The sequence below is a fragment of the Cheilinus undulatus genome, linkage group 8 (genome assembly GCF_018320785.1).
Source record: "Cheilinus undulatus linkage group 8, ASM1832078v1, whole genome shotgun sequence".
NCBI classification, from domain to species: Eukaryota; Metazoa; Chordata; class Actinopteri; order Labriformes; family Labridae; genus Cheilinus; species Cheilinus undulatus.
The window spans coordinates 40627469-40680015 of NC_054872.1; the positions used below are offsets into that span (position 1 = coordinate 40627469).

Genomic DNA, 52547 nt, shown 5'->3' on the forward strand with positions numbered 1-52547 from the left:
CAGGCTCTGGGACCTTCATTTACAAATGAACATCAAAACTGAATTAATCTGATAACAGGACTTTAGACCATTGAGCAACGGTCCAGATCTCTTTCTCCTTAGCCCGGGTGAGACACTGAAGATATTGTCTGTGGTTCAGGATTGGCTCAACACTTGGAACACAAAATTTGCAGCCAATTTCCTGGACCCATCTGTGTGTGGTGGCTCTTGGCACACTGACTCCAGCCTCAGTCCACTCCTTGTGAAGCTCCCCTAAGTTCTTGGATCTGCTTTGTTTGACAATCCTCTGGCTAAGCTCATCCCTGTTGCTTGTGCGCCTTTTCTTACCACACTTTTCCCTCCAGTCAACTTTCCATAAATCTGCTTTGATACAACCTCTGAGAACAGACTGCCCTTCCAACAGTGACCTTCTGTGGATTACCCTCCTTGTGGAGGATAACAGTGATTGTCTTCTGGATATCTGTCTAGTCAGTAATCATCAAAATCAAAACAAGTCATTTTATATGAGACGAATCTAGAATGTGTGGAAATTTGACTTTCTGAAATAAATTCCTCAAAAAATGAACATTTACATTATACTATCATTTTACGTGCACCTGTATATTTTCTAACCTTTTCCTGTCTGCTGATCCAGTCTTCTGTCTCCTCAGTTGCAGTTCCCCAAGTGTCCAGCAGAGGTCAGACATGCCACGCATCAACCCCAGCGAGTTGCACTCAGTCCTGCTCTCTCTCCTTCAGCACTGCCTCAACAGCACAGGTGTAGTGTCTCCACAGACAACTCAGAACTACACTACCCAGGGAACCAGGGTCCAAAATCAGTCTCAGGGCATGGTGTACATCTTCCTGGTGGTCGGCATGTTCAGCTTCTTCACCTGTGGCATCATGCTCAGCTACATTCGCTCTAAGAAGCTGGAGAACTCTCAGGATCCGTACCACCAGTACATTGCTCACGACTGGACCAAGGTGGTGACTCCGTCCAGGGCTGTGGCCGAGGCTCTGCAGAGGGAGGTAGAGAGTCCCAGAGCCGGCAGCAAGGAGCCTGTCATCATCTGTAACCCTTCAACAGTGGAGCCGCTGCAGGACAGGGATACAACAAGACTCTAAAGCATAAAACTCTAACACAAGACTTTATATTACCTTTACTTTATTGTCACATAGCAACTGAAGGTTACAGTGTTTGGTTTGAATTTCACAGAAACAACTCAACCATAAAAAACTGCATGGTGTTGTTACATTTCCTCTTAGCACATTAATTTCCTTACACTTAACTGTTAAGCAAGCATGATTGTCCCAATACAGGTCTCAGTTACAGCTATGACATTCTGAAACTATTTCAGGGTTACTTTGACGACGTTTTAAAAATGACTGAAATTTAAAACATCTGTATGGAAATGTTGAACAATTGCTGACATTACAGTAAAAGCATCTAATGCAAGTCAAATTGATGTGATTAATTTGGAACTTCATTGAAATCCAATAGTTTTGGGTGCAAATTCAAGTCATTTTTTATTCAAAAACTTATGATTTTCCTTATATTATATTAAGCCTTTTTGCCTTTATCTGCTCCACTGAGCAGTCTGGTTCAGTTTGAACCTCTCCTCCATAAGGGTAAGGCGAATCACTTTAAGAACCTCAATCAAGTCTAATTATCCTCTTGATGAAACCATGGATAACCATGAACTAGATGAATAAGAATCTGCACATTGTATTTTTTAAAATTAAACCCTCCAACATTTAACTTTTTAATTCATATTTATAAATATATTTCAAACTGCCAATATGATCTGACAGCCCTTTGTCATGCTGTATTTAACATAAAACTGAATCATAAAACTGACTGTATTTCATATCAAGGTGATAAATGATTAATTTTAGCCTGCTGGCTAGTTAGCAGCCTGTTTGCTTAGCTAGCCCACTCCAAACTCATCTGCTAAAGCTCACATTTTTAACATACTAGCCTCACATTATGGGCAAAAATATTACAGAGGGGAGGACTTTTGCAGGCATGTTAGATATGATGGAGATTCCAGCTGAAATGAAAGGACAGGTGACTCTTCTCTATAACCAAATATATGTGCAATGGTACTCAAACTTGCCACATTCATTGAAAAAATTGATTTTTTGACAATGTGGAGTACAGAATTGGGTTGGCTAAGTCTGAACAGAAGAACTTGCACTTGGTAAGAAAAAAAAGTGGGATCAGAGCATACCTAGACTTTCAACCTGAGCATATTCTTCATCCATGACATCAGGCCCTGATTGGTGTTTTTAGGCCTTGTCACAGTGTTCGCTCTTCTTTTCTCCTCCTTCCTCCTCTCTCTCTCCTTCTCTCTCTCTCTCTGCTGCTCCAGTCTGTGTTGCTCGGCTCCTTTTACAGCACGTTCGATCTCTCGTGACAAACTGAAGTGAACCATTTGCATTTTAAGCATAGGTACAACGAGATTATAATTGTCCACCAACTTGTTCAGCTTCACCAGCTCATCCTCTACAGATTCACACAGCTGCTCCCATTGGCTGTGCTCTTTTGGTGTCACAGGGTCACCGAGCCTGGCTCTCCCCTCCAATAATCTCTTTCGGATATGAGCAGTCTTCTCTCTGATGTCACGCTGTGTGACGACCCATGGAGGCTGATAACCGTTGTCTATGAGGATGCGGTTGAGGTTGTGGGTCATTGGATCAGCGTAAGGATTGTGTTCAAACTTGTTAAGAGGTTTCCCAGCTCCACTCAGGTTCCTGAAGTCTCCTCGGGCCATGGATTCCTGGATCAGATCTTCTACCAGTCGCTCCACAGCCTGGGTGATTTTGATCTTCCGGCTACGCTGACGCATGTCACGCTCCACCAGCGCCCCCTCTGCCGCAGCTGCCCTCTCATGCTCCCTCTGACGGTAGTTCAAAACCTGCTCAGACGCCCTGTCGACACGAATCTGCCGGAACTGGCGCTCACGTTGGCTGGGCGTTCCTGTGCCGACACCGTCGTAGCTGAGGTAGTGTCTGTGCTGAAGTGCAGTTCCTCTGGACTTATCTTCATCTTCCACTTCTTCCTTCCCGTCAGGTTTCTTAACCTTACTCTGATGAGCTAGCACAGCTCGGTAGGCCTCCTCTACTTGAGCAAACAGGCCTGCATCTGCAGTCGGGGCCCCAGAGTCTGGGTGGTAGAGCTTGGCTAGTCGGAGGTAGGCTTCTTTCACCTGTACAGGACTGCTGCTTCCCTCATCGGGCAGTTGCAGAAGCCTGTAGCTCTCTTGTAGGCTGCGGCTGATCTGGGGACCAGAACTGAGTGCTCTGAGCAATGGAGACTGTCGAGACAAGATGTGCAGAAAACAGCCATGGTGGAAGTTACCGCGGGCACAGAGAAGGTGGGAGGTGCAACTCATTGCTGGCTGATTCCTGTAGATTTAAAAAGAAAAAGAGACAGGCCATTATTCAGGGAGGTCAGTGGTGCTTGCAGAAGTGAGTACACTCTGTATTTATGCCCTTCCTTAAGGTTAAACATTTTATTTACAAAACTGGAGTCTGCAAGATGTGAAAAGGGTGCAAGAAAACTGAATAGACATGATCTGAAGTATAAAATGAGCAAGGATGTGGGCAGATTTACATGAATTAGATAGCATTATTAAGATAGTTTGCATGAACTGGTGCACATGTGCACATGAGGTAAGACATTACCACAGTGAGCTTATAACAGTATTTAAGTTTAAAATATTAAAGAGACAGTGCAGTGAATTTTACATAAAGCAGGGATATGGTGCTTGTGAGCTGAAAGTTATTTACATGAATTTTTTAAAATCTGTTTTTGTCTTAGTTTTACTGAAACAGTTGTGAAACAGGTGTTAAGGTTTAACTAGTGACCGTGTTAACTGACGTCTGGAAATGTTCTAGTTTCAACAGCTAAAAACACAGAATCTAAAAACCAACCTATGATATAGTTCATTACTGACATAACTACTGCGTATTTTGTCATTTAAAAAAATGTTTTACAGGTTTAAAGTGCGACAAGCTCGACTGAAAGTAGCCAGTTAACACGGTCACTTATTCAACCATAACACCAGTCCATGAAAAGCTGGAGACGAGTTAACTACGCAGTGTTTCACTCTGTCAAATTACAATACTTACCTGTTTTAGGTGTGTTTTTTCCCAACGGATCATGCGAATTCACATTAAAACTAACCATTACATGACACAAAATAAGGTTAAATTTCAGGGCTGGTTCTCTGCTAGCTAAAATATGCTACAACGTACGACGTTAGTAGATATCTTTGAATAATTTACCGCTTTATAACAGTAAAGGCTAAATGACAATAGCGTCACAAGTTCAGTGTTGTGCACATTAAATAATGCCCCTCTACTTTACACGACCTCCATGTAAATAACAGCCATACCTCCAACTTCTTCTTCGTCGTCTTTTCCTTATTCATTTCACAGCAGCTGTTTGGTGGTGCTGCCCTCTGTCGGCCAACCTGTAGCCCTACATCCACAACGTCAAGGAAGATGAGGGCGCCAATGCTGTTTTAAGGTATTTGAATTTGATTGACTTACATTTTGAACATTTAACTTCATTTTCAGAAAAAAAGTTATGGAGGCAGAAAAGGGCCAAGTAAGAAAAGTATGGGAGTATGCAGTATGAGGAAAATATTTAAAATAGGTTGGGTTTTTAACATCCTTAGATCAAACCCCTATATCAAAGCTACAGGTCTGCATCAACAGCTGTAGCAGTGGCAGATCATCATTCGCCATGAAACAGAAACTAGTGTTTTCAGGGGCATTGAAAACCTGCTGCCATGAATTTTATTAGACACAAGGACAGTGGATGAATAAGAAGTTTTATTTGGGCATGGCTAGATGGCTCTGTGGTGCCCCCTACAAAAATGTCAAAAGTCAGCCTGCGAGCATGTAAATAAAAAAAAACTTTCCTAAAACTTGCCTGAGTTTTTCTCTGACAATAATCAGATAATTAACGTAAACAATGAGGAGAAAGGCCATCAACATCTGATTCCCAAAGAAGAAATTGGCAGGAACCAGCATGCATGGAGGTGCACGGGCCTGTTGAGTACAGACCTTGACTTTCTCTGTTTCCCTGTGGTGATAACAATTTCCCAAAATCTTATTAATCTCTTTATCTTGGAATAACAGTGCTGACTCTCCAATAGTAACAAGTTCATTTTTCAAGATCTTCAGAAAAGACAGAAATTAACTTCTTCTGAAAAAGGGAAACAAAAAGTAGGGCTGCATGTCCTCCAAGGGCATCTGTAGAACTCTTCTACAAATAATATGGCAAAAAGATACAGTAAATATTACTGACATACAGTAAAGCTAAGTGTTGTAAAAAAAAAAAAATCTGATGGTTTTAAATAAAAACATCTAACCAAGTGCATGCATGTTTACCCACAATCTAAAGTCAGGTTTTTATATGGTATGTTAAATTCAGCATAGTATCTATCATTATGTATTCTGCTGTTAAATGAACATCTTAGTATTTAAAAGATGCTTTTCAGTATGTCTTATCATCATAATTATTTTATTGTTTTTGCACATTTTATCAAAACTATTGAAAGTATATTTTTAGAATAATTTCTCTGTTTTATGAGCATTTAATCTTATGTCTGTGCATTAAATTATAACCGTATTACAATGTATTTAATATCTTTTCTCTTATCAATTTTATCCTCCATTTTATAATAACTTTATCAAATTCATATTGGACTACATCAGTCTCCAAAACATTTTTTTAGAATTCTACCCTCTGACTGTGACTTTTCTCCTCACTTGTACAGGACATTTAGTACAGCTGAATATGTCTGAAAGGTGTAAACCAAAGTTTAACTGACTGATATAGGTGACTTTTTTCTGGAAAGCAGAGTCACAATTAATGAGAAATACAAACAGAGATTTAAAGGAAAATATCAATTACTGTTGTAATGAACCGTTTACAGACATCCAGATAAAACACGGGATATTCAGATTAACACTAAACATAATTGTGAAGCACCTTTTATAAAAAATAAGAAAATAAGATGTTATATCTGCAAAACAACTAACAAGTAAACAAAAGACATCAAGAGTTTTTAAAATATATAGTGCTTAACAAATTTATTAGTATAGCATATTAGTATACTTATATATATGGCAATATAAAAAAATTAAAGTGTAAATTGAACAAACTGGCTAAAATGGAAGGCTTTAACTTTTCCTGGCCTCAAAGAAAACAACACAGAAAGAATAAAAACAGAATAATAATCCCTGTATTAGTGGTCAAAACACTTCTCAATCCATTTCAAATGGACACCAAAATAAATCACCTTTTCATTTTTACATTGTGGCAGAAAAATCTACAACATGAAATATAAAAAATCAGTTTCACACATGAACATAAAACGTAAACATATTAAGTGCAGTATATTATGGAGATATATTTAAAATACTGGAAATGCACATATGTAAGAAAAATAATGCCTCTGTTCTTATTTAGTTTTCTTTTCTTTTTCTATGATTCAAAATAAAAATAACACATCTGCCCTAAAATTTACTCGTCAACATTTCATATTTAAAGCTTCTCAAGCATCTTCAAGTCTTTTTTAGCATGAATCCGGCAGTGGCACACCATAAAACTTCTCTCTATACCATTTTTGCTGTCAAAAGTTTGACTAGTCTAACGTGAATTCTTGATTTCTGAAATGTCAGCTTTGAATGGTTTTTAGCTGCTTGTTTCCTAAGGATGGGCACACACGGCAAGATTTTAAGCCCTATTCGAGGCCAGATTTGTCTCCCCCCCCCCCGATTTGTCGTTGCAAACAATTATTTGTCTGAATAATCCTTGTGTGTGTGGTGTCAATACAATTATTTTACTGCTCCAAATCGTTGCATAGCCTCCCAGACTGTGAATCAAAAATATCAAACACGTTTGTTATTCATGATTCTAGGTTTAAGTGCCTCCAACGGAGTACCAATGACCAGTGACCAATGAGAGTGAGTGAGTAGCGTTAGCAGTCGGATCAAACCATAAAAACAACTGTACCTTCATTCCAGCCAGGATTCCATCCTGATTCTTTTCATTGTTTTATGATTTCTGCTGCACCTGTAACGCATGCCAGCATAGCCTGTTGTAGAGGGACAGCAAGAAGGAATCAACAGAAATCCATGTTTGTTTGATTTTTTTTATGAAGTCATGAGATCACACCAGGTTCCTTAAAAGGTCGGCTAGCAGGTGTGCGTTCTGAGGATTAAAGATGAAAAATCGCTTGAAATTGTCATCATGTCTTTGGTCTTTCACGTTTTCAAAATTGGTTAAGATTTTAAAATCGCCCAGTGTGTGGCCGGCCCAACTTCCCTTTGGATTCAGATTTCTCACAACATCTGCACCAGGTCATTCCTGTTTATTCTTCTGAGAACTTCTTTGGTCAAGTCTGTACATTGTTGGCTGTAGATGCGCAACATCAGATCCACCAGTTCCAACCTGTTTTTGTTCTCAAGTTCACCCGTCGAGATGCATGGGAGGCCAGCGAGGACGCCTTTATCCTGAAGGAACCACTTGAACTTCTCGAAGTCTTCCTGGTTCAACTCCTCCAGAGTTTTTAAAAGTATCTCTCTGTCTGTGGTGATGGTTGCTGCCTGATACATTCAAAATGAAGAGAAAGAGGGATCTGATTGTTTGTAATTATCAATAATATTACAACTGAAGAACACTTCAGGGTATCTTGAGTAGTGTCAAACCATTATATCATGAGTTTTAAATACTGGAAAGTCGTTCTGATGTGATTAAACTTACCTTCTGCAACAGTGAAGAGAGCTGAAGATCCACGAGGTGTTTGTCTAAAGAGAAAGAAAATAAAATATCTAGTAAATCTGCTGCACATCACCCCATATGGACAAAAAACATTTATGATGATGCATATTGAACACAATAAAAGCAGCTAAAAAATATCAATCCATGGTAGCAAGAAAGTGAATTAGGGTACAAAAAGATTTAAGCTATAAAGGAGGACGCTGGGGTGGAGGATGTGTAGCAGCAGCAGCATGGTACATCAGCATTAATGCAAGCAGGGATTGGGGGGAGGAGTATGTGTCGAGAGAAAGAGCTATGATTGGCAGTGGGGGGTTGGGAGGCGATCACTGGGATCAGCTGTCTGTCTGCTAATCACAGCTGGGCGTATAACTACCGTGTCCTGCATTAACGGCTAATCTTCATTTTATAAAAGAGTGTTTTGGTTGCTACAGGAGGCACTACGCTCTTGCTCACTGCTCGCTGCACGGTTTGGATCCTTCTTTCTCCCATAAACAAAACAGTGTGGATAAACCGCGTACACAGTCATTTAAAAATCTTTACAGGAAACAGAATTTCCCAAAGTTAAAGGCTTCAGTAATTGTTTTTCAAATCAACATCCAAAAAAGAAGGTTTTTGCCCAGCTCTGCAAACAACACGGTACTGAAATATTTCTGAAAGAAAATGTTTGCTCGGTCCAGCTGTCTCTTTTCAAAATTTTTTAACAAGTCTCGAACAATCAATCAAGGCTGGCATGTCCTCTGCCTGTCTTTTGTTAGCAGCGCTGTTCCTCTCTCTTCACACTTGTGGAACCGGGGCTGTGCTGCACAGAGCAGTTCCTACTTTTTAAGTTTTTGGAATATTTATCAAATTACTGTAGGAGTTATTGTCCTCTGAGATCAGTGTTCTTGACCCTTTAATGTCCAGCAGTTGCCATTCTGTAATAAATAAGCTTGGTGGTATTTTTGATAGCTCCTATAAATTTAATCAACAGATATGATCAGTGGTAAAGACAAGCTTCTTTCAACTGCTTATAGTGCAGACTGCACTCTATTGTGAAGCAGTAACCATGTTAATGCAAGAATAAGGGACCTACTCTATAATGTAAAAATATTTTTTACATTTTTATGAGAAAAATATTTTGCTTGCCTCGTAATGTAATAGCAGATGCAAAATGTGATAAGTTATCACAATGGGCACAAACAGATGTTATGTCATACACTTAGCCTTTGTAACAATATCAACCAGTTATTAGATTATATTTAACATGCCCATTTAGTAAAAGAGCCTAAAAAACATTTTGTGATAGTAAATTAACTACAGGTTTTATTTGTTTGAAAATTAAAACTGTGAGAAAGTTTCAGTAATTTTCTAACTGATTCTACTATACTTGAAAGAACTGGACAGATGCATGATCACATGATCTACCATGAATTCAAAAAGGTAACTCGTAAATCTTTATAAAGAAGGATCTTACCTTCTGAGGTAGGGTTCTGATAGTCATCTGAAATAAAACACATAAATTGGGGTTTTATGTATTGTGTTTCTAACAAAATATTTCAGCAGCACAATTAGAGGTCAAGGGGCATTGCCCAACACTATGAATTAATTTATTCATAAAGTTGATCAGCACTTACCATTTCGAATTTCACAGGTCCAGACTGGCTTGCACTGTGTCTCCACCTTAGTTGTCTGGGAGAGAGTGAGGTGGAAGCTTCTGTCTGGATTCTCTATGAACACTTCGTAGAAGTTCGGGTCTTGGCTGTCATATCTGAGGGTAACTTTCTATTAAATCATGAAAAAGAAAGGAGTTGATTTTGTCTTCTAAAGTAAAAAAAAAATAAAACAAAATAAACTGAATACAACGGGAACCAAGGAGGATGGGGCACATACAATCTCTATAAAAGGTATTCACCTCCTTGGATGTTTTACCCTTTTATTGATTTTATAAATCAAACATGGTGATATAAATTGGCTTTTATTGACAAAAATGAAAAAAAAAAACACAAAAATACCTCTTTAATGTCAAAGTGAAACAGATTTCTACAAAGTAATGTCAGTTAAATCAAAATATGTAATGAAAAATAAGTGACTGCATTCACTCCACTTAAAGTGACTGACCTGAATGTGTCTCAAGTAGTTGTGGTAAAAGGACACCTGTGTCTGGAAGTTACAGTCACTGGTTAATCAATATTCCTGGGTGCCATTACATCATGAAGACAAAAGAACAATCAAGTAACTCAGAGCAAAGGCTTTTAAAAAAGTACAAGTCAGGAAATGGATACAAGAAATTTCTAAGGGACTGAACATTCCCCAGAGTTTAATTATTTGATCCACAAATGGAAGGAATATTGCACATGTAAATCTGTCTAGATCAGGCCATCCTCACAAACTGAGTGACCATGAAAGAATTTGACTTGTGAGAGAGGCCACCAAGACACCTATGACTACCCTGATGGAGCTTCAGCAGCTGAGATGGGAGAGGCTATGCATACAACAACTGTTGCATAGGTTCTTCACTAGTCAAAGCTTTTATGGAAGAGTGACAAAGAGAAAGCCACTGTTTAAGAAAACTCATTCAATCTCAATTAGAGCTCCCCAAAAGGCATGTGGGAGACTCCATGTTTGAGCGGACAAAAGTTCTTTGCTCTGATGAGACCAAAATGGTGCCTTTTGGCCATCAGACAAGATGCTATGTTTGGTTGACACCAAACACTGCACATCACCGCAAAAGCATTATCCCCACTGTGAAGCATGGTGGTGGCAGCATCATGGTGTGGGGATGCTTCTCAGCAGCTGGCCCTGGAAGACTTGTAAATGTCAAGGGTAAAACAACCCAGTTAAATAAAGGAAAATCCTAAAGGGCAGTCTTATTCAGTCTTCAAGAGAACTATGGAGAAAATTTATTTTCCAGCAAGACAATGACCTAAAGCATACAGAGAAAGCTACACAGAAATGGTTAAAAAACAACAAGGTGAATGCTTATGAATGGCTAAGTCAAAGCCAAGATCTCAATCCAAAAGAGAATTTGTGTCTGGACTTGAAAAGGGCCATTCATACCTGATCCCTGTTCAACCCGACAGAGCTTGAGCAGTTTTGCAAAGAATGGAGTGAAATCTCAGTGTCCAGATGTGCAAGCCTGATTGAGACCTATCTACATCAGACTCAGTGCTGTGCACTCTACCTGCAGCCAAATGTGCATCTACTAAATGCTGACTTGAAGGGGGGTAAATATTTATGCACTTATTTTACTTTACAGTTTTAAAAAAAATGACATTTAATAGAAAGCTGTTTTTATTTGATACCAAAGAGGGTTTTACAAGAAAAAAAGGTCAAATAAGCTAAATTAGATTGACAAACCACATAAGTATTTTTATAAAAAATTTAAAAAGCTGCAAAATGTGGGTAGTTTTGACTCAATTTCATCAGATGATTTAGCTGTTCTATGTTTACAAAAAATCTGATTGTTTATTGAAGAACTGTTTGTCCAAAATGTAAAATAATACTGTAAATTTAAAACAAAGTTCTTTGCAGTGTACAGTTATTTCATGACTAACAGACAAAGTTTACCTCTGGGAAAATCCTTGCTGAGTCTATATCTGCTGTGAGGCTAAAACCTTGCAGCATTTTCAGGTGATTGTCTGGGCGTGGTTTTTGGATTATTTCATATCCATTCGAGAGTTCTTTTGTGTCCACAGTCTGCATTGAGTGAAAAATATATGGTGCTCAGTATTGTCATCTGTGTTTTAAAGAACAATATGAAGAATCAGTTCAACAATGGAGTATTGGGTCAATAGTGAGGAAAAGTTTACATATATTGCTTAACAAATTTATTAGACCACCACCCAAAGTAAGGTTTATGCCACAACTGCCCTAAATTAACAGTGTTAGTAATTACCAAAATCATTTTTTATGTTTCTGCAATGGTTAATACACCAAAATTTAGAAGCTCTTTACCTAAATGATATTTTTAATGCCAAAATATAATTATTATTGTTATCCATGAATTTTCAAATTTACTGATTTACAAAAAAACTGAAAAAACGTAAAGCAAATTATTATTTCTTGATTAATATGTCAAATTATAATTATTTATTTGCATTCCTGAACAGAAAAATGAGTTTTAGTGGTTGAATGTTTTGCTTGATTAGTTTCTGACTTCTCAGAGAAGCCCAGTGAGCCGGCTCAAACTTGGGTATAAAAAGGTGAATTCAGTTTGAAATTCCTCATTCCTGTTCAAAATGGTAAAATGTGGAGAGCTCACTGAAAATGAAAGAGTCTGCATTAAAAGCACTTCATGATGCTGGATGGTCTCTGAGACAAATATAACAGGTGGTCTAATAAATTTGCTAAGCACCATATATTAAAGCTGGCCACACACTAGATGATTTTCATATTTCAAATGGCATTAAAACCATGGGAGATCACAGACCTAAGTACAGTTTTAATGATCCTCAGACCACTTGGCAGGACTGTGAGACCACTGAGACCACACACCTGCACAGTATCAAACATGTTTGTGATTCAAGGTCTGGGTGGCTACTACGTAATTGGAGTAGGCAATTCATTGCGTTGACAACACACACTTGAAGATTATACAGAAAAATAATTTTTTATGATGAATCTGTGCTCAGGATACACCAGCATGATCGTCGGAGGAAGGCAAATCCGGTCTCAAATCGGGCTAAAAATCGTCTAGTCTGTGGCCAGCCTTAGATGATAGAACAAAGCTGTAATAAGTCATTTTATTAGATAAAAAGTTATGCAAGGGAGTTTTACAGCTAAAACGAGAGACAGTATTTTACTCCCCTTCATCTCTTTGAGGAACATTTTATTCACCTTTTTTAGAGCAGGATCACAGGGGATAAGGTACACATGCAGTTTGAGGAATGGTGTGTTGGGTTTATAGTATATCAACACATTGCAGCTTATTTTCACAGGAAAGCCAACTTTCATCAGTACCCCTCTTGTTGTGAAAACTGGTTCGGATAACTTGACATGGGATGGTGTAACTGCTGACACTTTTTCCACGAAATCTCCACAGTCATCTATGTGAAGGACTGCAAATTCTTTTGTTATGTTAGAATCTCCATCTGCACAAAACATAAATGCACTCACATGTGAATACAAGTATTGCATCAGTTTTCAAATTGTTGTTGGTAAATTTTATGCAGTTTTCTAAATTTCCACTTACCAGTGCAGATCCAGTGTGGCAGGTACACTTCATCAAATTTTCCAGCAGCAACTCTGATGTCCATTAGAGGACCTGCTGGGAGGTATTCCATACTTTCCATCCTTTCCATGTGTCCTCCCCAGGAGCAAAACTGGTACTGAAAGCTAACCTTGTCCTTACAAACCCAGCGTAGGCCAGAGACACTGCATTCAAAGCAGTTCACTGCTTTAGACTGTAGGCTACAGAGTTGGAAACAAAGTCAATGAGTTCTTGTGAGCATCTGGCATCAGTTTTGAGGATTTGAGTCATAATTTAGAACCAATTGATTTGTTTGAATTCTATGAAAAACAACAATGAAGTTACTTTTACCTGTATGTTGGAGTTTCCTCAGTATCTGTAATTTGTACTTGGGGTTCAAGTTTATTCCAGACACTAGAGTCATGCTGCAGAGGAAAAACAAATGAAAATTTATCTTTTTGCAACATTGGAAATAAATAAAAAAGAGAAAATTAATTGGACGAATGAATGCGATTACCATGATGCTTCCTTGACCCCAAAACTCCAAACTTCTCATAAGATCTTTAGAAGACACAAAAAAATATTCTTTTTAATTTTACATTTCCATTCACATATTAATCCTTTATGGGGCAAGGAACCATATATGGTCACTTCAGTCGACTTCCATCATGGCTCTAGTTCTGTGGTAGAACTAGAATGATTTTTCTCAGCCAATCAGCAGAGTCAGTCAACTTCACAAAAAAATGACATCACCAATCTGACCAATCAGCAGTGGGCCAGTCTCCAAAAACTTGGAAAATGTAGTTTTAGTCTCTTTTGTCCCAAACAAATGGCCCTGAAATCCGAACTAACCTTGATAAGCTGATGAACATAAAGGGTTGTAAAACAGTATGTTTGTGTTGGTTTTATGTTTTCTGGTAGAATTATAAAGTAAAAAATAAGTTGTATAAACGGTGAAATGTATGTGACTTTAGCCAGTTTTATAATAGCATAGCAGTTTGATTAAACTTAAATGACATAAATCAGTTTTTATTTTCATTTAAAGTCTCATCACAGCTAAAATTCACTTAGTAATTGAATACCTGTGATTTATTATAGATGAAAACCAGTGGTACCACCATTACATATACAGTAGTGTCAAGCCAAGGCAGAGAAAGAATGGACATTGTACTGTTTAGTTGTTTATTTATTCGTTTATTCTGTTTGGATATGGTGGGTGGGTCTCCTAGTTGTTTGTGCTGTTTAACTATATTACTAGGTAGGAGCTGCTGAGCAGACGCAGCAGAAGCAGGAGCAGGAGCAGATCAGGAGATCAGAGGAGACATTTGAGACGCCCCCAGTCAGTTTATTGTTTATTTAAACGAAGTAAATCTAAACTGATATGATGGAACTGCCTAGATGTAGATAAGTTTGTAGTAGGTTAAACGCTATTTGGTTGGGCAGAGTAAAGCAGTTTTGGTTCAACAGATAATTATGATTTGGTCAGGAAATAGACATTAAAAAAATCTGTTTTTTTAAATAGGTTGAGTGTTTCATTATGTTTGGTTTCTTTCATGGATTATGATGATTTGTCTATTGTTATTTGTTCAGGTTTTCAACCTATTCATTTGAAGAAAATAAATCAAAAGAAAACTTCAAGAATTGAGCTGTCCTGCGTCCTCTGGTGTTACCTCAGCCCTTTCAAGTTCAGGCAACACTTCCTGATCAACTAGAGAACTTGACAAGTAGTCTGAAGCCAGTCAGGTCTGTCTTCTGAAAGAGGTCAAAATGTAAAGGCAACCTCAACATGTCTAATGAAATGAATATTTTGTATTCAAATAACTTTTAAATGTGCAAGTAAATACTCATTAGACTCTATTTGTGTTCCAATATTAACTATTCATACACATACACTTTGTGGATTTTTTAAAAATAATATACGGACAAGGAACCATATATGGTCACTTCGCTGACCTTGATTTTCATGACAATGCATAAGTGACAAAAAAAAGGTCTTGGGATGTCTACCAATAATATTTAGGGCCTGAGCACTGACCAGTGTGAGAGCCCTATTGAAATGCAAGGAATTATTTGTTATTTTTCTCTCACAACTTTTGCATTCTTGGTGGCCTTAACATGCTGCAAAACTCACCAAATTTGGTGGCTTGTTAGATCCTGGTGAAAAATTTCATATTCTGGTGGTTGCATTCATCTCACTCAAAAAATGGCCCTTCAGGGGCCCCAAAACCTGGTATTCAGGAGCCCCGCCCACAAGTTTGGGTGACATGCATGAAAATCGGTACAATTGTGTATCATGACCAGATGGACAAAAAATCCTCATGGGACCATCCTCTAAAATGCACAGGAAGTGACATCATCAAGGAAAAGTGTCCAAATTTGGCTGTTTTTCGATCAATTTACAGTCCTTGCATTTGAACGAACTAGTCCGAAGGCACTTATCCCATTGGCTCCAGAGTGGTTTCTCCTCAAACTAGGAGACCAAAAGTTATCAAAGGCTTGAGTTTTCACCAGTGGGCGGGGCTGCTGTATGGCCCCAAACTTTGATGACCACTTTTTTCACCATTTTTCTCCAAAGAAATGGTGTAAAAACAACAATAATTGTCCATAAATTTTCAGTACTTACACCAACCATCACCAAACTTCTCACAGATGATCACACATGGATCCTGTATCAAATCATGCACCAATATCAGAAATCAATAACTCCGCCCCCTTCTGACAAAACAAAATTGATTTTTATCACTTTTTCCATTTTTCTCACTTTCAAAATTCAGCCCCCGAATACCATAGAACTAAGGCAGATGATCTTCGTGCATGACATGCACCATGACCACACCTACAAAAAAGACTCTTGGACCCATGCCAAAATCCCAACAGGAAGTCCACTAGCTCTGCCCCAATTTCAAAATAAGGCCTCTTTTTGGACAATTATTCACTGAAAACTACTGTAACTTTGGGGAGATCATTCTATGGTCTTCAACATGTTATGGCAACACATCAGTATCACACTGAATACGCCCACATGAAAACAGCTCATCATGGTGCCCCCTACTGCCAACAGAAAGTGATGCAAATGGGTCATTTTTGAATTTGTCTTAGTGTGTTGAACCTATCAGGCTCTGATTTTGACCTGAAGTCCTCAATATCTGTCCCTACATTGACATGTTTAATTAACAGACACACCAGTGGCCATGTTGGCTATTTTGATCCTTTGCCATTGGACAGGAAGTGGGTCATTTCTGTGTTATTCTTACTGTGTTGAACCTGTAACACTTATTTTGACATGTCAGCCATTACAGACAAAAATGTTGCTTGAATGAGTTTCTTTCTTGCAACAAAAGAAAAACAGCGTTTGTTTCGATAGAAGATACCTCAGTTTCTTTGCAAGACAATCAATTTCATGGTTAAAAGACAGATTTTCTTCTAACAAAAAGCCAAGGTACTTATACGTTTGAACATATTCGATTGCCTCATTGTTTAAGGTAAAAAATCTGAGCACTGCCTTGAACTTGTGCCCTAGACCTTGAGAAGCACATCATTTTGGTCTTGCTGGCATTAAGTACAAGTCTTAAGTCACACAGGTTTCTCCGAACAACATTAAAGGCCACCTGTAGTTTGTTTGTCGCGCTTTCTAAGGAAGACAACAATGCATACATCACCGTATCAGTGCGCGCAGAAATTAAATTGAGCCTCAGTAACATTCGCACACAACTTGTTTATATAAATAATAAATAAAATCCAGCCCAATATGGACCCATGTGGGACACCATTTTGAACATTTTAAAGGCTAGATAACAGACCATCAACTTCAACACTTTGCCTTCTGCCACTTAAATAATTTGCAAACCATTTAAGTGCTGCTGGGGAAAACCCGATATCAGCCAGCTTCTGTAATAGGACAGAGTGGTTAACGGTATCGAAGGCCTTCAATAAATCTAGAAAAAGTACAACACAAAGTTATTTAGAGTCAATGGCAATTATAATATCATTTACAACCTTTGCGGCAGCAGTGACTGTACTGTGTTTCTTTCTGAATCCAGACTGCAGCTCGTTTAAAATGCTATTTTTAACAAAAATCCTTTCAACTGGTTATAGATCAACCCTTCCAGCACTTTTGCCAAAACTAAGAGTTTAGAAATTGGTCTATAGTTATTTGGGCAAGAGGGATCACCAGCTTTCAAAGCTGGGGTGACAAAAGCAGCTTTCCAAATCCCTGGTATTGTACCACTTTCCAATGTCAGGTTGAAAATATAAGGCAAAGGCTCAGCAACTATTTCAGCAGTAATTTTTAAAAAGTATGGGTCTAGGCCATCAGGGCCAGCTGATTTCTTAACATCTAACATTTTTAATTCAACATAAACTTCATTGACATTAAAAGGGATTAATTCAAATTTAAATTAAGAGGCTCATCTCCATAATTTTAAGAAGTTTCAGGGAGATCCAGGTGTTTTTGGCTTTCAAAAAGCAGACCAGAGGACACAAAATGTTAATTTAACACATTTAGAATTATCTTTTAGTCCGTTATGGTCTCATTGCCAAGCTTTATCATCTGTGGCAGGACGAAATTTTGTCCAGTGGCAGAGGACAATCCCTTTATCGTTCTCCAAAACTTATAAGGATCAGATGCATTTTCAGTCATCTGATTTACATAAAACTCAGATTTGGCTTTACTGATAAAAAGGGTACATTTATTTCTTGTCTAAAACATGTTCAGTCTGACTCAGATTTAGATTTTCTTGCAGCTGCCCATGTAGCATTTCGTTTGTGAACGAGATCAGAGAGTTCATCGGGGAACCAAGGCTTGTCACGCACACTATGAGTGAGTCTGCGTGCAAACAAGAACTTGCCTGCACAGGTTTCCAGCAGCAGCCTTTAAACATTTCACACCTTTATGATGAACATGTTATGCATTTGCCCATCATGTGCCGCCCCAAGTAGCTCATGTGGAGGAGGGGCTGGGGGATGGAGTGGTGACTGAATGGGTCACAGATCAGCTCCATTACTTCATTAGCTGGCAAACCGACAATTTTAAAGTGTCCAGGGCATCTTTTTGATCTTTTATAACTTCCAGTTTGTTTGTTTTTTTGTTTTCTGTCAGGAGAGCTGCTGCTTCTGGTGTCTGGGAAATATTGATCTTGCAAGATCATTTTCACCTCAACTAGACATCTTGTGACGTTTTGATCTCTGCATACTGATGTAAAAAAGTCCACTACTGCTCCTAAATGTCTTACCTTACTTAAAAAAAAAAACTCACAGACAGCTGGGTAGACAAGTCAAAAGTCATCTGCACCTTGTTTGACCAAACCTTTCCCTTTAACTTTTTTTTAATGTCTTTTTAAATCGGGAGCAAGTCCTTCTTTAAATGGTGAAGTTTGTGCAATAATTTTGATCTACAAAAAGTTCCTTTTCATTCATGTATCTAAACAGAAGATAAGTAACCTTTTCGGCCCTAGTGTATGTGCATTCAGCTGTTAGCATTACGTCTAAGGTCAGGGCTGTAAGGATAGATTAGAGAGGGTCATTTTGAACATGCTAGTTTACATAGGTTCGTATGGTTTCAAACCCATAAAGCTAATTAAAAGTTAGTGAGGAAAGAAACAATTTTCTGTCATAAGATTTATTTATTCATCTACTTATTCATATGCAAATCTTAAAAATAACTTGGGTTGACTGACCATGTGCACCTGGTAAATCTGCTAAACATGAGACAACAATGACACAGATAATAATGCGGATGGATGTTGCATCACAATGCTTTATGAATATTATCTGCAGGAATGATGGATTGCTGGTTTTAGTCCAGCCTCTCGCTCAATCACTATCTTTTTTGTTTCTTGGCACTGTCTCTTAGCCCAAGCGGATGTATTAAACAGTTCGATGAACTAAGTTGCCTTTTTAAGCTGAAGACTGGCGTATAAACTAATGCCTCAAAGTTGTATTCACTTCTCAAAAGATAATTGCGGCCTGCTGCCAAAAGTTACATGGTACTGAAAGCAGGTGGCCAGGGCACTCTGTGGAAAGTTGTGCTACTAGCCTGATTTCGAAACTACTGTTTTGAGGTGAAAAAGTGACATTCGGTCGCTATAATTGGAAACATTTGAATGTACCGTCTCGATCTTACCTTTGTGTTTTGAGCTGGACCCTGAAAGCCTCTCAACCAGATCACTCCTTTGAATGTCCTTTAAAACTTCTTTGGCCACTTCCACTGACTGCTGTTTCCTCACCAAGAGATCCACCAGGACATGTGGCTTTTTGGCGTGCTTCATTTGGCTCCAGGGGATTTGTGGAAGGCTCTTGTGGAAGTATGCAACCTGTAGCATCCACTTGAATTTCTCAAGTTTGCTGTAACTCAAATCCTCCAGTGTCTTCAGGAGAACCTGTTTTGTTGCAGATTTGGTAGGTTCCTAAAAATAGTGAAGATCAAAGGTTACATTTAGCATATAACATTATAAATAATTCCTCTACCTAAACACTTTTAGATTGATTTCTAAAGCAAAAAATGACCTACATTACCCTATTATGCTTTAGTCTCATAACACTGATTACTATTAGCTGACCAAACACAACATATTCCTGTATCTGTTTAAGTTTTTCAAAGAAATCTCTGAGGCCAATCTTAGGGAAGTTGTTATAAATACTACAATGCTATAAAAAGGACGGTGGCATTTGTTTGTCTTTGACTTTGCGTAAAAAGTTAAATAAGATCAAAATACCATACAGACTAGTAGTCATATATCTAATTAAAATTTCAAATTATTTTGGTTTTTAATCAAAGGAATTTCCAGTTTGGCAGCAACCAGAGCTATTTTGATTTTAAACTAAGGACAAGAAATAACTGCAGATGCTTCATGCACTTGAGGTGTGAGGTCAGACATCTAATTACACATTTATCTATGTATTTATTTTCTGGAGAATGCAACATGAAGCAGCTGCATGGCACCATCAAGAAGCTGGCATGTACTATGAAGGGAAGACTACCATGGCAAAGGTAGACCAGCTCAATAGATTGGGCAGAACACTCTGAAGAATTACTGAATAGACCAAGCCCAGCAAACCCTCCAGACATTCAGCCCACCCCAATGACCTCCCCATCAGTTGTGAAAGACCAAGCAGGGAAGGCAGCACAGGAAGGCGGCAAGCTCAGACAACATCTTAGCAGGAGCCCCAAAAGCAGATGTCAACACAACCGTGAGGATGCTGGACCCACTGTTTGGAAACATCTGGCAGGAAGAAGAAGCAATATTAGACTGGAAAGAGAGCTGTCTCATCAAACTCCCCAGGGAAGGTGCCCTCAGCAAATGTTCAGACTATAAAGGAATCACCTTGTTATCCATGCCAGGGAATGTGGTTAACAGTAATCTTGGAAGGAATGATGGACGCCATGGACCCCCAGCTCAGAGACCAGCAAGCAAGATTCAGGAAGAACAGTTACATACCATTTTAGAGCAATCTCTGGAATGGAATTTCTCACTCTATGTCTACTTTGTCGACTATGAGAAAGCACTCAACTGTATGGACAAAGAGACTGTGTAGTGCTGACCAGGCTGGTCAACATAGTCACAAACAGCTACAGTGGAATGAGCTGGAGAGTCATCCATCATAAACAGTTCCAGGTGAAGACCGACGTCAGGTAAAGATGCCTGCTGTTTCCATTTCTCTTCTTACAAGCCATTGACTGGATTAAAAAGATGACCACAGAGCAGAGTAGAAACAGAGTTCAATGGATACTCTGGACCACCTGGACTTTGCAGATGACCTGGCGTTACTCTCCCACAGCTGTCAGCAAATGCAAGATACGACAACAATACTAGTTAACACCTCCTCACAAAAAGGTCTCACCATCCATAAGGGAAAGAGAAAGATCCTGAAAGTGCACAGCACCAGCACATACCCAGTCACACTGTAGAGGAGCCCACTGGGAGAGGTCGAGTCTTTTATCTACTTTGGAAGTATCATAGACAAAATCAATCTCTGGTAGAAGATCCACCAACTAGTACAAAATTAGATCAGGAGCAGAAGATGGGGATGGATTGGGCATACATTCAGAAAACCAGAAACAACAGCCTGATGCTACCTCTCCCTGCTCTGCTACAGTACTGGTGCAAATTACAGTCAGCCATAACAAAGTTTATATGGAATCACAAGCATCCCCATATCAAGCTTTCCACAATGCAACATCAGAGACAGGCTGGTGGCCTGACTCTCCCCAATTTTGAATACTATAACTGGGTATTTACTCTTAAACCCTTACTAACCTGGTTCCAGCCAGATGCTCAGGTGTCGTGGCATTTATTGGAGGAGACACTTACTGGCCATCATTCCCTGGTGGGATTTTTGTTTTCAGGCATTCCTATCAATAAATGCCGTTGTGAGTTTGGCCCTATAATTTTGTATTTAATGTCAGTGTGGAGTAAGGCAGAAAAACTGTATTTGCCCTTTGGGAATGTCCCCCTGCGGCAGTGTTCTGGAAGTCGGTTGCGTCTAGCCTCTCCACAATATTTGGTTCGGCACTGCCTTGTTCACCTGCAGCTCTGATATTAAATGACCTCCCACTGGCTGGTATTACGGTTTACAAAAAACAGGGATTACTGGCCAGGCTTACGGCAGCAAAAAAGTTGGTGGCTACATGCCTGAAACTCGCTCACTCTCTTTCTGTTCGGGCTTGGCTTCTTATTTATTTAGACACAGCTTGTTTAGAGATATCATTGCCCGCATTCATGGAGTGAAAGAATCTGTCATTGAGATATGGTCTATGGTAATAAATGAACTCAAAAAGTGCTTAAATAAATAAGTATTCTAAAAGGTTTTTTATTTGTGTAGGGGCCTGGATTGGAGTGGGGGGGGGTTGTTAATTATCCTGCTTCATTGATATTGTTGTTCTTTTTGTTTGTTTATTTTCCACATACATGTAGGATTTAACATGTATACATATGGGTAAGGGGCTACATACAACACATGCTTGTGTGATGTATTTATGTACTGGCACCTAAAAGGATTTAGAAGTGGACTTATGCATATGTATGTGGGTATATAGACATTTATTCCCCCCAGACTCTGTGATATTTACTGTTTGTACTCTCTTGTTAAATTGTCAAAAAGGAAATTTAAAAAATGATCACAAAAAAAAGAAAAGAAAACCAGCAACAAGCACCACCAGACAGGCCCTTCCTGAACATTGACATTAAAACTGATCCACAATTAGTGATGCTTTAAGCTACATGCTTCAGAGCGGACAAGCAAGAGAGCAGAGACAGAGCTGGGTTATTCTGAAGACAGTAGTTTATAAGAATTAAAATGTTCATTTGTTTTACAGTAGTGGAACAAGAAGAGTAGAACTGAACAAGTGTGTTGCAGGCAGAAAGAAAGCAATCTGTAAGCTGCAGTGACATAACCAAGTCAGACTTGCGATATGCATCAAGAATACAAGCGGTCACATAATGTCCAACAGGGGTGAGTTTCAACAAAACTCACTTTCTTGGACTGTTTAGGCTGGAGATCATCCATGGATTCTTTCTCTGCAGAGAAAGGAATTAAAAATAACTCAGCAGACTTTTATATTGTTTTACATTGAGTAAAGTCTAATTAAATATCCATCCAACCCCTTTAAAGAAATAATGATTGCCATTATAGTAACATATTTTTCTACCAAATTACCAAAACAAAGATGTTCAAGTTTTAACTGCAGGAGAATTAACATTCAATCATTTTTACTATTTTCAGAATGAGCTAATGCTGACAGAAAATGCAATGCTCGAAAAATTATGCACATTTATTTTAACAAAATATGAAAAATATTGTAAGTTACTATTTCAGGAAAAAAATGGATGCATGGATGGATGCAGATGGACAGACATGTAGTGAATGGCTAGAGTTTATTTTATTACTCAATAGCTCTCATCATGTGAGCACATTTGAGGTGTATTTCTACTTTCCGGTAACATTGATGGATATGATTGTTTTTTATTTTTTAACGCCTTTTATCCTCCATCACAGACTATGGCTATTACTGTGCACTCCTGATTGTAATGGAACTGAAAGAGTACATATTAAAGGGGACATATTATACAAAAAATCACTTTTTCAGGCTTCTCTAACAAATGTTTGCCCCTGGTCTCAATCCCCTCAAGTACCAGAAAAATCCATTAAACCCCCCCCACCCCACCCCCCCTTTCTCCTTTCAGAAAATGTGAGCTAAAACAAGCCGTGCTCAGATTTTCCCCTCATGATGTCATGTGGGGAGTTAGCCCCACCCCCTGGTTTGGTTGGCCCTCCCCATTTGGAAGAAAGTTCTGCCCTCCTCTCCTGATCCTTCTCTCAGCTGAGAGGAGGATCAGGAGAGCCACATCCATTTCCTTAGAGGGGCATGGTCAGGGGGCGGAGTCAGACAGCTCCGTAACATTTATAGCCACGGACAGAAATAACTAGTCCTGAGTAAGGCTGAAACAGAGGGGTTTTAGACATGCATAAATCCAATACTGGGGTGTTTTTTCAGTAGACTTAACAAGCATTTTTTGGGGACCTCTGAGATCAATATAAACTTGCCTTAAAAGGTTAAAATATGTCCCCTTAGGGGCGCGCCAGTAGTTGAGTGGTTAGGGCGCGCATCATGTACGCAGGCAACCCGGGTTTGAATCCGGCCCATGGCAGTATTTCCTGCATGTCTCTCCCCGCTCTCTTCCCTGTTTCCGACTCTGTCCACTGTCCTCTCTCTAATAAAGGCACGAAAAAGCCCAAAAATAAATCTTAAAAAATAAATAAATAAATAAATAAATGTCCCCTTAAAAGCAGATTTACTTCTTTTATAGTTATTAAGAATAACTGTTTAACAAAACATATTTATAGCATCTGTGACTATGTGATTTTACATTCTTTGGTCTGCTGTGTCTCACCTTTGGTCACTGAGCAGGTGTCTGACAGCATCTGCATCAGATCAGTCCTCTTCATCTTCATTAAAACATCTCTGGTAAGCTCCACAGACCGACTGCCATAGGTGCGAACCATCAAATCTACCATTTTTGCTTTGTCTTCTGTGTAACTGCACATATATGAGATGTCTGCAAGGTCCTTCTGGGAGACAATCAACTGCAGGAACTCCATGAATTTCTCCAGCTCCAAGTCATTCAAACAATGCAGGATTTTCAAAAGCAGCTGATTAGCAGCTACCATTGTTGCTACCTGAAATAATAAATAACAAGGATGGGAAATTTGTTTAATTTACTTAGTTTCAAATGAATCTTTCTTCATCCTGGGTTTAAGTGGGGAGACAGACTTTTCTGATGGATCAACTTTTCAAAATGTTATTAATTTTGGAAGGTAAAGGTTTGCAAAAAATAAATGTGAAGGAGTTGTTCTTATCAACATTGTAAAAAAATGTATTGATTCTGTTCAACAAAATTATTGCTCAAAATAATTGCCTGAATGAAGCTTCAACTCAATGAAAATGAGATATATTGAAAAGTAAATTATATTTAATTTCACTATATATTCAGAATCTTTAAGTTGACTAGATAACTATGAGGCTGCTGACGCTAAGGCAATGTCATACTGATAATGGGGTCTCCTGACTAATTCTGTCCCCTCTGGCTAAAATTAGAGCTTGCATCTTCAATGAAACCAAACCCTTCTCTGTACCAAAGTACACTAAACACTCGTCTGCTGTTAAATCAGTTAGTACCCATTAAATCTCTGGTCTTTCAAGATATACAACTGCAATAACTATGCATTTGCCCCAGCACTACTGGACAATATAAATGTGCTACAAAATGTATGTTCATTTGTGTTTGGTAGATTACTTCTTGGTTGAAACAATGCTTCTTCGCAACAAATCTTATACCATTTGAAAGCCCGTTTATTTCCCTTTTAAATGGTGCCACATGCATTTGTTGGATGAGCAAAGCAGCAGAGCTGAGTATGAGGGCTGCACCCATGAAAAATGTGCCAGATCTTTTCTGCCTATTGCTCTTACATTAACCCTTGTTTTGAAGTCAAGGTTCCTTATCCCGACAGGAACTGTAGGCAGTCTTCTACAGACAATCCGGAACAGACTGCACACTGCCAATTAACGGTCTCATTGGGCTGTCAGGAGGCTCATCATGACTGCCCTTCACCATCAGGCCCATTTGCACTGCTGTTGGGAACTCATGCACTGGAACCTAAACATGTTATGTTACGTTCAGCGATAAATATGCCTACAGCAGTTGAATCATAGGGCCAATGCATAGAGAAGACACAGAGAACGCTATTCTGATTGCCGCACTGATAGAGTAACATCTTTTGGTGGAGGCAGTGTGGGGTGGCATCTCCCTCACTGAAAAATGGATGTGTCATCATTGGAGGCAATCTTATTGCAGGGAGATATTAAGATGAGATTTTGAACCCAGTGGAAATCCCATATCTCCACAGTCTGGGACTGAACTCTATCTTCCAGGATGACAATGCTCACTCCCACAGAGTGGGGCTTATCAGAGACTACCTCCAGAATTTTCAACAGTATGAAATTTATTGCCAAGAAGTATTGTTAAAACAAAGAAATAATCTACCAAACACAAATCATCTTACTTGTTTTGTGATACTTGTATCTATAATCTTCAAGATGATGGTGATATTCAAGCTGCAATTTTAGAATAGAGAAAGAAATATGTAACGATACTCACTTTGTGGATCAGCGCAGAGTGTTGCTCTTCTGGAGAGAAAGCGGTTAAAGAGATAGATACAAGATCTGACAGTTAACACTTGAATGAGTCGACATCATTCATAATACAAAACAGCACTTAATGTTCTCAGAAGGAGCATACAATTTGTCTTTTTTGGTCATACTTTGGTTAGTTTTGGTATCTGTGATCTGTTTTTCTTTCTGTATGTTGTAAACGTTATCTTTAATGCCAAAAAATATTAAATGCATTGGAAAGAGATATTTCTGAACCAGAGTACTTACTTTGGATTTTTAAAAATACTATTTTCTTCTTACTTTTGAGTCCTGAGCCAGTGTTTGACATCCTCTGCATTAGATCCCTTCTCTTCATATTCTTCAAAATCTCAGTGGCAGTCTTGAGAGACTGTTGGTTATAGGTCAGGACCATTAAAAACACTGTGTTCTGACAGTCAGTGGTCTCCAGGAGCAGCCATGGGATGTCTTGGTAAGGCGTGTTAAAGTTTATTTGGTTGTCAAGGAATTTATTGAAGTACTTGAGCTCCTGATCACTCAAATCCTCCAGTGTTTCCAACAGCAACTTTATAACATTCTCCATCGTTTTCACCTGGGAAATTCAGCAAACAAGTTAAGGAGAAAATCATTTTATTTGAATTTTTAAAGTCTATAAAGTGTAAAGGATCATTTTGGTATTTTTAAAATTGGGTTATATTAGGTTCTTGGTAATAGCAGCTATAATATATATATATATAAGCCACAAAAGATTACTGTCTGCAATGCCCCTTTAAGGAGAGAGTGCTAAGGACACCAGCAAATAAGCTATAGTGCCACAGCTGGGCACAGTCCTCCAGGTGAAATTTTACGTCAAAATCAGGCAAAAAAAATCTTTACAATGTCAATTCTGTCTAATGCTGATCAGCTTTTAGGTCTGCATTAGGGATGCACAATATTATTGGTATGCAGAAGTGGAAAAAGTACAGAACTATTTACTCAAGTAAAAGTACATTTAGTCGTGTTAAAATTTACCTGAGTTAAAGTCCAAGAGAAAGAGAAGAATCCAATGGAGATTTATCCCTCACTGCTACTAAAAGAGCTCCAAACTTCTCTCCTGCTGAGCCCCTACAGTTGATCTTCATTCTATCGGAATCCCCCCGACATCCTTACATGCGTCATGAACTGGTGCATCTCTGTGTAATTTTGGATGCCTTTACCAAGACTAAACATACCGACCTCCCATGTAATAGAACATTATGTTTCCAGATTCAGCTATATAGTAATTTTTGCAATAAGGGGAGGATTTTTTTTATCTTTTGATAAGTACTGGAGGTAAATACATCACAGGATTTATAAACACTGTCCCATTCAAATGTAAGCGATCAAGACTACAATTTCACCTCTAATTCAATTATGAATTCCTTCATTACAATTTCACTTCTTGTTGACATAAAATCAAAATTGCATATAAATAAATAAATTCAGTTGATATAAGTCTTGCATTACAATTTTTTTAATGAGGAATTAAATGTATGAAAATAAGTGATTTTGACTTTAGTGACCATGACAAACTGTTTACTGCAGATACAGGGGGATACTAACAGGTGGATTTGTTTTACACATCCATCTGGTAAACCACTCATACACAGCATTTGGTAAAGGGCAGAGCCTTTGAAAAAAAAAGAAACTCAGAGGGTGATTAGAAGAACGTTCTGTCTGTCACTTCTTTACAAGCCAATCAGAGCACTAAAACATGTGACGTAGCTGCTATGGAGCTGCACCCCCACCAAAGAAGTAAGCTCCATAGAGAACAGCATAACACGACCCAGGGCGACTGTAGACATGTGTTGCGTGCAGCCTGAAGTGCTGCATGCCCTCTCTCTCCCTGGCTCTCTGGTCTCCCTCCTCCCTCTACCTGTGTGGCTGCAGCACACCTGTGTGCTGTTAGCACTCAGGGTGGTGGGCTGTTTGTTTTTCCCCCATGCATGTCCAGATTTCTGGGTTTTGTTATTTTAGTTTGGCTGTAGTCGTCGGTAGTCCTATTTTCTCGTTTTCTTTTCTTGACTAAATAGTTTCTTTTCTTCTGGTCCAATGGCCCATTGCGCGGTTAGCCCCGTCAGCCACCCCTCTTTTGTTCTTTTTGCCGGCGGCTGATTTCATTGATTTATTTACTGTTTCATTCACTAATCGTTGCTTATTTGAATAAAGCTTGCCATTTTTGTTGGAACTCAAAACCATTTGTCTGTGTCCTTATATGTTGCTGGTCTCTTGTGTACAAGCCTTATTTTTGGTTTAAATTAATCATTTTTAAGAGGCCGTAACAACATGTCAGTACACGACTTTTGTCATTTTTGAAAAGAAAAAAAACAGTGCCAAACCAAGACACTTTCTGGACAAGATCATAAACACATCAAAGTTTGTTTGTGTAGTGTAAGTTTGAGCCAGCATTGAGTTTTGGCCCATTTTGCCCTAATTTTGCAAAATTACATGAAGAGGCTATACCCGTCTGTAGCCTGTATAGTCTAGCTCCCTTGTAGAGGTGTCCCGATCCGATATTGATATCGGATATCGGTCCGATATCAGAAAAAAAACGACTATCTGATTACATCTAAAATCTCAGATTTAAGCACTCCGATACAAGCAGTCCATTCCAGACTCCGCTCCAGCACTTCTATCCAGCAGCGCCGCAGGATCCAGCATGTAGAGCCCACGTGATCACAACAACAGCGTGCTTGCGTGTATTTTTCGTTAAAGTCAGATATAGACGTTGCAGCTGAGTGCAAAACTTGTCACGCACAAGTTCCCTGTGGTGGCAAAGAACCGGGGAAGTTTAATACGACCAACCTCATTGGGCATTTGAAGAAGCATCACAAAAAACAGCATGAGGATTTTCACAAGACCACGAAGAAACAACAAGGCTCTGGCTCCTTTAAACAACCAACGCTGTCCGAAACATTCGGAAGGCGTGATAAACTCCCATGGGATGGCAAAAAGGCATTAGCTATAACAGAAAAGATTGAAGATGAGCCCCTGTCAGTGGTGAGTAATGTCGGGTTTAAACGCTTGATTGAACCTCGAGCCTATTTTTAACCAATGGGTTACGTAAATTTTGACCTTTAGCATAAGCATATTCTACAAGAATACATCAAAAATAAATTAGACAATCCTGGAAAATGACCTCAATAAATCCAATAAAAACAAATCATACTTTTAAAGTGCAAAATAACAAATGAAGTTGACCTCAGTTATTTTTTTACTGCCAGTATATGGTGGGAACAACTGAGGACAGGGAAAAAAAAAACCCACAATATTGTCTATTGTCCAACTGCTCAAAGTTAAGAGTCCACAGCTCCAATTTCAAAATAAACATCTCACTCTAATAACAAGAGCAGAAATCAAATAATAATCAGTCAGTTAACTAAATTCCTAACAAAACCCTTCCTATTCCTCCATCTCCACTTTCTGCAGTCTGAGCATGATGTGGAGATTCTTCTTAAAGAAGATAAGCATTTCAGCTTTTCACACCCTGTCCCCACACATTCATGCTCACAGAAAGAAACACAGTATAGACAGGCTTGTCTAATTTATTTTTGATTTATTCTATTTAATTGTAGAATGTGCTTATGTTTAAGGTCAAAATTTATGTAACCCATTGGCTAATAATAAATGGGTCAGTTTTTCTCATACCTACTGTTGCTGACTTGTTCTCTGAGTAATATCACTTGATCAAGCCTTTTCTAACATTCCATACTACAAAATAGGTAATAAAAGTATGTATGATTCATGCTGATGTTGTATCGGTCAATATCGGTATCAGCCGATACTCAAGGCTGAAATATCGGTACCGTATCATAAGTGAAAAAATCTGATCAGGACATCCCTACTCCTTTGCAATACCCTAAGCGTGCTTTCTTTAAAGGGGCAACACAGACTGAAACATCTTGTGGCTAACACTATTATTAAGTACCTTATACTACCCAAATTCAAAAATACCAAAATATCTCTTTAAGATAAGAAATTATTTACTTCCTGGATCAGTCCTGACACATTTTCAGCCATGAATTGCTCCTCTGATGAGACAAAACAAAAAACAATATATTTATATATATATTATGGTCGAACACATATGGAATTATGTAGTTAAAAAAGTGTGAAAGCAAACCACAATGATTTATATCTTAGATTCTTCAAAGTAGCCACCTTTGGCTTTGATGACAGCTTGGCACGCTCTTGGCATTATCTCAATCAGCCTCCACTGAGCTACACTGCACATTTCTGTTCCATTTTTTAATGTGACATCTATCTTTTTTGCAGGAATTACCACTGAATGCTTCTGTGAATGATTCTCCTGCAGCTGTAACCTACCGTATTCAATGAAATTAAATGACAGTTGCTGATGTATGTCTGCTACTATTACTGTCAAGGCATGCCTTAACAGTGTTGCTTTAAGCTGCTATTAATATTTGCCTCATAGGTTACACATTTTATTCACCATGCATTCACTTGTTAATAAATAGGGGTGCTGCTGTTGTCTTCTTTGTCTTACCTTTGGGTCCTGAGCTGACCTCAAAAAGCATCAGCACAAGATCAGTCCTTTCCATGTCCATGTACACCTCCTTGACCAGCTCTACAGCCTGGCGTCCAAATGTCTCCACCATCAGATCCCCCAGCGAGTGTGCAGTGTCTGCCTCCTGCAGTGGCCCCCATGAGATGCTGGGAAGGCCCCACTGAAAAACTGTGAACGGCAGCAACCACCTGAATTTGTTTAGCTCTTCACAGCTCAACTTGCAGAGTGATTCCAAAAGCAACTCTTTAACAGCCATCATCATTGACACCTGCAAAATCCAAAAAAATGTTTAGATAATTTTTCTTAATGTTTCATGCAAAATAAAGGTGAACCTCTGTGTTCCCAGAGTCTGAACAACTGAAATTGTGTCCATAAAGATCATATGGCATGTGTTATTAGTGGCTTATATGGCTATATATAGTTTCCAACTTATCTTATTTGACTCTGTTCTTCAAGTCAAGAGTGCATTCATAATTTACATCTAACTGATCAAGATTGTGTGGTTGCTTGCCTGCTTTTCTTCCTTTTTTTCAGTTCCCCTTATCTTCTCATTGAAACTACAGTAGAATTTTTTCCCTGAAATGTATTAATTTTGTTCAGAAATAATATATTTCATGTGATTTGTCAAATCACCCTATTTTGCTATCTCGATAAACTTTAATTATTTAATTTAAATATTTCAATAATAATTTTTAATAATTGTACATCAAAGTACATAAATTATTGTTATATGTGTTTGTATTTCCATGCCTTTTTTGGCTCTGTAATGCACTTTTGAATTATTGTATGTATGAACAGTGCTCTACAAAAAAAAGTTACCTTGTCTATTTTATATTAATTTAAAAACAACTACTCCCATGCTATACTTTTTAGACTAGATCCTGCATCACATCAAATACTGCAAGCATTTGTCAAAGCCAGAAAAACTTCTTTTATTGCCTATGATAGACTTTACAGTGAACTTATCAGCACAATAAACAAAAATGATTTCAGACATTACTGTGGCAATGGACAATGACGTAAATGTGGCACCACAATTAAAAATTGTGTTAACAACGGCTCATAAATATCCATGAGAACAGCTGGGGATCCAAAATAATGGTAGAATTTTAGAGAAAACTGATACTTGAGTAAATGTATTTTCACATAAAAAATACCTAAATGATAAATGTTACTACTATAATTGGCAGTGTGTCTGTGTATAATCTGTGTTGATTTGCATGTCAGACTGTTGCTCCAATTGTCCTTAATACCTCTCAGAAGTCTTCTTGGGCATACTGGTTCGAAACTGGTGCCATGAAAAAAGTCATTAATATGTACAAATTTTATTTCATAAAAGCAGCATATTATGAACACAAATTGAAAATTTACTATGAGGTATGAATCGATTTGATGTCCGCATTTGTGGCAGTCAGTTACGCAGGGAGTCATTTGTTATCTGAGGGCAGCTATTTTCAGACCACTCAGGGGAAGAAGTTTTGTTCTACAAGGCAAAAACTTCTCACGTTTGTTAAGGCCCGGCATGCAAGAAACTGGTCAGCGGCAAGGACAGGACTGGACTCCGTCAGGATGAGAAAGCAGAGTATAGCTGTGCTCAGTGATTAAATTCTTTATAAAATTCTTTGATAAAATCTGTGTTAAGTTTGAAACAAAATTAGACAAAAGAATTGCTCCTTCAGTCTGTATCATCCTCTACTTTGGACAGTGTGTTGATTTGAGGAGATGATGCAGCTGCACTAATGTGCACTCTGCTGTGCATCTTTTTTTGTAATGTTACTACTAAAACCGTCTGAAGAGAGTTTAATGTGCCATGCTTCATTCATTTATTGCAGCATATGAAACTCTTCAATTGCGATAACTACAGATAGTTCATAATTAATGGGTGAAATTTTTAGTTTAAAAAATCTCAATGAATAGATATTGATAATTTTTTTTCCCTCTTTTTCCTCAAATGTTACAGGCTGTAAGGTTGTCACCCCCGGTCTAAGGTCTTGCCACTGTACACTGCCTTTGTACTCTGCCCTGTTAGAACGAACTGACATTACTCACTTTGTGAATTATTGCAGACAGGTGTTCATCTGCGTAGTGCTGTCCTGAGGAGGAAAAAAACAGAATCTGTTTTTGGCATAAGACAGTATGGAGACATATCCCCCCTTAGTTTCACATTTATCATAATTCATAGAAATTCACAGATAATAAACTTGTGTGAGTGGCTTTTGTAGAGTCATTTACATGATTGTAACATGATTTGTCTTACTTATCTTACCTGTTGTTCTTAATACCATGTCTGACAATCTCTGCACCAGATCAGTCCTCTTTATCTCCGTTAAAGCCTCTTTTGTCATCCCCAAAGTAAGTTTGCCATACATTAGCAACATGAAGAACACCATGTCTTGTCTGTTTGTCATCTCCTGCCACATCCATGAGTTGTCTGAGTGGTGCCTGTGGTGGCAAATGTTATGAAGAAACCAAAAGAATTTCCTGAACTCCTCTTCACTTAAAAGAACCAGTGTTTCCAAAAGCTGCACTGCCAGAGACTCCAGCTCTTCCTCCTGGTGAAGTCAAACAAAATTCTCATGGTTAAAAAAAATGTTTTTTCTCTATTTTAACTTACATTTTACACTGTGACCCAACTTTTTTGTAATTGGAGTTGTACAAATAACATTGATATTATACAGGTATTATATCAGTTTTTCAAATTAATCTTTGTTCCTCCTGATGCATTTCAAATGTAACCCAGAGCTGCACCTTTTTGTGAGTTTATATAGTTTTTGTTAAACAGGTCCATGATTTCTTTAATGCACTCTCCTCTCTGCCATTCCAAAATACTATTGACTGGAAATATTTCATTTATTTACATATTTATTTTAACTATAAAGCTATACAGAGTAAAAGAAAAAGTTACAAAAAAATAATTGGAATACAAACCACATAGCTTATATTGCAAAAAAAATCTATGTCCAAGACAAGATGTAAGAAGAAAAACTGTAAATATTGAGACACATCAATTGTGAAAATTAGAACAGACAACAATACAGATGTTTAATATAACAATTTAGACAATGCTTACACCATTTAAGAGGTCACTGTGATATACTCACTCTCTGTTTCAGTGAGGGCTGCTGTAAATCCAAGGTGAGCTGGGAGGCCCCCCTATCCCGCATGGAGTCAACGCCAGAGGAACTATAGAACCCAGCGGAGCCTATGTGTCTAACCAAAAGTGTAAATAAAGGGGGCATAAATAAATAAATAAATCAAGATAAAACAAGACCTACAACTATAGAGACAGTTAAATTGATAAATATAACAAATATAAATATACATAAAAGAAAAGCAATAAAAGAGATAAAAGCATATGACTCCTCATATGCAGAAGCCATATTTTGGTCAAAGCTACTTCCTGTTTAAAGACCCGGCTTAGGTGTTATCAGGTCCTGATCTTCAATGAGTGGGAGAAACTTATAAATGCAATACAAACAAAACACTGGGTCTCAGGAGGATATAGATTGGAGCCAGACCCTTAACTGCTTTAAAAGTAATAAGTCAAAACTTGAAATCAGTTCTAAAACTAATGGGAAGCCAATGTAAATATACTAAAATGAGGGCGATGTGATGTTTGTTAAAACCAGTGAGAAGTCTGGCTGCTGCATTTTGTACCAGTTGGAGGTGACAGGGGGATTTTTGGTTTAAACCAGAAAGGAGTTGCAGTAGAAGGAGAATTTGTAATTCTGAATGATTTGGCCAAGGGGCAGCATATAAATAGAATATAAAAAAAGGACCTAATACCAAATGTGGTACACCACAGCAAATAATAGAGGTAGACTGATTGTTTTATGGTGACTGCAAAGGTTCCCTCTGAAAGATGATAATGAAACCAACTAAGAGCAGTGTCCCTGATGCCCACCCAGTTTTTCAGATAATTTATCAAAATATTGTAATAAGCTGTATCATATGCTGCACTGAGAATAAAAATGGCTCCATCCCCTCCATTAGCTGCTAATAGTAAATCATTGGTCACCGTGAGGAGTGTCATCTCAATACTCCTGTGTGTTGGGTAGGGATCAAAGGTGGTTTTTATGTTGGCTGTCAGGTCTAATACCCTCAGTGTTTTTTTCTTTTAGGTTGCTCTGCGAGGAAGTTGGAAATCCTACTCTGAATCAATTACCTGTAAAATTCCTCCATTTGATCTTCTTAGTTGCCTTGTGTAGTCTAGAAAAATCAAAAAAGCCATATCATATAGTTAATAAAGGAAAGGATGTACAGTATCCACATCAATGGAATAAAGCATCTCTTAATCCACAGACTTCAAGCTCTTCAGCCATGAACAGAAACTGACCTCTGCATTTCATTGATGCTACACAGTAATTGTTCAATACTAAAAAACAATCAAAACTCTTAAGATAACACCAATTAAACTAAACTTTAAGGATATCAATCGGTCCATTAAGCATGCTCAGGTAACAATGAATCATTCATCCACTTTGGTGCAATGAAAGGAACAAAACCTGCAATGTGGAGGCAAAAGCAAGATGACCTCCAATGAGAGTGCTGCCACATACGGTGACTGACCACAGACAGTTGCTTTCTCTTTATCAATCCTGACTCTAGTTTTGTGTTTTTCAGGTGTTCTTGTCACAAATGGTAACATGAAGTGGTATCAACTAGCCCATTTTTGTGCAGATAGTCCAGCTCCTCCAGGACTACATATGTGCAGCCACACATATGGATATAAAGTATATGTTTTCAAGTCACCTGTACGTATCTGCAGCTGATCCGACAGAGGAAGAGAAAGAGAGTATAGCATCCCTGTTAGTGAATGAGAAAGGGAGAAGCATGTCTTACATTAAAAATGAACCTCTCTTGTTACTTTTAACAGCTTTTATGCAGTTTATGCTGTTGATGTTGTTCTGGGTGCTACTAATCTGGCATTGTTATGCATCCACAACAACCCTTCTTGCACAGAACAGCTGTTGTAGCCTAACTGCTGAATGCTGAGGGACACATTTCAAATCCGAAACAGTGTTATGCATGAAATGTACGGCTAAATAATACTGATAAAAGAGCAGGCACTTGCAAAGTGAAACTTCTCACAGGATTAGTATTACCTGTGGACTCTGTGTACCCTGAAATATGGTAGGCAACTTACCCTGGAATCTCTACCCTGCAAATTACAGACAGGGCTGATTCACACGGGATTAAAAACACAGACGTCCTACGTCGTTACAAGTTACCAGCAGTCCCTAGGTAACACTAGTCCCATGCGAATAGGGCATAAGACTGGCTAAAAGAGATCTAAGTGTTAAAAAATCTCACAAAAACTATGTCCATATTCTGTCAAGGAGACTAACAGGAGACTTATGTTTGCACTGGACCTCTGGCTTTTCAAAATCATTCTCCACTGTGCATATAAGATATGTCAGTATTCTCAACAGTTATTTTAAATCAGTTGAAGTACCGGTTGTGCATTAATATGAGTGTTTTACATTTATAGTAATGTAACAATATGGCTTATTAGTTCAAACAGAATAATCATTATGACCAAAAGTAAAAATTAAATGTAAAGACTTTTAAATCAAAAATGTTTTGGAGCTTTCACTGTCTTAACCTCCTAAGATTCAAGCCTTCATTTGTTATGAATTTTCTTTTTTATATCTACAGCTTATTTGGGATTAGTAGGACCTGATAAGTATAGTAACTAAACATTGTACCCCAACAGCAGTTAGTTCAAATAAAAAGTATGTTCTCATATGATGACAGTGGGTCTAATTAACTGTATAACATAGTATAAGTGGTATTGTGAAACAAATGTGGGCAGTTTTACCAAACTGATGCAATAGTTTATATCCTGAAAGATAAAAGTATTCATTCCCTTAACTCTTTTTATGCATGCATATTGATAAACACTTGCATTTACACATTTCAAAAACCTTCTCCCACTTAAATCTCTTTTATTTTCACAGTTGCCTTATACTTTTTCTTTTAAATTCGTCACGACTCAAAAAGTTGTATGAGAAAATAAAATGATTTTGAATTTGGTACATCTTTTTTAAATCTACAGAATTTTTATCCCCTAAAATTGTTCATATAATTCCTTTTTTTATTAAATATTTCTAAGTACTATTTTTTGGATGTTTCTCTATTTCTCTATTTGTTATTTTTTTGTTGTTGTTGTAAAAGGCATATATTTCTTTTGACTGTTTTCAAAGTTAAGGATTTGGTTTATGTTTTAGTCAATATTTACCTAAACAACATCAAAACTTTAGAATGAAAGGGTTAGCCTAATATTTATTATTTTTCGGAAATAATATGTTACTTTAGTGACAGCAATGATCCAGTTGTGACACTAGTGTTATGCAAAAAAAAAAAAAAAAAAAAAGTTTTCTTTTTTTCCGTATATCAAAGAGGTCTTTTTGAAATTTAAGAATAAGTGAAATTTAGGGGTTAAGGTTCAGCACACAAAACTCACAATACAAAGTACCCTACAAATGCGCATCAGAGTACTTTAAGATTATCTGTTTCATGAGATAAAAGTAAAATATTACTAAATATGTTTCTGGACCACAGATTGCACCATTTTGGCAGAACTGGCTCTTATACAACTTTATTCAAATATCTAAACAAGGCTGTGCGACAAAATAAAAGTTAATAATACATAATTTCTCCTGAATGTCATTTTTGTCTAAATGATCATGTTTTGAACATAGCTGTGCTTGACTTCCTGCAGAAGCAGGACATTTAGGAAATTGGTAGACATTATTTTCTGTCTAAAACTCCTTCCTGTTCAAAGAAATGGCATAGCTTCTAGACTTATCATGTCCTACTAACCCCGAATAAGTTGGGGCAACAAGAAATGCATTCATACAAAAGTTTAGGAGGAACTCAGGAAGTTAATAAAAAAGCTAAGAAGGTTCGGTCCATTGGTTGCATTTTCATGTAATAACTACATTAAAACATATAACATAAGTTAGGTTCGGTTTTTCTAAATAGTAAGTTGTAAATGGTTATAGAGGTTGTCGTTTACCAGACTTTTCTGATGAACCCTGAACCCTTTCCATATTTGACGCATTTGAAACGGGTCTAAACCGGAAGTAGAAGTATAAAAGTTAAAAAAGCTGTATGCAGCTAAAAGTTTTACTCTAAAACCATCGTTAAAGCCAAAGACTCCCTCCATTAAATTAAAAAAAAACGTATCTAAACGACGCTAACGTGGCGCTGCTGTCCGGTAGCCATTCAACATTTAGAGTACATGCAAGACAAAGTTCCACTAACCGTGCTTACTTCTTTCTTGACATGTCTGATTAATTCAATACTTTCCCCCTTGAAAACATAAGCTTAATGCTCAGCAACATGTATACCTACTCTTTTCTTCACTGCACAAACCAACGCCCGCTCACGTCGTACTGTTAAACGTATGCGTACATAAAGCAAGAAGCGTTAATGCTGCTTACGTTAGAAAGATGACAAACTAACCCGGATGGAAAATACCGCAGTAACATGGCATCATGAATCAGTGCCATTAAATGTCGAAATTAATGGATAAAGACAAGATAAAGATAAACGAATATGTTACAAAATTTAAAATTTATATCTTAAAATGTAAGGATAAGAAGTGATCATTATATCAAAAAGGTAATATAGGTAAAAAAAAAAAAAATTTATAGCCTAGAAAAAACGCCCAGCTAACTACTGACAAAAAATATTTCGGTACTTTAATGGTTATAAGGCATAGTAAAACGGTATTATCATACTGCAAATTACGTTCCAAAAAAGGAAAATTCCAGCTTTAGCTTATACAGCTAAAATTTAAACAGAATCAACATCAATTTAGTATGAAAAAGTATATCCTACACTGTAAGAATATATAGTCGAAGGCTGTTAAAAATTGAGTTGCATTTGAATTCGATTAATGTTGACTTACATTTATAAATTTAACTTCACTTTCACTAAGTTATGGAGGCAGAAAAGGGCCAAGTCAGAAAAGTAATGGGAATATGAGGAAACATGTTTAAAACAGTGTAAGAGCCATGTATTCACTTTGCTTTAACTGTTTTCTCCGAGCCACCAGAGGTCAGTGAAGTGGCCTTTGGTGCAGGCTGAAGCCAGCAACAGGTGTTAAAGGTTTGTGTTAATTATGTAAAAGTGGTTGAAGTGGAAGGAGCCCGACAGTTTTCGACTGTGCTCGGTTTTCTTTTATATTATTTGTATTAATTTCAATCATAGGCTTGTTGGAAGCTGAAGGAAACGTTGAGTCTTAATAAAACGCCTTTTTGGAGTTAAATCGGCGACTTCTCTGATCGGTTTGTTTTTGTTTTCGTTAACTGAGTACACGTCGTAACATCTTAATGCCCACTATCAGCCGGTAGCGGCTAAGTTTAGGATTAGGAATGCAGACCTAGATTCTCACTGTCACATTTTGGTTATTTTCCAAAGTTGTATTAATCTGTTTATCTTGGCATAACAGCTCTGGCTTTCCAATGATAAGTTCATTTGTCAAGATCTTCAGCAAATACAGTGATTAACTTCTTCTGGAGAAGGGGAGCAAAACGTAGGGCTGCATGTCCTCCATCTGTACAATTCTTCTACAATTTATATGGCAAAAAGATATATAATGCTGACATACAATAAAGCTCAGTTTGTTAAAAAAAAAACTGATTGAAATAAAAAGGCTGCTGTTACATGAATATCAAAGTATTTAAAAGATTCTTTTCAGTATTTCTTATCATCAGGATTATTCTATTGTTTTTGCACTGTTTTGCTGTGTTTTATGAGCATTTAATCTTTTGTCTGCGCATTACATTATAACCGTATTACATTGTATTTAATATCTTTTCTCTTATTAATTTTATCCTCCATTTTATAACTTTATCAAATTCATATTGGACTACATCAGTCTCCAAAACATTTTTTAATATTCTACCCTCTGACAGTGACTTTTCTCCTCCCTTGAACAGGACGTTTAGTAAATCTGAATTTGACTGAAAGGTGTTTAAAAAAACAAAGTTTGACTGACAGATATAGGTGACCTTTTCTGGAAAGCAGTCACACTTAATAAGAAATACAAAGAAAGATTTACAAGAAAACAAAATCAACTGTTGTAATGAACCATTTACAGACATCCTGATAAAACACAGGATATTCAGATTAACACTAAACATAACTGTGAAGCACCTTTCAAAAAAATAAGTAAATAAGATGTTATATCTGCAAAACGACTTACAAGAAAAAAGACATTAACACAGTTTTGAAAATCTATTTAATAATAAATTGGGTGATATAGAAACTTAAAAATGTAAATTGAACAAACTGGCTAAAATCAAAGGCTTTTTCCCCTTCTGGCCTCAGAGAAAACAACAGAAAGAATAAAAACAATCCCTGTATTAGACTGTGTTCAAAACACTTCTCAATCCATTTCAAATCGACATCAAAATAAATCACCTTTTCATTTTTCCATCATGGCAGAAAAATCTACAATATGAAATATAAAAATCTGTTGCACACATAAACATAAAATGTAAATACATTTAGTGCAGTTCATTATGGAAAAACATTAAATTACTGGAAAAAGGACATCTGTAAAAAAAAAATAAAGCATTTGCCTTAAAATTTACCCGTCAACATTTCATATTTAAAAGTTTCTCAAGCATCTTCGGGTCTTTTTAGCATGAATCAGGCAGTGGCACATCATAAAACTTCTCTCTATACTATTTCTGCTGTCAAAACTTTGACTAGGCTAACACGAATTCTTGATTTCTGAAACGTCAGGTCTTGAGTTTTAGGTGTTTCTGTCTGCATCATAGACTGTATTAAAATAAACTGAGTGACAGCCTTCTGAGAGTGAAGCTAGAATATGTAGAGCTCCCCCTGCTGACTGGCTGTGGTTAAGACTTTTTGCATCTGATGGCAGACAGTATATTCCCAGTGTTGGGCGTAACGCGTTACAGTAACTCCCTTACTTTTATTGGTAACTAGTAGTGTAACGCATTTCTTTTCAAAATTAATAACGCTGTTACCGTTACTGGGAATTTAGATCACACGTTATTCGTTACTTTTACAGCTGACAACTCGTTTATGTAGGTTAGTAAACATCCGGTTTGGCAGACGACATGACAGAGCGGTAAGCACATCAGCATCCTAGGAGAGAGAACAGCCTCTGCAGAAACAAACAAACACAGGCACTGAAGCGCGTACACACACACGTCATGGCTGAGCACTCAAGCTTGAGCTCTCTGTCTTGGAGACACCAGAATTACTTTTCCCTCCTTGGGATAAAGGACAAAAAAGAACAGGGAAGTAAACCTTTCCACCTCCACGAACAGCAATTTTAACTTCACGAAATACTGAGTTAAACAACACGCTTCAGCTAAACTAATTTCCGGAGAGCTAAAGACACCGCTAACCCAGGTACAGCTCACGTTAGCTGGGCAGAGCAAGCAGGGAGGAACCGCCCCATGTAAACAACCCAAGACTGGATTTAATTCACCGCCAGCTGCAGAGTGCGTCACTAAGAAAGCACCAAACAGACTGATAGCAAGGTATGCTGTTAAAGACACGCTTCTGATATAAGCTGTGTAGTCCGCTGTCTTCAGAAAAATAACGAGAGAAAAAGATAAGACGAGGGATAGGACCGCCATGTAAAAAGATATTAAAAGAGCAGCTGGGATTCAATCTTTACTCTGTCAGTAGAGTAGCCTATATCTATTTGAGACTTCTTAAACAGTGTTAAAAATGCTTTAACACTGTCAAAAATTGAGAAACATTTCTACTGAGTTCTATTGTTTCACCACATTCCAAAATAATGATAATGGCTACAATGTTATAAAATTTGAGTTATTTCCTCTCACACTGTCATAACTTCACAAATTAATGTGGTGTGTACAATAATGAGGACTGAAGTGAAAAAAGTAACGCCTGAGTTACTTTTCAAAGTAACTAGTTACTTTCACAAAGCAGTAACTCAGTTACTAACTCAGTTACTTTTTGCAAGCAGTAACTAGTAACTGTAACTAGTTACTATTTTTCAGTAACTTGCCCAACACTGTATATTCCACCCTGCCTCGCCTGGATGGAAAAAGGGGAGTAAAACTCACTGCAATCTTGTGCTAAATAGATACTATTACTTACAAATTCCCTGCAGTAATCTGAATACATATTTTGAACATGGAAAGTTTAGACAGCTTGATATGTCAGTATTACATGCCTGCAGATTATTTTATGTAGAGTTAACAGTATTTTCCGCAGCATTGTCACATTTACAGTATAAAAAAACGCACTGAATGGGCTAACGCTAGCAAAACTCATTATTAAAGTTTAAGACATGACCCTGAGCACTGGTGATATTCAATAAAATGAGGTGTTGAAAACAGAGTTATCACAAAAACTTCTTTGTGTAGCCTTCACAACATCTGAATAAAATAAAATGTCACAACTATAACCCATGATAGCTGACGTTCTTTAAAGATAAAGGTAAAAACCTGCATAATGGATAAGTGCTGGAGTAAATGTCACATGAATACCTGTCGAATGGTTTTTAGGCGCTTGTTTCCTAACTTCCCTTTGGATTCTGAGCAGGTTTCTCATAACATCTGCACCAGATCATTGCGATGTATTCTTGTGAGAACTTTTTTGGTCAGCTCCACACACTGTTGGCCGTACCTACCAAACATCAGGTCCACCACTTCCAACACGTCTTTATTCTCCAGTTTACATGCTGAGATTTGAGGGAGGCCAGCCAGGACACCCTTATCCCGAAGGAACCACTTGAACTTCTCAAACTCATTCTGCTTTAACTCCTCTAGAGTTTCCAAAAGCCTCTCTTTTTCAGTGGTGATGGCTACTGCCTGATGAATTCAAAAGGAATAAAAAGGAAGATTTGACAGTTTTTAACCAATGGATAATGTTGCAGCTAAAAACACTCAATGTATATTGACTATGATGGCAGCTACACAATGTAAAACATGAGTTTGGTTTGCATAACAATTTAACACACCTTAAAAATCTACATATCAAAAGTACACTAATAAAAGTAAAGGACTCAAACCACCCATGTTTGAAATGTAATTATTTTGCATTTCAAAACATTAATTAGTCCATACTAACAATGTGAACCTTTTGTTAACCAATTTATTCATTTGGAATCATTTCAATACAAAGAAGTGTGCTTTTGACTCTGAATTCAAGATTTAATATTTAAATGATTGTTGCACTGCTACAGCAGTGTGGTCTGAAATCATTTTGTTGGATAAAATATTACACATAAAGAAATATGGAGGAGTGCACAATGATTCAGTGATGCCAGTTCCAGTTTAGTTGCTCTCTGTATGTGTAAGTAACCCATTTAAGGTTAAAATTAACTGCAGAGACTTTTAAGCTAAGAGTACATCCTGTTTGGAAAAAAATCCTGCTTTTATTTGTCTTTTTTCTAACTTTGATTAAAAACTGGATAGCATTTAATGCTATCAAAAATGTATCACATTAATTTCTGAACTAAATTTTATTACAAATACTGTTTTAACTGTCAGCCCTAGATAAAAGTTGCAGTGCTTTGAAAATGTATTTGCCCCCTTCCTGATTTCTTTTGGTCACACTTAAATGTTTCAGATCATCTAACATATCTTGTTATTAAACAAAGATAATCTGAGTAAATAAAAAATTCAGTCTTAAAATTATAGTTTTATTTATTACAGGAAAAAGCTGTCCAAACCTACCTGACCCTAATGAATCTAATAACTGGCTGTTTGCAGTAGCTGGCAATGAGTCTTTCACATCACTGCGGAGGAATTTTAGCCCACAGTTTTTTCAGATTTTTTTTTTTTTTTAGCCACAATGGAGGGTTTTTGAGCATGAAAGGCCTGTTTAAGGTCATGCCACAGCATCTTAATCAGATTTTTTTTTCTTTTTTTTTTTTTTTAAGATTTATTTTTGGGTTTTTTTTTTTGGGTCTTTATTAGATAGAGGAGGATGGTGTATAGACTCGGAAACAGGGAAGAAAGTGGGCAGAGCCATGGGGTAAAGGGCCACAAGTCGAATTCGAACGCAGGCCGCTCGCGTACATGGTGTGGGTCTTAAACCACTTGACCAAGTGCGCACCAAGGTTGTTATAGTCAAAGTGGGGGTATTATGCCTTTTTTCAAAGCTTTACACCATCTCTCTGATACCCACGTAGTAGTTTCACATGGTTTACAGCTCAAAAAACTCCTCATGTTTCTCACACTGACATCCTGAAAAACCCTTATTTTGACCTCTGTCTGAAACGCTTCATTTTGGCAGGTCGTAGTCAGGAGATCCCATTGCGATGACTTCATTAGTTCGCGCCATCGAAATCTTGTCTCGGGAAGATCTCGGAGAGATTCCCAATGAACCATTTTCATCAGTTTACACACTAATTCCAAGATAACAGCCACATATGTTTATCTTGCGGTTTGAAAATTTGCATGTGTGAAGTATGGACACCCAACATTGTGACTTTATATTTATGTTTAAAAAACTGGAAAAGTATCATACTAAAGCTAACTAAATAACTAAAACTAAAACTCAAAAATCTGTGTAGTTAACTGAAACTAAATAAAAGCTAAGCTTTACCAAAAATAACCCAAAAACTAACTAAAACTGTATAGTGCACTTACAAAATTAACAAAAATAAAATAAAAAGGGAGACAAAATATCTTTAGTTTTAGTCTTTGACACAACCATACTGACTGGCACCGACACCCAAGTCTGTGGAGTGTAAAATTGCCTGATCTGATTGTTTAAGACTTCACAAAGTGGTAGTTTTATGTCTGGAGTTGTATTCAAACATCATTTAATGAATAAATGATAAGTGAAGAGTAGCCTGTTTGAATATGTTTTTAAAAATGTATGACGCTCACCCAGCCCCGACATGTACCGTAAAAAAATAAAACTAACACTAAAACTAATAAAAACAAAACTAAAACGAAGCATTTTTGCGAAATAAAAAATAAACTAAACTAAAAAATCAGCAGTCGAAACTAATAAAAACTAAACCGAAATCAAACACAGAAAGTGAAAATGAAATAAAAATATAAACTAATGAAAAATCCCAAACTATTACAACCTTGCTGCGGGCCCCCTCAATCAGATTTAAGTCCAGACTTTGACTGGCCCTCTCCAAAACATTCATTTTTTTCAGGAAGGGGAAAATACTTTTTCCACAGCACTGTAAAGTGATTAAACCCAACTCACCTTCTGACAATACGCAGACATCTCACGATCCACTGGTTGTTTGTCTGAAGACAAAGGAAATACAATTTTTGCATGAGTGATGGGCTCAAAGCTGCCATGGACAAAGCTGCAGTTTGTCTCAGTGTTTCATCACAATTTTAGTGAAAAAAAAAAAAAAGATAATTTTGATACATACCACTAAGTTTTTCACAACCTGCCTTCTCAGATATCTGGTTGCAGCCATTGATAGCTTCCTTTTTCTGCCCTGTCCAGGTAGTGTAATCACTCTTCCTTTAACTCTTAACTTGTGAAGTATGCTTCCAACGGTGTCTCTATGAACATTCAGTGCCTTTGCTATCTTTTTGTATTCTGTTCCTTGCTTGCAAAACACAATGATTTCTTCTCTGAACTTTTGAAGCATTCTTTTGACTTTTCCATATTTCTAACTTGCAGTCAAGCGTGACACTCAACAAACCCCTCACATTTCAGGTATTTCATGTGTTTCAGCTCAACCAAACCTGTTGCAGCTAGTGAATCCCTTGATTAGTTGCATGAGATGTTCTTGAAACAACCCCAGTTTTGCATATTTGAGCTGGTGTGAGGGATTCTGTTCAGGGGTTGAATAATTTTGAGGCAGAAGAAGTCAGTATAAATTTCATTTTCAGTTAAATTTGGGGAAACTACTTGAACCAATTGTAGTGTTGAGCTATTTCAATTGCTTATGTTTGATTTGTTCATTGAAAACAGCTGACAGTCTGTAAATTTATATGATAAACCTGATTTGCAGTGGGGTTGAATGATTTTGATTGCAGCTGTAGACCATAAAAATAATTAGTTACTATACAAAAAAAAATGTCTTACCTTTTGTATGGCCAGTGCTTTGGTACTCAACTGAAAAATAACAATTTTGATTAAGAAAAAAAATCTGGTTTCCTGCTTTACAGGCAGCAGACATCTCTCTCAGTGCTAATACTAGCCAGTTAACTGACCGTGCTCATTTATTCTAACCTTTTCGAATTGTTCGGGTCCAGACCGGTGTACTCTCATTTTTTTGTGCAAGTTTGAGGGTGAAGTTTCTGTCTGGATTGTCAATAAAAACTTCAAAGAAACTGGATGGTTTCCATTCATATCTGAGCTTCATTTCCTGAGGGAAAAAGCATGAAAAGATGTAAATTAAATATTAGGAACCAGATTAAAAAAAAAAAAAAAAAACTGCAATCTGCATTTTTTTTAAAAAAAGGCCTCATGCTCATTCAAAAACAGGCATCTAATCATTAAAAATATGTGTAGCTCTTTATTTAATGGGCCCTAATAAGCTTTTAATTTTATGACAACAGGTGTAACTATCTAATCATTTCTCAAGTTTAAGTTGGTAATTAACAAGTAAAAAGTTAGTATTTTACAGTAATAACCTGTAAATATGGTAATATTTATTAAGTATTACCTTGTAATAATGCATTAATTATCAAATCATTCCTTGAAATATTGTGTCAATTCTCTGGTAATTAGGTGTTATTCTACCCTAGCCTTAAAACTTGACTGAAAATTATTCAGGATGGACTCACTTTAATGTAGTGGTCCAAAATTAAGTAACCCAACATGACAGACAGACTGTTTTATGTATCTATTGCATGGATATATAACACAGCCCTCTGGAAATGTATTACTTGGTAATTAACACCTTATTCTCAATAAACACTACTAGATAATTACCACTTACTACTTTAATATACTAGGTAAGTATCCAGTAGGTACTACAATTTAATTCATAGAAACAAATGAAGTATGTCATGATTATTAATTGAGTAGTAAAATAACAATGGCACTGTTTAGTTTTACTCATGCTTCAGTAATCAGCTCACTCCTAATCTCAGTTCATTGATTCATACCTCAGGAACAATTTCTGCACCATCCACATCCGCTGTTAAGATGAAACGATCATGCATTTTTAAGGACTTCTCTGGAGGTGGCTTTCGGATTATTTTGTACCCATAGGATGATTCCCTCCTGTCCATTTCCTGTACAAGAAAGACCTTAATACCTTAAAAGAAAATTGCTAAAATGTTTCCATAGCTGGATGGTGTATTAGTCAAATTACACATGGTGCAACTCTTTGTCTTGTTGCTTGTATTTGTGACAGAAAGAAAAGAAATCACCTGTTGCAGACCAGGATCGCGTGGGATCAGATAAACATGGAGCGTGAGGAAATCCGTGTTGGTTCTATAGATTAAAACGTTGCAGTGTGTTTTCACTGGAACACCAGCTTTGATCAGAACCGCTTTTGATGAGAAAACTGGATCACATAATTTGACATGGGTTGGTGTGACCTCAGACACTTGTTCCACGACATCTCCACAGTCATCTATGTGAAGGACTGCAAACTTGTCCAATATTTCAGGGTCATCTTCTGCATTAAAAAATATACAGCTCATAAGGACAAGAGGACTGCACCAATTCTGCACACATCAGCAGAAATTCACTGACATTGTTTGTTCTCTCTTAAACTTCTGTGTTTACTTGCCAAAGCAGATCCAGTGTGGCAGATACACTTCATCAAACTTTCCAGCAGTGATTTTGATGTTCATTAGAGGGCCTGCAGGTAAATATTTGAGGCCTTCAATCCTCTCCACGTGTTCCCCCCAAGAGCAAAACTGGTACTGAAAGCTGACCTTCTCCTTACACGTCCAGCGTATGCCAGAGACATTGCATTCAAAGTGGCTTCCTGCTTCGCTTTGTAGGCTAGTATGGAAAAGTAAATGAGTTTATATAACTTCATCAAGTTCCAGTTTGCTTTGTGGTATACTGATGAATCTACTTTCCACCTGTAAGCTGGAAACTCATCTCCATCAGTGCTCTTCACTCCAGGTTCAAGTCTGGTCCAGTCACTAGAGTCCTGCTAAAAAAACAAAAACAAATTTTAGTGACATTTTATGTTTAATACAATACATAAAAAAACAAAAAAGAGAAAAGAGATGAATATGAGAAGAATAGAAGGCAGGGGATTACCGTTTTGTGTTCACAATCTTCAGGCCCCGGGCTTCTCCAGAGACCTTTAAAGACAGTGATTTTTTTTTCCTAATTTATGTTATGTAGATATGTATTATAACAGGGAAATGTTTCCATTTGGTAGTGATACATTTTTACATACAATCATTAACAAATGGGTTGGACAAAATAATCCACAACGTTCACCTTGTGCCAGTCAAGTAGCGTATAACATCATTGATGATGTGATAATTTAACTGCTGCTGGGCGTGATGGGAGTTATATATCATCAGAGTTGATAGAGGCTAACATTAGCAGTGTTAGCGCTGCTGGACCTGATCCTCTTTGCAGGTTAATGTCTTCATTCCTGTGCTAAATATTTTCACTCAATACTTGATTTTATTGCCTGCACATAGGGATAAACTACAAATATCACCAGGCATTTATGTGCCTCTGGGAGCTGTAGATTTGTCAAACAGGCCTAAATAAAAGACAATGTTTCAAAGTAGGTGTAGCTCCTAAAAAGATGTAATATGGTCCAAAGTTACTGGTCCCCTCACAACATGTAACAGTGACCTTTGACCTCTAAAATCATATCAGTCAAACCTCAAGTCTTAGTGTTGGTTTGTGCTAAATTTGACAAAACAAACTCGATGCATTCTCTGAGTACTTTGAACCAAAGATTTGAAGTCACAATAACCTTAAGATTTAACCTTAAATTTTGATCAGTTTACATCAGTTTCTTTTAGTCAGATTGAACATTGGAGCGAAGTTCATAAAAAAAACCCATAAAAACATTTTTTGAGGTCTTACATTCACAAGAATTGGACGGACAGATGTATGGACAACCCAAAGACATAATGCCTCTGGCCTGGCTGAACGTGTTATACAGACTATTTTCTAACCATAGAGTTATAGTGTTGTTTTTCACAACTTACCCTCAGATCCTGTGCTGATTTCAGACAGCTTTTCTACCAGATCAGTCCTGTTTATAATCTCTAAAGCATCCTTAGTCGCCTCCACACACTGCTGGTCATAGATCTCCACCATCAGCTCCACTGTTTGTCTCTTGCGCGCCTCCACTTCAGTGAGAAGTGCCTCTAATTCGCCTCCTGTGAAGCTGTTCTTTTCTCCCATCTTACTCTTTTTATTTTAATTTTCTGATCGTGCAAGGAGGGGAATCTCAGGTGCAGGGTCCATTTAAATATGATTTAAGTATTTAAATGGGGGCGTGGACAGGGAGGGGTCGGGTACTCCAACATGTGCGCTCAATTCCACGTTCATTGGGATGTAAAAAAGAAATGTGCTTGGATTCATGCGCGCACACAGATTCATACATCTGGATATTTTTATGCATACGACGTTTTCTGGATTTGAGCATACGCCATATTTCAGTAGGAAATCCACGCAAGTCTTTGTACATGAGGCCCCTGGTCTGAACTACACTTCGCTGCCAGATAATTACGTCTTGTATGGTAGAGCTATGCATACTCTGTTTCCCCAGTGTTCATGAGATTTTTTTAACCTTTTGGATTTTTTTCTTACCCGTGTTTAATCTCCTGTGCTAAAGCGGGGTACACACATAAAGATAATCGGGCTGTTTTGTCTCGATTTTCCTCCTTCCCGACCAAGGACGGCAAACGCCCAATTATCTTATGTCTTATAAGATTATCCTATAAAATTATCCTGTGGTCTGAGGTGTGTTAAGAGTGAATTTGTCCCAATAATTGGCTCCGAAAACGGTCGGGGCCAACAATCTATTTACGACCAAAAATCTTAATGTGTGTGGGGAAAGCTGACGATTCCTGAGTCATGACCAAGCGGCAACCTCCGGTCCTGAAAAATGAAGCCAATGCGGAAGTGCAAAAAATTGCTATACCACAATTGTCCACTTGAGGCTGGCTGCAGAACACCGGAGGTCCCGTCTGGACACATGTTAAACAGCCGGTTTTGACACTAGAAATAAACTGGTTTACAGCCTGGTTGAAAACACCAAATGTGTCTCATTAGCTAGTGTCTTATTGTGCTCCCACTGTAGGGGGGGTGAATTTTTTTGTACCATGATCGTTTGAATTATATTTAGGATGAAAGCTGATTGGCGCATCTCATTTGAATGTCAGATAGCTCGGCAGGCAGAGGCTCCGTTTCTGTCAACCGGAATGCTAGCTAGCAGGCTGACAGGAAGTCGTGCTTAGTGGGCGGGCTGTTAGGTTGATCCAAAGTTTGGTTGAGACCGAAGTCTCCACGGATTGGCTTCAAGAGCCGTTTGAGTCCACCTATTGTAAGCAGACGACTGACGTCACAGGGGGTTTGTCCAATTCTTTCTACAGTCTATGGTCATGACTCTGTGAATTGTGACATGGAACGAATGTAGCCAATTAAGAAGCTGACTGAGGAACAAGGAAGCAGGTGTAAATTAAAACAAGCATGGCTGACCTGCTGAAGCATCATAATGTTATTTTTTTTTTGCGTGGTGGCAGGGTAAATTAGGGAGAGATCCAATCAGTCAACTAAATTTACTGTAAATTTCGTCAACTAAAATGTTGGGAAGTTTCATCAACTAAAACTAGACTAAAACTAAAACAATTTAGATGACTAAATTATGATTAAAATTAAAAGATATTTTTGGCAAAAGACCATAACTAAAACTAAATCAAAAAGTGCTGTCAAAATTAACAATGCTGCTGATGTGAACAACGGAAGGTCTCAGAACACCTTTGGTTAAGACTGGAAGGGGTTGCAAAGACATCTCACTCAAAGACTTCAGGTACTGTATTTACCAGTCCACACTTAGACAAACTGTCCACAAATGTGGTATTAGGTTGAGCACATTGTACCCACTTATACGTATGACTCAGATGCGTATCAGATCACATTTGATGACCAATTAATGCAGAAAACTAGTTCATTTCAAAGGATTCATATACATTTGCTTGCCACTGAATGTCTTGATAAAGAAAGTCCATCAGTTTCACACTGCTCTTCAGTATTTGTTCTTTAAAACATACAAAACTTAAAAGGATCTAATCAAAATAATATACTCCAGCTGATGTGTCTCGACAGTTTTGTGTTTGTTACATATTCTGTAATGTTTTTCTTACCTCTGGCTCCCGGGCTGCTGTCTGACAATCTGTGCATCAGATCAGTCCTGTTCATCTTCAAAATCTCTCTGGTCAGCTCCACACACTCCATACTGCACGTCCTCACCATCAGCTCCACAATTACCTCTGTGTTTACTGCTTTAGGTTGGCCTGTTTTCAGTAGTGGGGTGCCTTTCTCCAGTTCAATGTGTAGATTGAAATCTTGAAGCTCCTCAGGACTTAAGTTTTTCAACATACAGAACAGGACCCTCTCTGGCATCATTGTTTCAATATGGACAAGAAAAATTTATATTGTACAATATGCAAGTTATTATTTGTGCTGTTTGTGAGATCTATACTTTTTAAACACATTGAGCTATGTTATTTAACGGTGAAGTAAATTAATCACAGACCGTTTAAACTATGACTGAACATCTAAAAAAATACAAACTTTTAAAACTCTCTTGCTGGAATTACTGGTTATTTGGTAGTTTTATACTGTGAAAGGATGTGGCTTCAAAGACAACAGATTTCACCGAATCCCTTTTTAGATGTTATTCATGCCTAACAAGGAAAGATTTGCACAATGGTATCACAGGCAGATCTCTGATCAGACGATGAGGAACAGGCTGCCAGGGAGCCTACATGATGTTGGCTAATGACAAAGTTTGATTGATGCAAAATTTGCTAGCGAGGCTGTTTAACCACAGATTTCCTGATTCATGTTTGACACAAATACTCAGAACACATATTTGAAAGCAGATAGACATAGACAAACTCATACTGTCTCCACTGGTATCTAAAGTTCAGAAAACTTTCAAAGGACTCCATAATCATTACCAATAGTTAATTAACGTAAGTATTAGCAGAGTGTTAGCAAGCAGTAATTTATCATACATACTGAACATTCATATGTATCCATTACCACACAGGAAAACACATCAAAACCGAAAGAACGTATAGAAATACTGTAGAGTAGAACTAGGCAAAAGTTGGGACTCACATTGCAGGTTAAACTTACCAATTTGTTTTACATTCTAGACATGAAATTATTGTTTCTGGTTGTCCCGAACGTTCAGTGTTCGTGAAGGATGCTAAAGTTGTACTCACCCACTTCCTTCCTTCCTTTTGACCAAAAGTCTTTCTGTGTTTGTCACTTCCTCAACAACAACAGTTTTAAGTCACTCTAAATATTTCATTATACTGTGTACCTGTGTCCTCTGATGCAGGTACACAGATTTTGGAAAAAAAAGAATTAAATGAGGATTTTCAATATTGAACAAAGTAAGCACAGTTTGAGCAGAATACATGTAAGTATTTTAGGTGAACTAGTTGGATCGTATTATTGAGCTGAGCCAAATGACCTAAATCACTGTCAAACATGAGCAAGAAGATACAGGTAAATGAATGCATGGCAAAAATGACTGTATGGAACGTAAGGTTGATGACATGATTTCCATTTTTTTTTAATTGAAGCCTATGAAAATTCATTTAAATAAAGACCTAGGGCACAAATAGACAAAGCTATGTCTGATGCCAAACCCTGATTTCCTGATTCCCAAACTCTAAATGCTCTAAATAATAATAATAAACTTTATTTATATAGCACCTTTAAAAACAGGTGTTTACAAAGTGCTTTAACAGACATGACAGCAACAAGAACTCAGGAATTCACAAAAGACAAAGAACAAATTAGCAATAAACCTGACAGAAAAGTCTTGGTAGTCAAACAGGAAACAAAACAAACTGAAACACAAAAAAATACGAAAACTGCACAGTTAAAAGGAACGGGAAATACGTAGATGATCCTGAGGGCATTTAAAATACTAAAAGATGAAATTATCCAGGAAGAGACAGTATGATAAGAAATGAACGTAAAACTGTATACATACAGTTAAGACGACGACATCACATCATTAGCAATAAAACAATGAAAGGTAAAGTGCCCTTTTTCATAACCAAATCTGCATGGCAAGATACTTTTGTTACATCTGGTTTCGAAAATACCTTTTTCCATAGTGGCAATAAAAACACAGTCTGCTGCTTGTCTTCAAGAGTTTAAAAAGGGCATGTCAGATGACTCATTAGTTGTAAAAGTGGTATACAATAATAACATGTTATAAACTGAACAGTCTGCCTTTCCTTCT

The 52547-nt window shown here is 37.6% G+C and overlaps 3 protein-coding genes across 11 annotated transcripts; 1 reads left to right on the plus strand and 2 right to left on the minus strand.

The window, feature by feature from the left end:
• Nucleotides 1-615: 615 nt before the first annotated feature.
• On the plus strand, nt 616-1104 carry LOC121514171 (the record flags this gene model as incomplete). The annotated part of the gene is made up of 1 exon (XM_041794270.1): nt 616-1104. A coding segment is annotated over one exon (489 nt), but the record flags the coding sequence as incomplete, so codon positions are not given.
• dnajc28 (DnaJ (Hsp40) homolog, subfamily C, member 28) lies at nt 993-4408 on the minus strand. 2 transcript variants are annotated; one of them, XM_041792536.1, is made up of 3 exons: nt 4114-4370; nt 2211-3387; nt 993-1074 (listed from the first exon to the last, which is right to left on the minus strand). In XM_041792536.1, exon 2 carries the CDS (start codon nt 3372-3374, stop codon nt 2211-2213), a length of 1164 nt encoding a protein of 387 aa, XP_041648470.1. In that variant the 5' UTR covers nt 3375-3387; nt 4114-4370; the 3' UTR covers nt 993-1074. The 2 variants fall into 2 exon arrangements, with proteins under 2 accessions (XP_041648470.1, XP_041648471.1); XM_041792537.1 differs by lacking the exons at nt 993-1074; nt 4114-4370 and adding an exon at nt 4380-4408 and having other exon boundaries at nt 1144-3387.
• A 1664-nt stretch (nt 4409-6072) lies between these two features.
• On the minus strand, nt 6073-41921 carry LOC121513011. Of its 8 annotated transcripts, none has more exons than XM_041792477.1 (22): nt 37517-37617; nt 34910-34963; nt 34323-34366; nt 33259-33367; nt 32424-32709; nt 32207-32250; nt 30137-30425; nt 29617-29660; nt 25915-26203; nt 25601-25626; nt 23837-24122; nt 22419-22462; nt 19069-19351; nt 13465-13508; nt 13299-13372; nt 12951-13168; nt 12596-12849; nt 11327-11455; nt 9394-9541; nt 9234-9260; nt 7763-7806; nt 6073-7605 (listed from the first exon to the last, which is right to left on the minus strand). In XM_041792477.1, exons 3-22 carry the CDS (start codon nt 34337-34339, stop codon nt 7342-7344), a joined length of 2919 nt encoding a protein of 972 aa, XP_041648411.1. In that variant the 5' UTR covers nt 34340-34366; nt 34910-34963; nt 37517-37617; the 3' UTR covers nt 6073-7341. The 8 variants fall into 8 exon arrangements, with proteins under 8 accessions (XP_041648411.1, XP_041648410.1, XP_041648413.1 ...); XM_041792476.1 differs by having other exon boundaries at nt 25601-25629; XM_041792479.1 differs by having other exon boundaries at nt 12719-12849; nt 25601-25629; nt 25882-26203.
• Nucleotides 41922-52547: the final 10626 nt, after the last annotated feature.

Bases quoted from the DNA above. Each gene is read 5' to 3' on its own strand.
- LOC121513011 (XM_041792475.1), bottom strand. The intron at 32,251-32,423 runs GTAAGATAAGTA...TTTCCTCCTCAG, and splicing joins CATGGTATTAAGAACAACAG to GACAGCACTACGCAGATGAA. The intron at 13,509-19,068 runs GTAAGATCGAGA...TGTCTTCTAAAG, and splicing joins GTCCAGCTCAAAACACAAAG to ATCTTATGAGAAGTTTGGAG.
- dnajc28 (XM_041792536.1), bottom strand. From the start codon at position 3,374: ATGAGTTGCACCTCCCACCTTCTCTGTGCCCGCGGTAACTTCCACCAT.